The 72089-nt window shown below is 44.0% G+C and overlaps 1 protein-coding gene across 2 annotated transcripts; it reads left to right on the forward strand.

Moving 5' to 3' along the window:
• The first annotated feature begins 23404 nt into the window (after window positions 1-23404).
• On the forward strand, window positions 23405-47525 carry LOC122936158 (cysteine-rich secretory protein 3-like). Of its 2 annotated transcripts, XM_044292216.1 has the most exons (8): window positions 23405-23485; window positions 26642-26707; window positions 29878-30000; window positions 32699-32789; window positions 34401-34546; window positions 36670-36764; window positions 44929-45014; window positions 47315-47525. In XM_044292216.1, exons 2-8 carry the CDS (start codon window positions 26648-26650, stop codon window positions 47434-47436), a joined length of 723 nt encoding a protein of 240 aa, XP_044148151.1. In that variant the 5' UTR covers window positions 23405-23485; window positions 26642-26647; the 3' UTR covers window positions 47437-47525. The 2 variants fall into 2 exon arrangements, with proteins under 2 accessions (XP_044148151.1, XP_044148152.1); XM_044292217.1 differs by lacking the exon at window positions 26642-26707 and having other exon boundaries at window positions 23460-23485.
• Window positions 47526-72089: the final 24564 nt, after the last annotated feature.

The following is a 72089-nucleotide window of genomic DNA, read 5'->3' on the forward strand; positions in this document are numbered from 1 at the left end:
ATGGCCTCTCTTAGTTGGCTAAATTTAGCTTTTTTGAAGTTTGGTATTTTTGTTCCTCCCTGTAGAAACGCTCTTTTGAATGATAATTGGAAGGTTATTACTTTGTGGTCACTATTTCCCAGGTGTCCCCCAACCTGCACGTCTGTTGTTCTGTCCGGCCTATTGGTTAATACTAAGTCCAGTATGGCCGTCCCTCTAGTCGGGTCCTGAACCAGTTGGGAGAGGTAATTGTCTTTGGTTATTGCCAAGAACCTGTTTCCTTTATGAGATATACAAGTTTCAGTTTCCCAGTCTATATCTGGGTAGTTGAAGTCCCCCATAATAACCACCTCATTATGATTTGCCACCTCGTCTATCTCGTTTAGTAATAGATTTTCTGTGGACTCTGGTATATTAGGTGGTTTATAGTAAACTCCTATTAGTAATTTATTGTTGTTTTTAGCTCCATGTATCTCTACCCACAGTGACTCCACATGTTCATGTCCCTCATTTATATCTTCGCGGAGTGTGGGCTTTAGATCGGACTTTACATAGAGGCAGACCCCTCCTCCTCTCCGGTTTTGACGATCCTTTCTAAACAGATTGTAACCTTGTACATTAACCGCCCAGTCATAGCTATCATCCAGCCATGTCTCAGTTATTCCCACTATGTCATAGTTCTCCTCACACATCACTAATTCCAGTTCACCAGTTTTATTAGTCAGGCTTCTGGCATTAGTATACATACATTTGAGAGGTTTATGTATATTTTTTACCCTACACCTTTCCTTCTGAACTGTTCTAGTCCCTCCTTCCATTCCTCCCCCAGTCCCATTACTTTGCCCCCGGTCTCTATCTGCACTATCTTCCCGTCCTATAACGTAATTACCCTCCCCCCCAGTCCCTAGTTTAAACACTCCTCCAACCTTCTAGCCATCTTTCTCCCCAGCACAGCTGCCCCTTCCCCATTGAGGTGCAGCCCGTCCCTACGATAGAGCCTGTAGCCGATAGAAAAATCGGCCCAGTTCTCCAGGAACCCAAACCCCTCCTTCCTACACCAGTTCTTGAGCCACTTGTTAATCTCCATAATCTCCCGCTGCCTTTCTTGTGTGGCTCGTGGCACAGGCAGTATTTCGGAAAATACTACCTTTGAGGTCCTTGCCCTCAGCTTTTGACCTAAATCCCTGAAATCATTTTTAAGGACTCTCCACCTACCTCTAACTTTGTCATTGGTTCCGATATGGACCATGACCGCTGGATCTTCTCCAGCCCCTCCCAGTAATCTGTCAACCCGATCCGCAATGTGTCGAACTCTAGCGCCAGGAAGACAGCACACTGTTCGGCGATCACGGTCTTTGTGACAGATTTCCCTATCTGTTCCCCTAATAATGGAGTCGCCCACTACCAGCACCTGTCTGGCCTGCCCTGCTCTCCTGGTTCCCTGCTTACTGGAGCTGACATTCCCCTGACTGGCAGAGGAAGTGTCCGGCTGAAGCAGTGCCGTCCCCGGACTGACATCCCCCTCATCTGCCAAACGTGCAAACTTGTTGGGGTGTGTCAGATCAGGGCTAGCCTCCCTGGCACTCTTCCCTCTACCCCGCTTTCTAACTGTTACCCAGCTAGCTACCTCACTTTCCTCAGCCTCCTCTCTGTCACCCTCCCCCTCATCTACCCCAAAGAGTGCTTGCTCGGTGAGAAGCAAACTCTTTTGCAAATTATCAATGCCTCTCAGTGTTGCAACTTGCCCGTTTAGAGACTCGATTTGCGATTCCAAACGGGTTATTTGCTCACATCTAGAACAAAGATATGCACCCTTGAACTCCTGTTCCAGGACTGCATACATCATGCAAGATGTGCACTGGACTGCGTTGTAAATTGTGCAACACATACTAAATGGGGATTACAACAGTAAAAAAGTAAAACAGTATATATGATTCAGACCTAGACCCTGTCTGCTGTAGCCGAAGGGCTACGCTAAACCAAGCCAACAACACACAAGGAAATTATATCCAACCTTAGTTTCCAAACTCCTTTTCTTAAACTCCTTGTTTTTTTAACTCCACTTAATAAGAAGGCCACTTAGTAGAGCAAGCCCCAGGAAGAGCAGGCTCTACAGAGTTTTAGTGGGTTAATTTATGGCACCTGGTTGCCCAGGGCACTCCCCTTAATTAAGCAGAGAAAAAAAAAAAAAAAGTTTAAATGGCAGTACTAGAATACCAACACTTAACTTTCAATGATCTCTGCTGCAATCCACACTCAGCCACCTGCAATCACTCCCACAAAACCACACACAGCACTAGAACTCCTTGTTTTTTTAACTCCACTTAATAAGAAGGCCACTTAGTAGAGCAGGCCCCAGGAAGAGCAGGCTCTACAGAGTTTTAGTGGGTTAATTTATGGCACCTGGTTGCCCAGGGCACTCCCCTTAATTAAGCAGAGAAAAAAAAAAAAAAAGTTTAAATGGCAGTACTAGAATACCAACACTTAACTTTCAATGATCTCTGCTGCAATCCACACTCAGCCACCTGCAATCACTCCCACAAAACCACACACAGCACTAGAACTCCTTGTTTTTTTAACTCCACTTAATAAGAAGGCCACTTAGTAGAGCAGGCCCCAGGAAGAGCAGGCTCTACAGAGTTTTAGTGGGTTAATTTATGGCACCTGGTTGCCCAGGGCACTCCCCTTAATTAAGCAGAGAAAAAAAAAAAAAAGTTTAAATGGCAGTACTAGAATACCAACACTTAACTTTCAATGATCTCTGCTGCAATCCACACTCAGCCACCTGCAATCACTCCCACAAAACCACACACAGCACTAGAACTCCTTGTTTTTTTAACTCCACTTAATAAGAAGGCCACTTAGTAGAGCAGGCCCCAGGAAGAGCAGGCTCTACAGAGTTTTAGTGGGTTAATTTATGGCACCTGGTTGCCCAGGGCACTCCCCTTAATTAAGCAGAGAAAAAAAAAAAAAAGTTTAAATGGCAGTACTAGAATACCAACACTTAACTTTCAATGATCTCTGCTGCAATCCACACTCAGCCACCTGCAATCACTCCCACAAAACCACACACAGCACTAGAACTCCTTGTTTTTTTAACTCCACTTAATAAGAAGGCCACTTAGTAGAGCAGGCCCCAGGAAGAGCAGGCTCTACAGAGTTTTAGTGGGTTAATTTATGGCACCTGGTTGCCCAGGGCACTCCCCTTAATTAAGCAGAGAAAAAAAAAAAAAAGTTTAAATGGCAGTACTAGAATACCAACACTTAACTTTCAATGATCTCTGCTGCAATCCACACTCAGCCACCTGCAATCACTCCCACAAAACCACACACAGCACTAGAACTCCTTGTTTTTTTTAAGGCCACTTAGTAGAGCAGGCCCCAGGAAGAGCAGGCTCTACAGAGTTTTAGTGGGTTAATTTATGGCACCTGGTTGCCCAGGGCACTCCCCTTAATTAAGAAAAAAAAAAAAAAAAGGTGAAGGATAATATGCATATTATTACTGTTCTGGCCTGCAATCTCCTGCAGGTTGATAGTAAACACAGAATATTAATCAGCTCTGGCATACCCACTACTAAACCAGCGATCTCCTACCCTACAGGTGGGACCCCTTCTTCTGCCATCTGCTTTTCCTCCTTTTCTACATCATCTAATATAGATGAGAATATGTCATCAGGAACATCCAGCTCCTCCTCTCTCTGTTTCTTGCTGACTTTTCTAGGACATGGAGACCAAGGAGGATGATTTGGGAGAAGTAAAGCCAGCAAAAGATGAGGATTGTCATCATTAAAATCTGGACGCCCTAATAGGTGCAAAGTGAATGGTATTGGTTGGCACACTGGCACTGGAATAATAAAGGCTTCCATCTTATTGGTAGTGAATTAGGAAATGTAGAAATAAATAAATAAAACTGATGCAGAATAAGTGTCCCTGCACTGTCCCTACAATCTCCCTGCACTCTCCCTGCAGTCTCCTTCTCCAATATTCCTCTATTAATCATTTTTAGCAACCCTGTCCCTAGAACATAAGCACTTGTCACATCTCTCCCTATGCTCAGCTCACAGGGCAGTGGCGGAGACCATGCAGAATGATGTTTTTTTTTTTCAACTTTAGTTTTTATTGAAAATTTTAAAAGGTATACATCGTACAGTATTGGTAACGCAGTACCAGCATAAGTTCATACAATGAACATAGTGAACAATAAAAAAATTCCTGTACCATAGTGATGAGGTAATAAGGTAAGCATATATTCAGGTGTCAATTCAACTGAGATCGCAGTATCTAGAATTGGAACAAACGTCCCATAATTTTAGGGACCCACCAGGAGTCTGATGCAAGTATGATAGTGTTTTTTTATACCTATGCATATTATTAATTCTGTGTATTATATCTGATTACATCTTTCAATTGCATGTGATCGATAGTTTTGCTGCTAGAAATAGATGTGTTAAGACATTTCTATATTTACTGGGGACAGTGTCCAAGTCCAGATACAGCAAGGCTAAGGAAGGGGAGGGGGCTATATTTTGGCCAGAAATGTCTGCTGCAATCAAGAAAACTTCTCTCCAGAGTGTATCAAGTTTGGGGCAAGACCAAAGGATGTGCAGTAATGTACCACTGTTTCCACATTCCCTTCAGCATAGGTTTGATTTGTTGGGGAACATGTGGCATAATCTGTCTGGGGTATAGTACCATCTTAGTGTAGTTTTCCTAATGGATTCGTAATGTGTGGTACATTTGAGGAGTTTGGCTGATGTGTGCAAGTCCGACGACACCCATTGGGCAGTTGAGAACGATTTTTTTCAATTCTGACACCCAGAAGGCAAAAGATGAGGATTTTTCAAAAGTCGCTTTTTTGCCTAGCATGACATAGATAGGTTTGAGGGGTAAGTTGTTTGACCTTGAGGACGACCACATTTCCAATATGGAGTGGTTTATAATGATAGGCGTGCGTAGGTCTGTTTGGTCTAAATGTCTAATTCTTAGATGTTTGTAGAAGTCTTTGGCCGGTATGTTGTATTTCTCACTTATGTGCTGATATGAGAATAGTTTGGACATAGTTGCTATCTGCGAGATCTTAGTAATTCCCTGGGTTATCCATGTGCTTACCTCTATGTTGGAGTTAAGAATACTTATGCTGTCAAGAGGCAAAATTTCTAAGAGAGGGGTGGGGCTGCGGCAAGTCAAGGCATGGAATTTTTTCCAGTGTTTCAATGCTGCGTTAACTAGGTATGGGTATTGGGAGAAGGAGGGAAGAAAAAATGAGGGTTTTATAGAGCTATGACATCACGGGGGATGGCTATCTGTGGAATGACTCGCTGCACAGTATTATGGGTGATCTCAAGTTCCCAGGCTTCTTACTTTCACTTAGTAACATGTGCAGCCACCAATTTAGGAAAAACTCATTTGTTACCACGAAGTACGAGGAAATTCAGATTCATTCCTAAACTTAAGACTGAATTCCACTTTGAATGCTTTGCTTCGCTCAACACTACCCACTAGCATAATCGACAGAGTACAAATTATTAACAGCTCTAAAGACTCATAGCTAGGATACTGGCACAAAGCAATAAAATGTAATAGTTCTTATAAATAAAACAATAGTAAAATACAATACACATAAAATGAATCCATAAAATAAATGAACACCATGTGGACAGTAAGCAGCGTCACCAATTGGGAGGCACTGCAAAAAGGGTATTACATTGCCTTTTGTTGTATCTCCTCAATATAACTGATCATAAATATGATGTCTGGACGGTATAGAAATAAATCACCAGTCTTCAGTATTTCACTGAAGCAACTGTATAAAACCAGTGTGCACACTGAGCTAACACTGCTGATCTTGAGCGCACGGTTGAATCGAGATGGAAATATGCCAAATGCATGCTGATGAGATTGCTCAGACGATTACCTATGTAGATGAGGTTGACATTCTTAGTCACTGTAGAATGGATAGTGCAGAGGAGCTGGGTGATGAATGTTAATATTAATTTACTCACGGTATCCGGCTCTACTCGTCATCTGCTTGGCTAAATAAATAAACGTTATGGAATCTTATCTAGCCGGATGTCTAATTGCCTCCAACTAGTTTTCCATGATTATTGATTAGAGGATCTAACCACACTCAGCACATGTCTCTACATCAGGGGTGCACAACTTTTTTCGGTCTGAGGCCGCATTGGCACTTTGCTCTATTGTAAGAGGCCCCCCCCCCCCCCCAAAAAAAAAAAATGTTGACCGGCACTCATTTGTATCGACCTATTATGCCGATGCAAAGTGAATGGGGAGAAAATGATCGTTATCTTAGTCATTCTACCCACAGTACCATCTTTATCGGTGGCACATCCGTGATTTCACAGAGAGATGGGCTGACGATTATCGCACATCTTTCTTCCAGATAAAATATGCAAATCAGCCAGAAAACACGAGTGATTGCTTGTTTATCGGCTGATTAGCGGCAAAATTATACAGGCCAGGATATTGGGAATGAGCATCCCGATAAGCATTGGTTCCCAGTAATTGGCCCGAATATCATGCAGTGTAATAACGGCTTAAAGGGGTTTACAGTAAAAATGATTTTTTTTTAAGCACGTTCCTGCAGGATAGCCCCTGAAACTGAAGATTTATACTCATCTGCTCAATGCTGCTTCAGTCCTCCGCACCACCCCCACTGTCTCCATCTTCTGGTCCCAGCACTGTTTACATTAATTTAGCTATGGGCATAGTCACATGACTGGCTTCAGCGATGATGTGGCCACAAGCAGAATTTTACTGCAGAAGCCAGTCATTGGCTGGAGCAGTGCGTGTGACCATGTCCATGCACTGCCAGGTGTAAACAGAGCAGGGACCAGAAGATGGAGACAGCGGGGGCAGTCTCGGGCAGGAAAGCATGAATGTTCTGTTTCAGGGGACATGCAGCGGGAACTTGTTAAAGAAACATTTCTACCGGAAAACCCCTTTAAGTGGTGGCATTCCCTCCCATCTTGCCTCCTATTCATAAATCAGCGCTTTCCTTCACTGCAGAGGACGGCGCTCACTGTTATTACCACCTCCTGCCCCCCAGTTATAGGTGCCCTTCAATAACTAGTAAACACTTTCCATTAATAGTGGAAGAGTGCTTATTGGTTAACCATTTACCGACCAGACCTGAAAAGTCCTTAAAGGGGTTGGCCCATTTTGGATATTTGGGGCATATCGCTAGGATATTCCCCCAACGTCTGATAGGTGCGGATCCCACCTCACTTATACTTAGAATAAGGCCTGCGCAGTTCCGGAGGGTGCACTGCGCATGCATAGCCACCCTCAATTCATTCTTAAGGGAGCTCCGACGATTTTCGGAAATCCCATACAAATAAATGGTAGGCGCACAGCACAAGCATGGCCACCACTCCATTCACTACCATGGGGCCTATGGTAGTAGCCGAGGCTATTTTAGGTGCTCTCATAAGAATGATTGGAGGGTGGTCGCGCATGCACGGTGCTCCCTTTTGAACTTTGTGGGCTCCATTCTAAGTACAGGTGCGGGTCCCAAATCAGGGGGAATATCCTAGCAATGTGCCCCCAATGTCCAAGATGGGTCAACCCCTTTACTGACCAAGCACTTTTTTTGCGATTAAGCACAAATAGTTCAAACGGTTGTAACGCTATTATTTGTTGGACTACCAAAATAATTTTTGCAACATTTTTTACATGACACATTGGGGTTTATAATATATTTTTTGTTTTATTTAGGGGAAACTATACAATTTTTTTTTTAAAAGGTCATGTTTTTTTCAAACCATAGCTTTTTTTTTTATATACAAACTAATTATTAAATTAAATAAATTATTATAATGAGTTCCCTATTTTGTGTCAGCCGTTTGGTTATATAATATGTATAGTTTCAGATGAATGGGGTGATAATGCTAATGGTTTTGGTTGGTGACCCGTTTCAGCCAGTGGTTGGCTGAGTGGACCTTTTTTTTTAGCATTTCCTCCTTTGGATCAGGGACCAAGAAGTGGAGATCAGTAGGCAGTGAAGCAGCGTGGAAATAGAAGCAGTGGGGTGAGGGTGACTATGACTTATTTTTCATTTTTAACTTACAGTGAGTAACAGTATGCATGAAAAAAATTATACTACAGGAAACCATCTGTAAGATTCTCACCTGTCTCGCACTCCGGTGTGACCAAAAAGGGTCCTCGTGGAGCTGCGGGACAGGTTACGCGTGTCTCCATTGATACACCAGGTCCGACCCCTTTGCGAACGGACGCGGGGAATGCATGGCTTTTGGGGACAGCTTGGCCGGGCTAGTGGCAGTGCTCTGCGGCCAAGCTTGTCCAGTGCCTATTGCGGATTCCATTCCGGTGTCCATGTCGACGCGCTCACGCACTCTTGCTGAGCCTGTCGTGCATCCGCGTGCACGTTTAAAAACTGGTTCGTAAGGGGATACTCTTATGCACTTCGCCGACCAGCAAAGGGAATAGCACCTGGCCGCAAGTGTAGATTAGGGGGCTAGCATTGGTCTAATTTACTAATGACCAAAGCCTTGTACACAGGTATAGGGCAGGATCATGACCTATAGGGAGTGGACACTTAGCGTCCTGGGATTTGTTAGCAGGCACATAAAAGGTGGCCTCCCAGGTCGTTCAGTGCCCACTGTTATCCTTCCTTATCCAGGTACAGGTCAGTACTGCTAGCTACTGACTGAAGATTGCTGGGACTCCGTCCGTTCCAGTGGGACCCGGGATCTGGGACTTTCCATGACGCATCTGTTTACCTGGCAAGTTGCACAGAGACGTATGCACGGATCGGGACTACTCCTGGCTTTCCTTCGTTTTTTGTTTGCCTGATATTTGCCCAGTGAAGTTTACCTGGACTTTGTTTATTCTGTTAATAAACCCCTTTGACTTCATCCTCACTGGTCTATTTCGTTGATGCCCTGCATTACAGAACAGTGGGCCCAACAAACACTTGGACATGGAAAGAATCCAGCAGCAGCTAACTGCGTTAACAGGAGCAGTTAATCTGTTAACCCAATGACGCCCAAATGTGCCGGCAGTCACTGCAGCTGAAATCCAGAAGCAACTGTCTACTGTGATGGGGAGGTTCGGCAGCTGCACCAAGGAGCTTAAACGTTACCCATCACGATCGCAAGACACCAAGTGGAGCCGGAGATTCCTCTGCCTGACTCCTTCACAGGAGATAGATAGGAAATCTTAAACTTCAGGGACTCCTGTCTTTTATATTTCCAGGTGCGGCCGATACAGTCAGGTCCATAAATATTGGGACATCAACACAATTCTAACATTTTTGGCTCTATACACCACCACAATGGATTTGAAATAAAACAAACAAGACTGTGCAGACTGTGAACTTTAATTTGAGGGTATTTACATCCAAATCAGGTGAACGGTGTAGGAATTAAAATAGTTTGCATATGTGCCTCCCACTTGAGGGTAGAATGGTCGACTAGCTTTACACCTTCATGGCCACATCCAGGGGCCACCAAGCCGGCAAAAGAGCCAATAGAGGTTGGGTCCTCCCATCTTACACAAGCGGAACGAGCTTGTCGCCAACAGAAAGGTCTGTGACTGTTTTGTGGAAAAGCAGGACATCTTGTTAAGACCTGTCCCCTTCTGTCGGTGGGAAACTAATGTACCTATGAGGCATAGAGGAGAACCTCATAGGTGCTATTATCCCTCCTCCAACTCGAGTGATTGTACCCATTTCACTACAGTGGCAAGACAAAGTCCATGTGTTTTCTGCACTGATTGATTCTGGAGCAGCAGGGAATTTTATGGACTCAGTCTTGGTGCATCGACTTGGCATCCCGCTTATCCAGCCAAAGACCACCCTGTCAGTGACCGCTATTGATGGATCTTCTCTCCAGTATGGTCGTGCTGTGTGGATGACGCCCGGGATGCAAGTAACAGTGGTAGCTGATCATCGGGAGACCTTAAGCCTTTTTGTCCTGGACATGCCATCCACTCCTGTGATTTTGGGTCTCCCTTGGTTGAGACTACATAATCCGATGGTGGACTGGTGCTCAGGTCAGATTTGCCGGTGGAGTACTGAATTCCTCACTTGGTGCATTTGTCCTGAGTTGCCACTTGCCTCCACAGAAGTATTAAGTACATTATCCCAGCATTACCATCACTTCCAGGACATGTTAAGTCCACAGGGGGCTTATGTGTTACCTCCCCATATGTCATATGATTGTCCCATAGATCTGTTGCCAGGTACCATGCCACCCCGGGGACATCTATATAATCTCACTGGGCCTGAAATTCAGGCCCAGCGTGATTATATTAAAGAGAATCTCGAGAAGAGTTTCATTCGTCCATCCACTTCCCCCGCTGGAGGCTTGAGACCCTGCATCGATTTTAGCGCCCTCAATAGGATCACGGTGAAGAACCGGTACCCTCTGCCTCTGATTGACGATTTGTTTTCTCAGGTGGCAGGGGCCCGGATCTTCACCAAACTCGATTTGAGTGGTGCATATAACTTGGTATGCGTCAGATAGGGTGATGAATGTAAGACTGCATTCAACACCAGGGACGGGAATTACAAGTATCTCGTTATGCCTTTTGGTCTCTGTAATGCTCCTGCGGTCTTCCAGGAGTTCATCAATGATGTCCTCAGGGATTTCTTAGGTAGATTTGTTGTTGTCTATTTAGACGACATACTAATCTACTCGTCAGATCTGGTGTCTCATCGGAGTTTCAGGTTTTCCAGAAACTGAGGGAGAACCGCCTCTTTGCCAAACTAGAGAAGTGTCTGTTTGAGGTAACGGAATTGCCTTTTCTGGGGTACATTATCTCAGAAAGGGGACTGGCTATGGATCCATCCAAACTTTCTGCTGTCTTGGATTGGCCTCAGCCTAAGGATCTGAAGGGACTGCAGCGTTTCTTAGGCTTTGCCAACTTCTACCGCAATTGTGGTACTTCTCATAAACCTCACTAAGAAAGAAGCTAATATTTCAAAGTGGACCAGAGAGGAGGACAGAGCCTTTGAGATGCTAAAGAAGGACTTTTGCACTGCGCCAATCCTTACTCATCCAGACACTTCCCGGCCTTTTGTCCTGAAGGTCGACACCTCCACGGTGGTTGTTGGGGCAGTTCTTTCACAGTATTCTGGGGACCCTGAGAGGTTACATCCCTGTGCCTTCTTCTCTCGGAAGCTCTCTCCAGCCGAGTATAATTATGACATCGGCAATAGAGAGCTTCTCGGAGTAAAATTGGCTTTTCAAGAGTGGAAACATTGGCTAGAGGGTGCGGAACATCCCATTACAGTTTACACTGACCACAAAGATTTTGCGTACCTAGACACTGCCAAAAGACTCAACTCCCAACAAGCTCGGTGGGCATTGTAAGTTGGGTCCTCGATTCATTGGTCCATACCCGGTGATAGAGAAGATCAACCGAGTTAAGTACAAGGTTGCTCTTCCACCATCGATTCAAGGAGTGAACACCTTTCATGTATCACTTCTCAAAACCCTTCATTCAGACTCCACCCCCGTTGGTGGTCTAAGGGGTGCCAGAGTTCGAGGTGAACAGGATTTTGGACTCTCGTTTTGTCCAGAGGTCTCTCCATTACTTGGTAGACTGGAAGGGCTTTGGTCCAGAGGAGAGATGTTGTGTACCTGCTTGTCAGGTTCATGCGGATGACTTGGTGGCAGCTTTCCACGGGGATAATCCGAGGAAAGTTAGCTTGGAGTCTTCTGAGCCGTCTCCTCGAGGTGCTAAGATCCTCACCTGTCTCGCACTCCGGTGTGACCAAAAAGGGTCCTCGTGGAGCTGCGGGGCAGGTTACGTGTGTCCCCATTGATACACCAGCTCCGATTCCTTTGTAAACCAACGCGGGTGTGCGTTCGCATGTGCGCTGGAGGGGAAGACTGCATGGCTTTCGGGGACAGCTTGGCCGGGCAAGTGGCAGTGCGCTGCGGCCGAGCTTGTCTCCGATGCCTATTGCGGATTCCATTCCTATGTCCATGTCGACGCGCTCGTGTACTCTTGCAGAGCCTGTCGTGCATCTGCGTGTACGTTCGAAAACAGGTTTGCAAGGGGATACGCGGTCACGCGTACGCGCTTCGCCAACGAGCGAAGGGAATAGCACCTGGCCGCAATTTCAAAGTAGATTATGGGGCCGGCGTTGGTCTAATTGACCAATGATCAACCAAAGCCTTGTACACAGGTGTAGTGAAGGATCATGACCTATGAAGAGTGGACACTTAGCACCCTGGGATTTGTTAGCAGGCACATTAAAGGTGGCCTCCCAGGTAGTTCAGTGCCTACTGTTATCCTTCCTTATCCATGTGCAGGTCAGTATTGCTAGCCAGTGATGGTCAGTTCGCAGTATTCGCCAGCGAACACATGTGGGCTGCCATCTTGACTCACCTGTCCGGCAATGCACAGGTAAGCCCTTACCTGTGCCTGTGCCGGGAGCCGGTCTGAAATCAAATGCAGTCACCGGGAGCAGGCAGTTACGAGAACAGCCCGATGAAGGCCCCCGGAGGCTGTTCTCCGAACTGCCTGCTCCCGATGACCGCTTTTGATTTCAGACCGGCTCCCAGCACAGGCACAGGTAAGGGCTTACCTGTGCATCACCAGATGGGTGAGTCAAGATGGCAGCCCAGATGTGTTCACTGGCGAACACTGCGTACTGACCATCACTGCTGCTAGTTACTGACTGAAGATTTCTGGGACCCAGGACCTGGGACTTTCCGTGATCGGGACTACTCCTGGCTTTCCTTCGTATTTTGTTTGCCTGATATTTGCCCAGTGAAGTTTACCTGGGCTTTGTTTACTTTGTTAATAAACCCCTTTGACTTCATCCTCACTGGTCTGTTTCGTTGGTGCCGTGCATTACACCATATTTAAGAAAAAATAACTGTTGTAAAGGAGCTGTATAGTATTAGAAAAACATGGCTTACTTTCTTCTGTTCATTAATTGTGTTCAGTCAGAGAATGTAGCTAGCTTCTCTTCACTGAGATGGCACTGGAACACAGCGCTCCTGTTAAAAGGCCTCTCAGGTGTCATGGTCACAATTGATGTACAGAACATGTCAGGAAGGGGATACATTTATATTCATAGCTAATCCTCAGGACAGCCCACCAATACCTAATCAATGATAGTCGAACACCGCACACCCCTGCCGATCAGCTCTTCTGCAGTAGCCCCAGTGCCAGAAGTCAGCACAGGAAGTATACAACTCCATCCATTGATGGATGAATTGATGGATCCACTAAACGGTGCAGTAGTCGTACGCCTGCCAATCAGATATTTATGGCCTGATTTAAAGGGATTGGCCCATATTGCGCTGTGGTTGCATATCACTAGATTGGCGGGTCCCACCTCTATCCCCAAAGTGAATGTACGGAGTGGTCTCCATTCACTTTTATGGGAGTTCTGAAAAGAGGAGAGTGCCCACACTCAGCTATTTTCAGAACTCCCTTAAAAGTGAATTGAACGCATACCATGCAAGCATGGCCGCCTCTCCATTTACCTCTACAAGAGTTGTATAAATAGCTGAGCTCACACTAGGCTATTTTTGGCACCGTTCTAAAGATGCAGTAGGTACAGACCTCAGGGGTGGGACCTGCACCTTTCAGCCATTGCTGGCATATGCGAGTTGGGCCAACCCCTTTAAGCCCAGAAAATCCATGATCCACTCTTTTTTAGTCTTTGACCAAAGTCTCAAACAGTCTTGAAAAAGTCTGACAGCAACATCAAAGTGGTAAGGGACAGAGAACAAGCTCCTTCTCTCACCATATCAGCCACTGCAGTGTCACAGGGTGTCGAGAGGATTCCATGGAAGTGAGGGGTCTAACAATGGCCACCAGGCCTGTCATATGTGAATATCTATTAGGTACTATCAAAGGCAGGGCCTAATATGCATGATGTCAGATTTAGGAACCATGCATTCAACCGAAGCCTGTTTTGTGATCCACAATTTGCCGATCTGCAAAACACAGATACAAGCAGGCTTAGACTGGCCCACAGGGGTACAGGTGAGTCCCCTGGTGGGCCATTAGTCTCCTGCCCCCTGCACAAGTGGCACATACAGTAACACAGTAGATTACTGCACTACATACATATATTCAATGTACAGCCCCTCCACCAGCCTATGTTCATATAAAAATCTTGATAGATTATTAAAGAAACTCCCCAGCTTATTATTATAGACACAATCAAAGCTGAGATGACTTCTAGGTATGGAAAAAAGCTAGCGAGTATCTTCCTTTCCCTAGGACCTACCTTCTCAAGGTCACTGCAGGGACCCCCATATTCAATCATCTGGTAACATCTCGATGCTGTGTGACCAGGTAATATTTTAATGTATCCATATGGTGGGCCCCCAAAATAGATTTTACTGGTGGGCCCTAGGCACCCAAGTCTGACACTGGATACAAGCCATGTGCTCTCTGCATTTTGCAGAACAATTTCTGACCCATAGTAGATAATTGTCCTATCCTTGTCTGTAATGTGGACAAGAATAGGACCTGTTCTATATATTTTTTTTTTTTTTGATGATGCCACTGTATGTGCATACTGTATGCATCTTTTGTAGCCTTATTGAAGTAATTGGGGCTTGGATCAGATGCGGACAAAAAACGTGTTCAGGTGCATGAGCCCTTACAGCAATTGACATAATACACTGCAATACATACATTATGGTCTATGTTGTAGCCAATCAAAGGATTACAAGACCAAATCCACTACTGTTACATAGAAAAAATGTTAAATGAATGAAAAAAAAAAAAAGAAGATTTTTATATTTTTTGGATTACAAATACATTTGTATTCTATAAAACAACTATAAATAATTGTTACTGTTGTATCACTATATTTATCCGCGACAGTGAACACTGTAAAAAAAAATAAAAAAGCAAAAAAAAAAATCCATAATTGTTTTTGTTTTTGTTTATGCCAACTTCTCTAAAATGCAATAAACTGATTATAAAGTTGGATGTACCCCCCAAATTTCAATGAACTGCAACTCGTCCCACAAAAAACAAGTCATCATATGGCTCTATGGATGAAAAAGTAATTTTCTGCTCTAAGTTACAGCTGTAGCTTTCAACCCAGAGAGACGGCTACAGCTGTCATTCAGAACTGAGGGGAGTGGCTATGAAACCTCAAAGTGAAGCCCCGCCCTGGACACTTGCGGGAGCAGAATTTGACTGAATAAAAGTAAATATTCTCACTACTCCTGATAACAAATGTTTCACAGAGATTTGCTTTGTACAGATCTCTCCTTCAGACCCTACCTAGTGCTATCAGCAGTTTAGCATGGTTAGAACTACTGACAACCCCCCTTTACATTTTTAAAGACCCTAATACTGGGCAACTAACACACACTGATGTCCTAAAATGAACACCAAAAGTTCCATAAAAAGGGGTGCTATAGGTGCGTCCAGTATACTTTCTCTCTGGATTTCTCAGAACCAGATTTATAACACTTTGGGGCACATTTATTAAGATTGGCGTTTTAGACACCGGTCTTAATAACCCCCATACCCATCAGTGGATACACCAAAGTTATGAAGAACAGGCCTCTATATAACTTCGGCGGATCCACCGCCATTTCTAAATGTAAGACAGCTTCCTTGCTGTCTTACATTTAGACAATTTTCTACACCTAAAACACGTGTAGAAAATGACGACTGAGTTAGGCCTGTCGACCCATCCCCTTCCCTGCCCACCAAACCTGGCATTAGCGGGGAGAAGACGCAAATTGCAGTGCAAAGGACCTTTGTGCCGCAATCTCTGCCAGAAATACGCCTAATATTGGCGTTTTTATGCTTATTAAATGACCCCCTTTGTATATAAATGACTTTTATAACAGGAAGTAACCCAGAATCAAAGCAAAAACGCCAAACGCCTTTCAGTTGTATCATTTTGCTGCAATTCATAATTTTCACATTAAAGCGTAATCTTTTTAGACCCCAGTATCCTCTTTATTAATTCTGCAAAGCAGGAACACGTAATTTGACATGTGTCGCGCAACATTTCGTCTCAACAAATTTTATTAATGATAGGCTATGGTGTCGCACTGACATGTGACATGCTGCGACTGCCACACTAAGATGGATTTTTCTGCGACTGTCGCATCGCAGTCACAACTTGTCACATGTTGCAGTGCAACACCATAGACTATCATTATAAAAATTGTCACGTGACATTGGTGCGACATCAATGTCGCTCGACACATGTAGCAGTGTAGTTGTGCCCTACGTGTCATGCGACTTATTGTCGTTGTGTAGCCCTAGCCTAAAGCTGACCTACAGCAGTGAAGAAAAATTGCTGGGTTGTTTCGGAAACCTGGAGTAAAACTGTGTGTATGTGGAGACTAAGGGCCTGTGAGCTTCTATTGGCTGATAAGGGACATGTGACCGTGTGTATGGCAGTTGGAATATGAAAAGAAAAGCTTGCAGGCTTGTATTGAATAATGCAGGTCATTTTTGGGGAATATCTCAGGAACAGTATGCCCTAGAGAGCTGTGACCCCCACAGGATTTATTTTAGGTAGCAAGGGATGTGTATACCAAGTTTCAATTACATCAATGGTTGCGTTTTTGAGTGATCACAGATCATTCATACACACATATATACGTCCTCTTTTATTTTATATATATATATATATATATATATATATATATAGATACAAGTGTGCTTTGTTATATTCTTGGCTTGTAACAGAAAGATGAGATGTTCCTTCTGTTAATCCTTTTGATGACGTGTTCTGTATGGTGCTTCAGATTCTGTAAGGTTTCTGAATGTTTACCCAGCTTGTTTAGTTAGGCTTACTGGAATTATACTATGACAGACACATTCTACAGTATATGAGAAGACTGGGTCTAGAGGAGACACCATTTTATGAAAATGGCATGAGGAACTGTATCCATCCATGCAAAGAAAGCCTCAAGGATTAGTGCTACATTGGTAGCAATGCTTTTGTATTTGCACTTTATATTTGAGGGGTTTTATGAGGCTGAGGCTGCTATTGTTCCAGGCACAGCGCTACTCCAGTACGTGAACCATGTGTGATAGTGCAGCTAAACCCAGGTATGACATATGGTCAAGAGTGGCTTTTTATTCTAATCTAATCTTTATATTGGTAGATGGACAATTGTACATGACCTTAACTCAAAGAGGCTCAACACATCCTGAGAGGCAAGATGCAAGAGGAGCAGCTTGTGTGCCACAAGATGTCTATCCAGTATGTAGTTATGTTAAAGGGAACCTGTCACCGGGATTTTGGGTATAGAGCTGAGGACATGGGTTGCTAGATCGCTGCTAGCACATCCGCAATACCCAGTCCCCATAGCTCTGTGTGCTTTTATTGTGTAAAAAAAAAAAACGTTTGATGCATATGCAAATGAACCTGAGATGAGTCCTATCCCTGAGATGAGTCAGGGACAGGACACATCTCAGGTTAATTTGCATATGTATAAATTTATTTTATTTTTTACACAATAAAAGCACACAGAGCTATGGGGACTGGGTATTGCGGATGTGCTAGCAGCGATCTAGCAACCCATGTCCTGAGCTCTATACACAAAATCCCAGTGACAGGTTCCCTTTAAAGGGATTTTCCGGGATATTAATGGCCTTTCCTCAGGACAGGTTATTAACCCCTTAGTGACCACCCATACACCTTTTTACGGTGGTCACTAATGGGCCTTAGGCTGGGCTGCTGCTTTTTCATAGCGGCCCGGTCTAAGCGCTGCACGGGTCCCCCATACAGTGGAGAGTGGCGACCTGACATTCACATGAGAGCCACGGTCCTGCTCTAATAGCCCGGACTGACAGGAGTGACAATCCGGACTGTTTAACGCTTAACATGTCGCGGGCAATGGCATCCGCTGCATGTAAAGCGCTGACAAAGGGAGCGGACTCCCTCTGTTTTCCATCTGCACCCCGCAAATGCAATCGCAAATTAGTGGTGTGTGTAAATGTAGGCTGGGGTCTGATGTAGGACCCAAGCCTGCCTTGCGTAGTTTCTAGCAGGCTGTGACTCTCTGGTCAATGTCAGTATAGCACTGACATTAAATCACAATGTACTATAGTGCGGATAGCGAATTGTATTTTAAAAGCAATCAAAATGTTGCCTCTTATAGTCCCCTTGTAGGACTAAGTGGTAAAAAAATAACACATTTATTAAATAAAAAAAAAGATGCTTTTTTTTCAGTTGAAAATATGCTTTTCAATGAAAAAAAACAACTAAAAAATCTCCCCCAAATGTTTGGTATCGCCGTGTCCATAATGAACCAGACTACATAAATATCATGTAAATTGTAAAAAAATAAAGAAATGACAGAATTGCTCATTTATTCTTAGTTGCCACTACATTTTTTTTTTATAGCAAGTGATCAAAAAGTGGAATTTACTCTAATATGATACCAATGGAAACTACAAGTCATTCTGCAAAAAATAACCCTCACACAACTGCATAGACAGAAAAATAAAAAAGTCATGGGTCTTTGGCAGCGGAAATGCAAAAAAATGTTTTTCCATTTAAATAAAGGGGTTTTATTGCACAAAAGTAGTAAAACGTAAAAAAAAAAGATATACATTTAGTATCACTGTAATTGTACTGACCCAGAGAATAAATATATTATGTTATTTATACCGAAAAATAAAAACCATTACATTTATAACATAAAAATTCAGTGGCAGTATTGCTGTTTTTCCCATTTCCTTACCAGAAAGAGTTAATACAAGTTAATCAGAAAGTTAAGTGTACCCCAAAATGGCACTATTAAAAACTGCTACTTTTCCCGGAAAAAAAAAACAAGCCCTCATACGGCTATATAGAAGAAAAAATAAAAAAGTTATAGCTCTTGGAAGGCAACGATGCAAACTGGAAGAAAAGATCTTCGTCAGTAAGGCCCAAAACAGGCTGGTCACTAAAGGGTTAATATGAGATCGGAGGAGGTCCGACTCCCGACACCCCTGCCAATCAGCTATTTGAGGAAACCGTGGCTCTCACAACAGCTCTGGTGAGCAGCATGGCCTCCTCACAGCATACCAAGCACAGTGCCTTCATTGAATAGCAGGTGTTCTTGGTAATGTAGCTGAGCCCCTTTTACTTGAATAAGACTAAGCTACAGTCATGTGAAAAAATTAGGACACCCTTTTGAAAGCATGTGGTTTTTTGTAACATTTTTAATAAAAGGTTATTTCATCTCTGTTTCAACAATACAGAGAGATTAAAGTAATCCAACTAAACAAAGAAAACTGAAGAAAAGTCTTTTCAAGATCTTCTGTAAATGTCATTCTACAAAAATGCCTATTCTAACTGAGGAAAAAGATAGGACACCCTCACATGTATTCCCTCTTAAATTGGCTCAGATCTCACACAGGTATATCACACCAGGTGCACATAATTAGTAGATCGTTACTCTGCATGTTGAATGAGGCTTGCCCTATTTAAACCTCAGACATTTAGTTTGGTGTGCTCCTGACTGTTGAAGTGAGAGTGAGCACCATGGTGAGAGCAAAAGAGCTGTCAGAGGACTTCAGAAAAAAGATTGTAGCAGCCTATGAGTCTGGGAAGGGATTTAAAAAGATCTCAAAAGATTTTGAAATCAGCCATTCCACTGTCCGGAAGATAGTCTACAAGTGGAGGGCTTTCAAAACAACTGCCAACATGCCCAGGACTGGTCGCCCCAGCAAGTTCACCCCAAGAGCAGACCGCAAGATGCTAAAAGAGGTCTCCAAAAACCCTAAAGTGTCATCTCGAGAACTACAGCAGGCTCTGGCTACTGTTGATGTAGAAGTACATGCCTCTACAATCAGAAAGAGACTGTACAAGTTTAACTTGCATGGGAGGTGTGCAAGGAGGAAACCTTTGCTTTCCAAGAGAAACATCGAGGCCAGACTGACATTTGCCAGAGATAAAGTTGACAAAGACCAGGACTTCTGGAATAATGTTCTTTGGACAGATGAGTCCAAAATTGAATTATTTGGACACAACAGCAGAGGACATGTTTGGCGTAAACCAAACACAGCATTCCAAGAAAAGAACCTCATACCAACTGTGAAGCATGGAGGTGGAAGTGTCATGGTTTGGGGCTGCTTTGCTGCAGCAGGACCTGGTCAGCTCACCATCATAGAATCCACGATGAATTCTACTGTGTATCAGAAGGTGCTTGAAGAACATGTGAGACCATCAGTTAGAAAATTAAAGCTGAAGCGGAACTGGACCATGCAACATGACAATGACCCAAAACATACTAGTAAATCAACCAAAGATTGGCTGAAAAAGAAGAAATGGAGAGTCCTGGAATGGCCAAGTCAAAGTCCAGATTTGAATCCCATTGAGATGCTGTGGGGTGACTTGAAAAGGGCTGTACGTGCAAGAAACCCCTCAAACATCTCACAGCTGAAAAAGTTCTGCATTGAGGAGTGGGGTAAAATTTCCTCAGACCGATGTCGAAGACTGGTAGATGGCTACAAGAACCGTCTCACTGCAGTTATTTCAGCCAAAGGAGGTAACACTCGCTATTAGGGGCAAGGGTGTCCTATCTTTTTCCTCAGTTAGAATAGGCATTTTTGTAGAATGACATTTACAGAAGATCTTGAAAAGACTTTTCTTCAGTTTTCTTTGTTTAGTCGGATTACTTTAATCTCTCTGTATTGTTGAAACGGAGATGAAATAACCTTTTATTAAAAATGTTACAAAAAACCACATGCTTTCAAAGGGTGTCCTAATTTTTTCACATGACTGTATGTCTAGGCCATGTGACCAATAAACGTGATGTCACATTTCCTAGGACTGAGTGCAACAGCCTCTTTATACAGCTGATCGTGGGGGTTTTGTGAGTCAGACCCCTAATGATCAGATATACAGTCAGTTCCATAAATATTGGGACATCAACACAATTCTAACATTTTTGGCTCTATACACCACCACAATGCATTTGAAATGAAACGAACAAGATGTGATTTAACTGCAGACTGTCAGCTTTAATTGGAGGGTATTTACATCCAAATCAGGTGGATTGTGAAGGAATTACAACAGTTTTCATATGTGCTTCCCACTTGTTAAGGGACCAAAAGAAATGGGACAATTGGCATCTCAGCTGTTCCATTGCCAGGTGTGTGTTATTTCCTCCTTATCCCAATTACAATGAGCAGATAAAAGGTCCAGAGTTCATTTCAAGTGTGCTATTTGCACTTGGAATCTGTTGCTGTCAACTCTCAAGATGAGATCCAAAGAGCTGTCACTATCAGTGAAGCAAGCCATCATTAGGCTGAAAAAACAAAACAAACCCATCAGAAAGATAGCAAAAACATTAGGCGTTGCCAAAACAACTGTTTGGAACATTCTTAAAAAGAAGGAACGCACTGGTGAGCTCAGCAACACCAAAAGACCCGGAAGACCACGGAAAACAACTGTGGTGGATGACCGTAGAATTCTTTCCCTGGTGAAGAAAACACCCTTCACAACAGTTGGCCAGATCAAGAACACTCTCCAGGAGGTAGGTGTATGTGTGTCAAAGTCAACAATCAAGATAAGACTTCACCAGAGTGAATACAGAGGGTTCACCACAAGATGTAAACAATTGGTGAGCCTCAAAAACAGGAAGGCCAGATTAGAGTTTGCCAAACGACATCTAAAAAAGCCTTCACAGTTCTGGAACAACATCCTATGGACAGAGGAGACCAAGATCAACTTAGACTAGAGTGATGGGAAGAGAAGAGTATAGAGAAGGAAAGGAACTGCTCATGATCCTAAGCATACCACCTCATCAGTGAAGCATGGTGGTGGCAGTGTCATGGCGTGGGCATGTATGGCTGCCAATGGAACGGGTTCTCTTGCATTTATTGATGATGTGACTGCTGACAAAAGCAGCAGGATGAATTCTGAAGTGTTTCGGGCAATATTATCTGCTCATATTTAGACAAATGCTTCAGAACTCATTGGACGGCGCTTCACAGTGCAGATGGACAATGACCCAAAGCATACTGCAAAAGCAACCAAACAGTTTTTTAAGGGAAAGAAGTCGATTGTTATGCAATGGCCAAGTCAATCACCTGAACTGAATCCGACTGAGCATGCATTTCACTTGCTGAAGACAAAACTGAAGGGAAAATGCCGCAAGAACAAGCAGGAACTGAAGACAGTAGCAGTAGAGGCCTGGCAGAGCATCACCAGGGATGAAACCCAGCGTCTGGTGATGTCTATGCGTTCCAGACTTCAGGCTGTAATTGACTGCAAAAGTATTTGCAACCAATTATTAAAAAGTGAAAGTTTGATTTATGATTATTATTCTGTCCCATTACTTTTGGTCCCTTAACAAGTGGGAGGCACATATGCAAACTGTTGTTATTCCTACACTGTTTACCTGATTTGGATGTAAATACCCTCAAATTAAATCTGACAGTCTGCAGGTAAAGCACATCTTGTTTGTTTCATGTCAAATGCATTGTGGTGGTGTATAGAGCCAAAATTTTTAGATTTGTGTCTAATGTCCCAATATTTATGGACCCGACTGTAGATGACTTATCCTGAGGATAGGCCATCAATATCAAAATCCTGGAGAACCTCTTTAAATATATTTCTTGAGAAAGAAGACTTCTAACCAAATTCTATCTAAGGTAAGGGTATACACATTAATACCTCTGTACAATCCGGTGCTGTGTCCTCTTCCCGCCAGCTGCCACCAGTTACCTACTCAGATTAGAACAATAGAGACTAAAGTAGCAGCATGGGACCAGTCAGATATTTAAAATGTGAGAATGTCCTGTCCTGGACTAAGTTTCAAAAAATCTTAGAAAACCCCTTTAATCAACCTAAGGGACTGTAAGGATAGATGCATTCGTATGCAATCATGCTCATCACAATGCTACAGAATAAACAGCTTATTTGTATGACTACGTAGCCTGAGTATAGTAAAATACTAAAACATAATTAGCAGGCTAGGTCACCAATATCTTTAGCCCGGACAACCCCTATAATCCTTTGGACTGCAGCTTTAGCTCGATAATTAAAATCAATCAGTAGTCCTGCAAAAAGTAGGGCAAACCTAGTGGGATATTCAATATTTTTTAAGCAAATAACTCCTTTAAAAAGGCAACAGACCATTACCTGTATCATTCTCAGTGCATTGCAAGCCATAAATCCCATTGTCTGCTATTGTTTATTTCCACCCGTCATGTGGCCCTGTGCCCAGATGTGGTCAGGTAGTTTGGACAAGCAAGAGCGTCCCTGCCTTCTTTTGTTGCCATAAGCAAAGTGTCTCCATTTCTCAGAACAGAGGAAGTACTTCTATGGACAATCGACAATAGGGAAGTTTTAATATGTCATTCTAGTGCAATCCCTTTGGCATATTTGCTTAGCACTGATGTAATCTATGTTATTAATGTCTCGTGGCTTTTTAAATTGATAATTGCTTCATCTGCTCGTGACAAATCACAGGAAGTATTTCATACGTGTCCCTTATAAATAGAGCGTTCAGAGGCAGAGACCTCACATCTCCTTCGTCAGGTCTGCAGAATCTCCTTCTAGAGACAGGTAAGAGTTCGGAAGCACTGTCGCAGGAAAGTCAATACTACTTATTACATACTTATTTAATATGTTTTCAATCATGCAGCATTTTCATTAGTTATGTAGCGCCACGTATTCTTCATTTTATTACATTGTGCATTTTGCTCTTTTGATCTGTATTTTTGTGATTATTAAAAGTCAACTTTGAAAAAATGATATGGGATTGTAAATAATGTAAAATTGTAGGCTTGTAAATACTTTGGGAAATCCATTTCTTGCAAAAGGGTCTCCTGAAATTTTGCAGATTATAGTATCTTTTCATGATGGGACTTCTAGCATGTAGCAGATATGAGGGAAATCTGGTAGTACAGTAACTAGTACCATATTGGTGATCATTGATGTCAATAGGCTGTCATTGACGACATGTTGGGTCCTCCAAGGTGATAAATGCTTTTTGTAGCTGCTTTTCCTTGAAGCTAATATTTTTTCTGAATTTTTCTGATTAACTCAGAAGTCCCTAATGGGGTATTTGAACTTCTAAATCAGACAATCCCATTATGTGTAGTATAGAGATATGTTTTCAGGTTTTTCTTATTTTCAGAATTGTCTTTGTACCATACAAATATCAAATATTTGCTTTTAAGTACAGTATTTAGAAACCATTGGGAAAAAAAGAACCCATGCCAACCTTTTTTTTTTTTAATATGTTGAAACTAAGTAATGCACAAGAACTTATAAATCATTGTACCAGAGAAAAGGGGCTCTTAGGATTTTCTGGAGGAGGTTTTTCAAATTAAGCCAGAAGTAGATCCAACAGAAAAGAGAAGTTTAAGCCCTTGCTTTATATTCTCAATTCCTTTCAAATCCATTTCTAGCTTCAGGTGAAATCTGCCTCTCCCCAAAAAAAAAAACTGTGTGGCCCTACCCTTACTGTGTTGTTACACAGACACCATCCTAAAAATGTATTAAAACCTCAGAAATCAGACTAAACAATTGATTCAACGCTTTGAATTAATTAAATGTTAGACCCAAATCAAGACTCCTAAAATAATTTTAACCCCAGGCCAGATTCCTAAAATAATTCAGATCATAGAGCAGATCCCTAAATAAATTCAGACCACAAAGCCTATAAACTAATCAGAGCTGATCCCTATATCAAATCATATCCCAGATCAGACCTTTAAAATAGAGCCAAGGCTCTAGTAGACAGGCTTAACGGTTGCAGTATAGAGGGAACAACAAGTTGTTTGGATCAAACAGTTCAGTGTTTTATTCACACTTTAGGTAAGTGACAAAACAAGCAGTCATAAACAAGCAAAAAGTCACCTTGCAGTGTTGGTGGTAATTCACACCATGTGGCAATTCTGCCTCAAAGAGCCCTTGCTGATAGCAGCACCAACCTGTTTTCACGCCAAACAGGTAGCAAGCCTACATACAGACACAAGGCTCCCAGATCCCAACACAGAGACATGGCTTCTGAGCCCAGCTGCCTATTTAAGGACAGCCAGGTGCTGCCAAAATCCGGACCGGCATTTAAAATCCGGTCTGGTATTTGACCTCACCTGGCTGTAAATCAGCCCAGCAGCACATGCTGGGAGGAAAATACCTGTTTTACCAGACCAAACCTCTTACTGTGCCACACCCCATATCAGATCCCTTATACAATAACCAGACCACTCAAACATAGCCTTCCTAATCTTGGAAGTGCGTTATAACACCTTGGAAGGGCCCTGGAATAGTAGACTGCGCATGCTGCAATTTGCTGCATGACAAATACAGAATATTATCCACCTGACCCGACCACTGCACTAAAAGTGGCATCAGCAAACCTGTTCCTGGTCACTGCAATTGTGGTCCAATAGCAGGAGCAGGAAAAGGACACAAACTATGCAAATATTTCCCATATACCTTATCTTGGTGGAGGATTCACGCCTGGTTTTTCAAAACAAGCGCTGATTTAGAACAGTGACCAAAACACTGATGTGTGATTAAGGCCTTATACATGGTGAATTATTTCATAGGGGGATTAAGCATCTCCACATCATGGTCCTAATGACCAGGTTTATTTTGTGAAATTAAAATTTGCATCCAATAATTATATGGATGGAGTCCACATTTATATTGGTGAGTGTGAGTGTTAAAGGGGTTATCGATAAATTGCTAATGACGACATATTTTCAGGATCAAATTGGTAAGGGTCAAAGTCCTATCACCCCTACCAATCAGCTGCTTCAGGGAGCCGTTTACCAGACGGGCTCCTGGCAGCTTACTAAGGGTACTTTCACACTAGCGGCAGGACGGATCTGACAGGCTGTTTACCTTTTCAAATCCGTCCTGCCGCTATTTCGCCATGCTGCCGGACCGCGGCTCAGTCCCCATTGACTATAATAGGTACTGGGGCGGAGCTCCGGCACGGCAGTTTGCGGTGAGAGGCCGCCGGACAAAAAAGTCAGACATGCAGTACTTTTAGTCCGGCGGCCTTTCGCCGTGCACTGCCGTGCTCCGCTGTAGCTCCGCCCCAGCTCCGCCCCATCCCCATTATAGTCAATGGGGACGGAGCTGCGGTCCGGTGGCACGGCAAAATAGCAGAAGGATGGATCCGACAGGGTGAACAGCCTGTCATATCCATCCTGCCGCTAGTGTGAAAGTAGCCTAAGCACAGTGCCGTACATTGTATGGCAGCTGTACTTCATTTTGCAGTTCAGTCCCATTGATTTGAATGGGGCTGAGCTGCAATTCGGCCATGTGACCGGTGTATGGTGACTTCATTTGGCCTAGGAAGATAACACAGCTGATAGTCGGGTGTCCTGTACCCCACTGATCTGATATTGGTGACCTATCTTGAGGATTGGGCATTGTAATAAATTACTGGATAACCCCTTTAAAAGAGTTTTTCAGTTTATGCCATATCAAGGAATTCTGTGTTAATAGAGTTGGGTATTAAGTTCAGAAGTATTCATTTGGGGGAGCTACAGGGAAACAGAATGCTTACTGCCAAGTTTTCCTACATATTGCAGCTGACCACTGGAGGTTCTAACACAAGAAACCTTTGTGTTCAGCTTATTGTCAAAGGATTTTCATAAGTGGAGAGCTTCTTTAAGATTTTTCTGCATTTTTTGTGAGTAAAATATGTTTGGATGGTGAAGATAAATGATACCTAATAGACATAACTATCTATTACAGGAAGACATGTGGATTTCTACACTTTGCTTATCAGCCTTGCTTATGGTGCATGTGGTCCAGATTCAGGTATGTGCGCCTTACAAATATATATTTTTTCCACTTTATTACATTTTCAGCGAGCCTGGAAGAGGGCAGCAAGAGAACAAAAGTGGTAGTAGTTGTGAGAATATGAGTAATGGTATTCATGGTGGTGGTCCTCACTATGGTTCTCCCAGGGCCATGCAGTGAAGGAAAGGGTGCACTCTGTCTTTTCCTTGGGCACACCCTGGTTTTGGGAACCATGCTGGGGTTATTTGGGGTGTAGTTTGGGTTTAAGGTAAAGGCAGAGGTGGAGAAGTATAATGCCTTGGCAATGCAAATGTTGGTTTATGCAATGAAGAGGCTGGTTTTAGAGATAACCAATGAACTGGTTTACCATCACCTATAGCAGTTCACATGTACACCTGCTAGCAGAGATAGGCACAGTGTCAGGATAATGACTATCATCACTAGTGTTGAGGGAATTGAGCTTCGGATCATAGATCCAAAGTCAATTTGTTTAAAACTTCATTTTCTTGCTGTACAGAAATCCGGCTCTGTACAGCATTAAAAAGTATGGGCTCCGGCAAGGTCAAATTCATTATTACCGAAGTCTTGCAAGACTTCGGTGAATAACTTCGACCATCAATTCTATTGCTTGAAAACCACTTTAAAACTTGAATCCAAAGTTGGCTTCGGTACTGGCTAGTACATCGGTATGGAAGCTGACTTTGGATCCAAGTTTTAAAATGGTTTTCAAGTTTAAAAATCAAAGTCCGAAGTTATTCACCGAAGTCCCACAAGACTTTGGCGATACCGAATTTCCCTCACCAGAGCCTATATATTTGAATCCTGTACAGAGACGGATCTCCATACAGCATTAAAACAAAGTTTTGAACAAATCAACTTCAGATCGACTTTTGACCCAGAAGATCAAATATGATGCCAGAAGCCAAAACAATATTCACAAGTCCAATCCAGAAATCAAAAGCCAGAGAAGTCTACAATAATCACAATGAACAGTAGGGGGAGGCAGAGGACGAAAAATTCACCACGCACAGTAGCTCATAGCCTTCATAGCGAAATAAATGCAGCTCACGCTGGCGTTCCTGCACTCCGGGTGAAGATGCCGCCCATGTGCTCTGCTGTTCTGGAGCCCCGGAATGCTTCCTCATTGACCCGGAGCTCCGATGTCAGTGAGGGCCGGGCTGCATTCCTGGTTCCCCCGGCAACCAGATGCTGCTGCCGTATGGAGGCAGCAGCCATGGGAACCATGACACACAGTTCTTATGATACATGTTGCATAGATGGCTTTTCTAAAGCTATATATAGGGTGTGTAGACAGTACAAAGTCCCCCTTCAGATAACGCATGCAATGTTCCAAACTATGCTAAGGGTTGGAACCTCTCACTTTCTCTGCACCTGTATTTCTACAGTAATTTCAGTGGGGTGCAGTGCTCTAACAAATGGCCAGTCTGTCTCTTTAATATGATAAGGGCCCTGAAGTTTATTACCCCAACCAACATGCAGGGAAGTCTATAGCAAAATTACATGCATTATGTTCTCAGACACATATTTGACACTCCCCTTGTACGACTGCTAAACATCCTGTTATACCCAACAGTTCTTTATCTCAGGGGCTGGCACTGTATTATACAGCAGGCACTCGGATTTAAGATCTTCACAGTTTAACCTCTTAAAAGCCACAGTCAATAGTGACCACAATATCTGAACAATTAGACAGAGGAAGGGAAATTCCTCTGTCCTACGATAAATGCAATTACGGGGTGCAGAATATTTTGAATAGTAGCATTTCAATTTTTTTTATTGTAGATTTGTTTGCTTCTATTTCCTATACATGATTATGGGGCGGCCATCTTGCCTGAGCTGCTGATATCAGCATTTAGATATATGCTTTACAGCAGCCACCATGGGCCACAGACACAATGGTCAGGAGAGGGCCCCATGACCTTCTATGGGAGAGTTTTTTTAGGCATGCTCTGTGACCTTTGCAGAGGTTAGGAGGGAGCAGAAAAGCTGTGATATCACCTATTGTGAATGGTGGGTCCTGTGTTATCTATGCAGATAGCTTATCTGTCATTGTAATTCTGACTGATCATGAGAGGACTGCTCAAATGTGATCAGTGCAAAGCATAGTGGCCATTGAAAAAACTGCCAGATTTTAGGATATTTGTTTTATATTGACAGACAAAGAAAATTGAAATTTTATCTCCAAAAATTATTTTCAAATATGTCTAACTTAAAAATGTGACTTTATCAATAGGCCGATTTCTGATGGTGCATTCCCTTTAAGTAACTAGTCTATGTCCTTAAGTGGTTAAATGATAAAAGTGTGACTGTCTATTCCCATCAAAATGGGAAGACCCTGTATATAGATTTTGGAAGCTTCTATCAAACTCAAATAGGTAGCAAACTGTAAGACAAGCTTGTCTGGGTAAAATAAAGAAAATTCCAGTGTTAATTTTTTTTTATATATATTATAATGATTTGGAATTTCAGATAGTAGCAAAAAAAAAAAATGGAGTAGCTCAACAGGATCTACATACATTTTAAAGAAGCTCCCTCTAGCTGTGGCTGCAGGTAGTAACCATTTATAAGAAGCAGGGGATTAAAGTTTCATATGAGAAACTGGAACTTTTCCAGTGTTACAGATGAAGGGCTGAGATGTTCCTTAATGCTCTGGTTGTTGCCCGATGGCTAAAGTGGTCTGTCCACCCTTGATATTGACAAGTAAGCAGATGGGATATTATGCTGGAAAATGTCACTAACGCCATGGCTCAAGTCATATCTTGTTGATTTATTGTCGGGTTGTTGGCAAACCATCAAAGGAACTGGGTAGTGTTCTCACTTTTCTTAGACGGAAAGTTTACGGAATCTGTTTTAGAAGGAGTCGATGACTAATGACACATGAGCTTAATCTTTTCTGATCTTCAGCCATAAATAATACAGCTGTGTATAACCTGTCATAGTAATTGCAACACTCATTTTTATAATCAAGGACTAACACATGGCAAGCCGGTAAATTATAGGATTATAATTGGCAATTAAACAGCTAAAATTTATAATTTGCCAATGAATATGCTGAGAAAGTCTCATGGAGTTTGAGTTTACTTCCTGTTTGTAGTTCTCATGCTCCCAACCTCTTCATATTGCTGGGCCCAGGAAGAACTTTAACTTCTATTTTTCTGCTTTTTCAGGCGGCGGTTAATCCATTGGCCGGTATATCCACTGAGAGCCCCGACGTGCAGAAACGTATTGTTGACATCATAAATGGATACAGAAGGGGTGTTACACCGACTGCCCGAAACATGGTGAAAGTGGTAAGATTTGTCACTGGCATTGCGTGATTCCTGGACCTAGTGCATGGAGAGGATATGTAAAAATTTAAAGTTTGCCATAGCCTTAACCATTAAACAATGTAGCAAACACAAGATGCAAAAGCACCATTCAAACACTGGATATATGGATGAAATTTTTGCTAATGCCACAATCACTATATAAAAAATAGAATGCACTTTTGATCAAAATCATTTGTGCCCATCCACCACAACAAGGTGGCTTCTTTTAGATGGGACTCTACTCTAAATTGATCCAGCTACAGTATATATTCCTCCAATTCAGTGCAGCCTTGGAAATATGGGTGGTTTATGTGCATGACCAAAATTGGGCAGCCATACCTCCACATGCTTACTGACAAAACAAAAAAATAAAGTTAGGCAACACAGCAAATCCTATGAAAAAAATGCACAGATGAACGTAGCTTTGGTGCCAGAGTGGAGTTTTTCAGGTGTGTGCCCAGGTCAGTGGAGCAGTAAAGAGGAGGCTTGTAAGGGGTTAATAGTCTTCAGACCTTATAAATGTTTTTGGCCTTTGTGTGGAATATGTGGCTCCCCACTCTAGGATGGTAGAAGGAAAGTAGTTAGACACAGATGGAATGTTGCAACAAAAATATTTCCTGGCATCACATTGTCAACAAGCTTGATGGTTACAACAGTTTGACAAGACGAAGAAGGCTTATTGGTTACATTCCTACATGGGACACCGAGCATATGATTACAGAGGGTCTCAGTGAGAGTATGTTTTTTAACAGTGGCAACAGTTGCAATAGAAGTCCTGTCTTTTTAAGAGGCAACAGTTTACTGTATCCCTTGGCTCGTGATGCCGCCAACTTCCCTGGACACTGACAATCTGATTGGAGCCTCCTCAACATGACAGTGGTGAATATGACCAACTGCAGTATCTCCTTCCACATGGCACAGTCTTGTTCAATGTAGACAGACATTCTTAAACAGGCATTCCCCTGTGCACACTCTATTCTCTTTCATGCAGTTGAGGTATCTATCTCCTCAAGACACAAAGCATTGTACTCAGTTTTGTACCTAGTATTGCTCACAGTTGGTCAATTCAACAAGGTACACTTGGCAGCAAGCTTACAAGCTCCATCTGCTATCGGTATGCAGAGGCTAGGCAGCTCCTTTGTCATCAGCTCATCTTAAATGCTCAGCTGCACCTTTACCCTATCTAGACGCTGAAGACACTCAACTCCATATTCCAGCATACTCTACCTTGCTGGCATCTCACAGCAGATTAGGCACATAATATGGCACATCAAATAGCATATAAAAACTTAAGGTGAGATATAATAGCATGCAAGTATATAACTTAACTGTATTGTTGGCATGTTTCAGCAAGTCAAGGAAGTCACTTAACAGTACAACTTAGGTGGTAATGCCACCACAACAAGGTCATCAGTAAAAATGGAAGAAGGCTATTTTCAACAATCAAAGAACCTGCTACTGATCTGCAGGAGGCACTGAGGGCTCAAGCTAATGACTGTGGAGTCAGTGAGAGAGGTTGAGAGAAGCATAGCTAATGAAGTAGCAGGAGATGAGCAGCAGGAGGTTGCCATAAGTTGCAGGTCCCACGGTGACAGAATTCATTCAAACTGATGATAAGCAGCCAAGCAAGATGAATGCCACTATAGCTGTTGCGCGTAATGTAAGACACTTGTAGAAGACAACCATGGCAAGAATTCATGTATGGAGCTAGATAGGGAGAGACTGCATGCCGGATGGAAACTGCCAAAAGAGAAGTCCGGAGACTTAACTCGACAAGAGTCCATCTAATGAGTGGGCGAATGACAAACTGCCATCTCACGAATTAATTTGTAGGCATGGACATCCATCTGTGCAGCAGGCCAAAGGAAGAGACTTTGAGAACCCATTTAGAACCCATTTAGAAGGAAGTGCCCTCCTTCACCCGATGTTTCTTTATTCTCAAGACTGTACATACATTTACTAATGTAACTAAGAACTGAGCCTCAGATACCACTAAGCGTTAGTGCCTAACCTGAGTAACCACTAAGCTTTTTCCCATTAAGATACTAGAAATTATAGAACTGGGACTAAATTTTGTAGCCATCACTTTTAAAGATCATCTTGAGAGTTTAGTTTTTGCAGTTACACGTCTCCTGTGCCATTGCTTTCCTATAAGAAAGGATGCATGTAGGGGCTACCTTATGCAAGGCTCATGTTAGGACCCCTTGCTGCTCTGCAGCTGGGAGTGACAGAACTTATAACATTAGACATTTATTGGGTCATTTATTATCAGAAATACACCTATATTAGGCATATTTCTGGCACATATTGCAGTGCAAACGGTATTTCTGCCACAATCTACAACTTTACCTGCTCACGCCAGGTTAGAAAAGTGGGCGTGTCATGGGCGGGGAAGGGGATGGGCCCGCAGGCCCATCTCTTTCAACAGTCTCTATGCCTGTTTTAGTTGTAGAAAATGGTCTTACATTTAGACCAGCAGTGGATACGCCGAAGGATTTAGAAGATTTTTACTGAAATTGTAAAAATTGTCAAGTATTGGAAAGTCAATTTGAGCAAATACAACATAATTACCAGACTTATCTGAATTGCGATTTACTAATATTTGGTCAATTTGTACTATCAGATTTTATACTACAATAAAGTGTATTTTATGCCATTGCCTTTTTCTTCTTTTTTTAAGTCATGGAGCCCGGAAGCTGCAAAGATTGCCTTAAGGTGGGCCCAAACCTGTTCCTTCGAACACAGCATTCCGTCAGAAAGAGAACTGCCAGGTGACTATGACAATAATCTATGCACTGGAACTATTGTGCATCCATAAGGCGTCTACAGTAAAATAATAATACTACCTGGTTTAAACATTTTTAGAAAGTGCAAATGTTTAACCACCTAATATACAAGTTTAGGGGCATGAGTAATGCTTAATTTCATAATATGAAAGGTTAGAAAATAGAAATTAGTAAATTAAATTGAGTTAGAGATTTGCTAAAAAATGCGGTTTCCAATAATCCAAATTTTTGGTCTAAAATAAAAAATAACTATTACCTACCCGTTAAATCACTCGCAGCTCCACTGCCACAGTTTCAATGGTCCATCCCCTCCGGTCCTACAACAATAATGTCATGTACAGCAATCATGTGACCACTGCAGCCAGTCACTGCTGAGGCTAGTAACTAGATGCAGCATTCACATGAATGACGTATGCAACGTCATCGATGTAGGAGCTGCAAGAACCACCTAAGGGGTAAGTAATGACCGTGTTTTTTTTTTTTTTTTTTAAATCATTTCCTGCTTGACAAGCATTTCTGTAAAAATCCTGGAAAGTTCCTTTATAGAAAGTGGTATTCAAGATAAGCAACAGGGGTAATGTTCTTCAAACATACAATATTTTCCATTAAGAAGCTATAGATTACCCAGCAGGTTCTGCATGGATGGGGCCATCATTGTGATTGGTAGGAAGTACCACTTTCTTTTCCGTCCTGTATAACGGAAACCAGAGAGATCTGTTCTGCTGGCCCACAGAACTCACAGATCAAAACAAAATTCCTCTAAAGCTTTGCGTTTTGAATTCTGTTTTAGGAGTTTCATTATTTTCCGTTATAACAGAATGCAATAACAGAATTTATAATGCCCACCTTAACCCGCCCTTATTGGTATTTAATTACATATCTTAGTTTATGGCTGATGTAGGGATAAGTAAATGTAGGATAACATAAATATACCTGATGCAGAATAAGTCTTTGTGCAGTCTCCCTACACTCTCCCTCTCCAATATTCTTCTATTAACACTGTTCTTAGCTCATGTCTCTCTCTAAGCTCAGCTCACAGGACAATGACGGAGACCACACGGGATTTTATAAGGCTGTGACATCACAGGGGATCTGTGGATCTGATGGCTGCCCAGCATTATGAGTGATCTTGCATTCCCGGTCTTGTCTCCTCTACACTTAGTTTTGCTTTCTAACACATGCAGCTGCCATTTTAGGAAAACCTAATTTGTTATCAAGAAGCCTGAGGAAATTCGGATTTATTTGCAATCAAAGTTGTCCTAATGTTTGGACCAAATTCCGAATCAAATGCTTAGCTTCGCTAAACACTAGTTTTAAGCACTTACATTTCACCATCACATATACAGTATCTGCTGCCAATAGTGCCATGTAGTGCTACACAGTAGAAAATAATACATTTACAGATAATTTCATAGTCTATAGGTAAATTGATAACAGGGTGCTAGGGAAGAAACCTAGAATGGGATGAGTGTGGGCTTTGGGGTGCGGCGTCCCTAAATAATGGAGGCTTTAGCCTCTACTGAATTGTCTCTTTTGCCCATGTTACAGTCCAGAAATCCCAATGGTAAACATTATATATGATCCACTATCCTCTAGATTGCGGCTGTGGGGAAAACCTTTTCATGGCCTCATACGCAGCCAGCTGGGAGGAAGCATTTAAAGCATTCTATGACGAAGTAAATAATTTTGAGTTTGGAAAAGGACAAAAGACAGAGGGCGTCATGATTGGACACTACACCCAGGTACCATGGATTTTCCTATATCTATTTTCTTATTTGTAGAAAACTAATCACAGTGTTGTTCTTAAACTGCAAATTTGGGGATCTTTTGGCATTTCCACACTAGAAATGGCTGAGAACATGGAGCCAAAAATGCTAACTGTTGTACTAGACTGAAATCAACTAGTCACAATTTACAAGGTTCAATAGTGTTGATCACGAATATTCGAATTTCGAATTTTTATCACGAATATAGGTACTTCGAAAATTTGCGAATATTTCGAATATAGATATATATATTCGTAATTTCGAATATTCAAATATTTTTAAAAATTTTTATTCGATTTTTGTTTTTTAAATCAGTACACATGATCCCTCCCTGCTTCTAGCTTGTGGGCCAACCAAGTCTAGAAGCCAAATTTCCTTGTGCTTCGTGTTAGCGAATCGACTTAACCTGAAATAGTGTAAAAAACTAAAAAATCATATCACTTACCTCCTCCATTTGCTCGCGAAGGGCCGCCAGCCACCATCTTGATTGAAGATTGTGACCGGCGTGGTGACGTAATCTCGCACTGCGCGATATTTTGCTCCAGATCTTCAAGAAAGATGGTGGTGGCCGGCCCGTTGCGAGCAAATGGAGGCGATAAGTTTGACTTAATTTCACAATGTTTTTACACTCAGCTGCCGTGATCATGTATGAACACGGCATCTGAGGGCTGCAATGACGGGGGGCGGCGCTATCGCAGCTCCCTGTCATTGCAGCCACTACTTACAAAAAAAGTAATTTGTCACAAAGCAAATTTTTTGGTAAAATTCTGCGAATCGGCGGAATCAAACTTTTCCTAAATTCACTCATCTCTAGTTATCATACAGTATATCTACATTTTCTGGCAGCTGCCACCTTAGGGGAAATGTCTGGATGGTTGCAGCTTTCCCTGGTAGAAGTTGGTAGCTGTTTGGGAGAAACACTTCTCAGTTCTCTAAACTTAAAAATTAAAAAATAATAGATGATGATGACAATGATAATAGTATGGTAGTTGTGGTAATAATAACGATAATTATGATGAAAATTATGATAATTTGGATGATTAAAAAATGTTGATGAGTGTAATGATGATGTTGATAGAGATGGTGAATAGTGAGAATGATGAGGATGGTGTTGAAGATAATGATAAACGTTGAGGAAGATGCTGAAAATGAAGATCATAATAACAAAAAAGGTCAATGGATTATGATGACAGTGATGGTGATGGAGCTGATTGTTAGGTAGGCAGTTTACGTCCACCACTGCCATGCTACTCACTGTGGTACCTGGTGTTCTTCTGCAAGCTGTTTCCATTGCTCCAGTCTCTGTTCCCTTAGGGCACGTGGCCATCTGTGACCTCTTAAAGGGCCAATGGCTGAAGGCCCCTAGGTATATACGACACCCTCTTCAGGCAGAGGTTGTCTGAACTTTAACATATCCTGTGACCAGCAAAGGTGTTTTGAAGAGTCTCTGTGTACAAATAATGCAGTAGATGTCACCTACAGTCCTATGTAACACCACAGATAACACAGTGATAGTTCTCTGAGTGCAGATAATGCATAATAATAAGATATATTATGTTACTTGCAGTCCTATGCAACACCACATACAACAGACCTCCCTCTCTTTCAGTCAGGAAACAGCAGTGTGGCAAGAGGGAGGAGGTGGGGAGTGTAGTTAAGAGTGGGCCTGCAGGGGAGCAGTATAGAAACTAGAGGGTACACTGCTATGGCTGATCTATGGCTCAGCCATAGATTCATGAGGGTACGTAATTAATATTCTACTCCCTGAAAACCCCTTTAAATAAAAAAATTTAATGTGTAAAGAAAAGTTGCTTTTTTTCATATTTTTTCCAGGTACTGTTTAAAATATGAAAACTAAAAAATACTACAATAAAAATGGCATGAAAATAGAACCCCAATAGAATCAAAAGAAAATAAAAAAGTTGTCTGGTCATGAATGGAGACAATGGTGTGGAGCTCATCTGGTCAATAAGAGGTTTGGTTTTTATTCTAGGGGTGAAGATCATCTCAGATGTATTTGATGGCTCGCTTGTGTTAAAGTGTCTCTGCTAAATTGTCACTGTCTATAAATGCTGCTTACAAATGTAAATCCTTTTCAGCTTGTCTGGTACAACTCCCACTTGACTGGATGTGCGGTTGTTCAATGTGCTGACAAGAAATACAAATACTTCTACGTGTGCAATCACTGCCCAGCGTGAGTAGCAATAATAATTATGTAAAACAGTGCTGCCCATAATTATTCATACCCCTGGCAAATTTTGACTTTGTTACTTTTATTCAACCAGCAAGTAATTTTTTGACGGGAAATGACTTAGGTGTCTCGCAAAAGATAATAAGACGATGTACAAGAGGCATTATTGTGGGCGGAAACATTCTTAAGCTTTTATTTACATTTGACCAAAGTGTCCAGTCCAAAATTATTCATACCCTTCTCAATAATCAATAGAAAAGCCTTTATTGGCTATTACAGCAATCAAAAACTTCCTCTAATTGCAGACCAGCTTTTTGCATGTCTCCACAGGTATTTTTGCCCATTCATCTTTAGCAATGAGCTCCAAATCTTTCAGGTTGGAGGGTCTTCTTGCCATCACCCTGATCTTTAGCTCCCTCCACAGATTCTCAATTGGATTCAAGTCTGGACTCTGGCTGGGCCACTGCAAAACGTTAATGTTGTTGTCTGCTAACCATTTCTTCACCACTTTCGCTATGTGTTTTGGGTCATTGTCATGCTGAAATGTCCACTGGTGCCCAAGGCCAAGTTTCTCTGCAGACTGCCTGATAGTGTAGTTGAGAATCCTCATGTATTGCTCTTTTTTTAATGGTGCTGTTTACGGTGATTAGGTTCCCTGGTCCATTGGCTGAAAAATACACCCAAAGCATTAGGTTCCCACCATCATGTTTGACAGTGGGGAAGGTTTTCTTTGGGTTGAAGGCTTCTCCTTTTTTACGCCAAATGAAGGAAACATCATTGTGACCAAACAATTCAATTTTTGTTTTATCTGACCATAACACAGAAGACCAGAAGTCTTCTTCTTTGTCCAGATGATCTTTTGCAAAGGCCAAGCGAGCTTTTGTGTGCCTTATCTGGAGAAGTGGCGTCCTCCTTGGTCTGCATCCGTGGAACCCAGCAGTGTCCGTTGGATTGTCTGCCTTGAGACATTGCCACCAGCAGAGCCCAGATTCACCAGGATGGTCTTGGTGGTGATCCTTGGATTCTTTTTCACCTCTCTAAATTATCCTTATGGCCAGCACAGGTGTCACTTTTGGCTTCCGACCACGTTCTCTGAGATTTTCCACAGTTTGGAACATCTTGTTCCAAAACTTTGGAAATACTTTGCACTGTAGCCACTGGAACTTTAAAACATTTAGAAATGGCCTTGTAGCCCTTTCCTGACTTTTGAGCAGCCACAATGTGCAGCCGCAGGTCCTCACTGAGCTCCTTTGTCTTAGCCATGACTGTCTACAAACCAACTGCAGAGAGCTGCTGTTTTTCACCTGTTGAGTTGATTAAAACAGCTGTTCCCAATTACCGTATTTTTCGCCGTATAAGACGCACTTTTCCCCCCCAAAAAGTGGGGGGGAAATAGCACTGCGTCTTATACGGCGAATGTAGCTTATTTTGCCCAGTTTTCAATGATACACCCGCCGCGATGCCGTGCGGCGGGTGTATCAGCTGTGAGGGAGGAGGGGCTGGGGGCGGCATCTGCATTTATAATGACAGCGGGGCCCGTGCAGTGACTGTATTCTACTACACGGGCCCCGCTTACTGTATAATCATATCCCTAATAGTTCATCGTTGTATGCATGTAAAAGCATAATGAGCGTTAATGAGCGCTGTGTATTACTTACAATTAGAAGCGCTCGCCGTTCTGAGCAGAGAGGAGGGAGGAGGCAGGCCGGGAGGACGGGCGCTGGCAACGTGAGTCATACGTCACGTGCCTGCGCCGCCCACTTTATGAATGAAGCAGGCGGCGTGGGCGCATGACGTATGACTCACACTGCCAGCGCCCGTCCTCCCGGCCTGCCTCCTGCCTCCTCTCGGCGAGCGCTTCTAATTGTAAGTAATACACAGCGCTCATTATCGCTCATTATGCTTTTACATGCATACAACGATGAACTATTAGGGATATGATTATACAGTAAGCGGGGCCCGTGTAGTAGAATACAGTCACTGCACGGGCCCCACTGTCATTATTAAAGCAGATGCGACCCCCATTATAAAAGCAGATGCGACCCCCACACTTAAGGAGGGGATCTGTGGATGACACATAGCATAAGATGCTATATATGTGTCATCCACAGATCCCCCCCCCATAACTGTCATACACAGATCCTTATCCTCATAACAGTGCCATCCAGAGAGGATCCCCCATAAGCGTCACCCACAGATCCCCCATAACAGTGCGTCACCCACAGATCCCCCATAACAGTGCGTCACCCACAGATCCCCCATAACAGTGCGTCACCCACAGATCCCCCATAACAGTGCATCACCCACAGATCCCCCATAACAGTGCATCACCCACAGATCCCCCATAACAGTGCGTCACCCACAGATCCCCCATAACAGTGCGTCACCCACAGATCCCCCATAACAGTGCGTCACCCACAGATCCCCCATAACAGTGCGTCACCCACAGATCCCCCATAACAGTGCGTCACCCACAGATCCCCCATAACAGTGCGTCACCCACAGATCCCCCATAACAGTGCGTCACCCACAGATCCCCCATAACAGTGCGTCACCCACAGATCCCCCATAACAGTGCGTCACCCACAGATCCCCCATAACAGTGCGTCACCCACAGATCCCCCATAACAGTGCGTCACCCACAGATCCCCCATAACAGTTCGTCACCCACAGATCCCCCATAACAGTTCGTCACCCACAGATCCCCCATAACAGTTCGTCACTCACAGATCCCCCATAACAGTGCGTCACTCACAGATCCCCCATAACAGTGCGTCACCCACAGATCCCCCATAACAGTGCGTCACCCACAGATCCCCCATAACAGTGCGTCACCCACAGATCCCCCATAACAGTGCGTCATCCACAGATCCCCCATAACAGTTCGTCACTCACAGATCCCCCATAACAGTTCGTCACTCACAGATCCCCCATAACAGTTCGTCACTCACAGATCCTCCATAACAGTGCGTCACCCACAGACCACAATTAGTTCAAAAACCACCGAAAGCACACCTTTTGGTTCAAAATATTTTATTTCTTATTTTCCTCCCCAAAAACCTAGGTGAGTCTTATAGGGCGAAAAATACGGTAATCAGGGTAATTAGGATGCTTTAGAACAGCTTGGACTATTTGGAAAGATAGAACTTTTGATTTTCCCACATACTGTGACAGTTTGTGAAGGGTATGAATAATTTTGGACTGGACACTTTTTGCTCAAATGTAAATAAAAGCCGAGAAATCCTTTTTTTCCCACAATAATGCCTCTTGTACATCGTCTTATTATCTTTTGGGAGACACCTATGTCAAAAAATGTGTTGCTGGTTGAATAAAAGTAACTTTAAGTCAAAATTTGCCAGGGGTATGAATAATTATGGGCAGCACTGTATATCTATATATTGTAGGGATTTGCTCTGGTAGGCAGGGTTAGGCTACTTTCACACTAGCGTTCGGGTGTCCGCTTGTGAGTTCCGTTTGAAGGGGCTCACAAGCGGCCCCGAACGCATCCGTCCAGCCCTAATGCATTCTGAGTGGACGCGGATCCGCTCAGAATGCATCAGTCTGGCAGCGTTTGGGCTCCGCTCCGCTCAGCAGGCGGACACCTCAACGCTGCTTGCAGCATTCGGGTGTCCGCCTGGCCGTGCGGAGGCGTGCGGATCCGTCCAGACTTACAATGTAAGTCAATGGGGACGGATCCGTTTGAAGATGACACAATATGGCTCAATCTTCAAACGGATCCGTCCCCCATTGACTTTCAATGTAAAGTCTGGACGGATCCGTCTGAGGCTACTTTCACACTTAGAAATTTTTTAACAATATAATGCAGACGGATCCGCTCATATAATGCAGACGGTGGCTCCGTTCAGAACGGATCCGTCTGCATTATATTGTAAAAAAATTTCGAAGTGTGAAAGTAGCCTCAGACGGATCCGTCCAGACTTTACATTGAAAGTCAATGGGGGACGGATCCGTTTGAAGATTGAGCCATAGTGTGTCATCTTCAAATGGATCCGTCCCCATTGACTTCCATTGTAAGTCTGGACGGATCCGCCTGCCTCCGCACGGCCAGGCGGACACCCGAACGCTGCCAGACTGATGCATTCTGAGCGGATCCGTTCGGGGCCGCTTGTGAGAGCCTTTAAACGGAACTCACAACGCAAATGTGAAAGTATCCTAAGCGGACGCAATACAGAGGCAAAACCACAGTGTTTATTCACACAAAAAAGGCAGGAAAAAAAACACAATACTTTGCAGGGCTCTGATGTTAATTCACACCATAGGAATCCTTGTGTTAATTCACACAGCAAAAGTCCACAGAACTCAAAGAAACACGTCACCTGACAGTCCACAGCAGGCTTTAGGGCGCCTGGCTTCCAGCTGGCAGCTCTCAGGCTTGCAGTATGGCAGAACTCCTCAGCTCCCAAACAAAGAGCTCCACTATCACCTGGAGGTTCATTCCACCACCAGCTGAGCTGCTGGCTGGGTTTTTAAACCTCAGCCCAAAACCTGGCCTGGAACGTGGGGAACAGCCACCCACCCTGCTCTTTGGCTGCTCCCAATAAGAACCGGCCCGGAACAGCTTTACAGCCACACTAAGTAAAACAGTGTCAGCGAGCACTAGCACAAAATTCCCGGTTCTTATCTCACCAAGGACAGGAACCTCGGTGACATGTACCTTCAGTCAATGACGGACCCCTGCACCTTCCTACAATATATATATAAATATACACATATACACACGTAAAATGCATCTAAAATGTCTTCAGGACCTTTCATTTTTTCACATTATATGTTGCAGCCTTGTGCTACAATTAAAAAAAAAATATATAGTTTTGCCTAATCGATCTGCTCTCAATACCCCTTAATGATAAAAAATGTAAAAAATGTTTTTGTCTCTGCATTTCAGCAGTCATCATTTTTTTTTCTTTTCTTTTTTCTTCTTCCTTTTTTTAAGGTGTTCAAGAGCATTAAGGTTATATATATATATATATACAGTGGATATAACAAGTCTACACACCCCTGTTAAAATGTCAGGTTTCTGTGATTTAAATAAATGAGACAAAGATAAATCATTTCAGAACGTTTTCCACCTTTAATGTGACTTATAAACTGTACAACTCAATTGAAAAACAAACTGAAATCTATTAGGTGGAGGGAAGAAAAAATATAAACATAAAAATAATGTGGTTGTATAAGTGTGCACACCCTTAAACTAATACTTTGTTGAAGCACCTTTTGATTTTATTACAGCACTATGAGTCTATCAGCACTATGGGTATGAGCCTATCAGCATGGCACATTTTGACTTGGAAAGATTTGCCCACACCAAATCTGTCAGATTGCGAGGGCATCTCCTGTGCACTGCCCTCTTCAGATCACCCCACATATTTTCAACGGATTCAGGTCTGGGCTCTGTCTGGGCCATTCCAAAACTTTAATCTTTTTCTGGTGAAGCCATTCCTTTGTTGATTTGGATGTATGCTTTGGGTCGTTGTCACGCTGAAAGATGAAGTTCCTCTTCGTGTTCAGCTTTCTAGCCGAAGCCTGAAGGTTTTGTGCCAATATTGACTGGTATCTGGAACTGTTCATAATTCCCTATAGATTAACTAAGGCCCCAGTTCCAGCTGAAGAAGAACAGCCCCTTGGCATGATGCTGCCACCACCATGCTTCACTGTGGGTATGGTGTTCTTTTGGTTATGTGCAGTGTTGTTTTTGGGCCAAACATATATTTTGGAATTATGGCCAAAAAGTTCAACCTTGGTTTCATCAGACCATAACACTTTTTCCCACATGCTTTTGGGAGACTTCAGATGTGTTTTTGCAAAATGTAGACTGGCTTGGATGTTTTTATTCGTAAGAAAAGGCTTTCATCTTGCCACTCTACTCCATAGCCCAGAAATATGAAGAATACGGGAGATTGTTGTCACATGTACCACACAGCCAGTACAGGACTTGCCAGATATTCCTGCAGCTCCTTTAATGTTGCTGTAGGCCTCTTGGTAGCCTCCCAGACCAGTTTTCTTCTCATCTTTTCATCAATTTTGGAGGGACGTCCAGTTCTTGGTAATGTCACTGTTGTGTCATAGTTTCTCCACTTGATGATGACTGTCTCCACTGTGTTCCATGGTATATCTAATGCCTTGGAAATTCTTTTGTACCCTTTTCCCGACTGATACCTTTTAACAATGAGATCCCTCTGATGCTTTGGAAGCTCTCTGTGGACCATGGCTTTTGCTGTGGGATGTGACTACACAACACAACTACATCCCAACTTATAAGAGGGTGTGCACACTTATGCAACCACATTATTATTATATATATTTTTTTTCTTCCCTCCACCTAAAAGATTACAGTTTGTTTTTCAATTGACTGGTACAGTTTATAGGTCACATTAAAGGTGGAAAAAGTTCTGAAATGATTTATCTTTGTCTCATTCTTTTTAAATCACAGAAACCTGGCATTTTAACAGGGGTGTGTAGACTTTTTATATCCACTGTATATACAGAATATACAGATAGGTCCATAAATATTAGAACATCAACACAATTCGAACATTTTTATCTCTATACACCACCACAATGGATTTGAAATGAAACGAACAAGACGTGCTTTAACTGAAGACTGTCAGCTTTAATTTGAGGGTATTTACAAGAGGAGGGCGCTGTGGATATTACTGTTAAGGCGGCAGGCCACTGAGGAGGTGACTGTTAAAGGGGTGGGCACTGTGGAGGTCAATGTTAATGGAGGAGGGGACTGTGGAGGCCACTATTAAAAGGGCAGCAGGGTACTGTGAGGTCACTGTTAAGGGAGCAGGGTACTGTGGCAGTCACTGTTAAAGGGACAGTCACTGTGAAGGTCTCTGTTAAGAGGGCCAGGTGGAGGTTAGTAAAGGGAACTGTAACCTATGGTCAGTGTTAAGGGGTGGGTGCTGTAGAGGTTAATTTGCATATGGATCAAATCTATTTTTTTAAACAATAAAAGCATGCAGCGCTATGGGGACTGGGTATTGCGGATGTGCTAGCAGCGATCTAGCAACCCATGTCCTCAGCTCTATACACAAAATCCCAGTGACAGGTTCCCTTTAAGGGTGCGGGGTGCTGTAGATGTCACTGGTATAGTGGATACTGTCGATATCTTTTAATGACACACACAAACATTAAATAAAATAGATTAAATATTCCCGAGTGAAGCCGGGTCCTTCAGCTGGTATACAGTATATACAAATTAAACTTCAAAACACCAAAAGATAAATATAAACCTACGCAAAATACTGGTGTGAATACCCAAAGCAAATAATCAAGAAAAGATACCGTATATATAAAAATATGTATTGCGCTGCTAGAGAAAGTTATTTAACTGTTTCAGTCAATTCTTATTCTTTTGCATTCGAAAAAATGCCTTCAATTAGTAGAACCACATACACACATCTATCCCAGCAATGGCATGGAAACCTGAAAAAAATGGGAAAACCGCACTATGGTGTAGTATGTTTTCAATAGTCGCCGCACCTTGTGAATAAGTTATACTCACAAGACTTCACTTCTATCCATGCGCGCTTGTAGTGGAGTCTTGTGAGTATAACTTATTCACAAGGTGCGGCAACTATTGAAAACATTTTGTTAAATAAAGTCCCTTTTAGGAACCCTCGGGATATTGTTAATAATAACACATCAATGGTCTATTAGGACCCAAAATTCCCTGTAGGGGTCCCTAACTAAAAATATAAATATTTATTTATTAATTATTGTTTTAAAATAAAAGAACCAAACACACTATAGAAAAATAACCTATTAAAATTGTCAGTGTCAGGTTTTGTAAAGAGTACAATTGGAGTGTATGGTTGCATTCGCCTTTTGTCAAGTGTAGCCCTTATAGAGTGCAGTTCCTCCCACATCCCCTGACGAAGCCACCGAGCGTGGCGAAACATGTCGGGAGGGGTGGTATGACGTCCTGAATTTTAAACAGTGTCAGGAATGTTAAACTGTGATTTATGGGTATTTGAATGCATTGGAATAAAGGATTTGTATATTTTTACATATGTTTTCTTGATTATTTGCTTTGGTATTTTGTGTAGGTTTACAATATATGCATATCGTTTTTCTAGTGGCTTTACAATGTAGTCGATTCATTCACATTCATGAACACATTTCAATTTTTTAATTTCAGAGGAAACGTGGGCTCCTTAAGTTATCCATACACCGCTGGACCGAAATGTGGAGACTGCCCCAATAACTGCGATGACGGCTTGTGTAGTAAGTATAAGGAGAGAACTTCCAGGAGACATTTCTAATTTATTAAAGCCTATTAGTACATTAAACATGCGATAAGCACTTTTAATATCCTACGTATTTTAGGAGCTGTGCACACGCCATTACTTGGTCAGTAGAAACGGTAGACATAGAGGGAGCGCGCTCTCTCCTACCATCGACACTCCACAGTTGTATCATGGCAACCGCAATGCCCCCCATACATTAAGACCCCTTTCACACAAGCGAGTGAGTTCCACCCATTGGATTCACAGCACCCGTCCTGACCTCCCAGCACTGACGAAGTCCCATAGTATTATATTAATTTATGATACTATGTAACCCTTAGAGGTCTGGAATGTATTGTATAAAACTGACATACTGCCGTGAGGTCTCATTGAGCACCCGACCTCTTCAAATAGCTGATCAGAGGAGGTCCCGGGTGACGGACCTGAGGATATCTCCCTACCCCATAACCCTTTAAATTTCTGCCTGTATGAACTAGAAATGACTGGTCTCTACAGCAAATTTTTGAATGAGACCCTCCTCTCCCCCAGCAGCTTCTTTGCAACTGCCGACTCCAATGCAACCCCCACTCCTGTGTCTAGTTCAGAAGAGGCCTGGCAGCCGCTCCGTTTCTTACATATACCGTATATACTTTATGTCATGTCACTGTATATAATGTCATTGCATAATACTATTGAGGGGGTCCTGACAATAAAATCTTTTATTGTCCTTCTGGGTGGGCCCCAAAGCAACCATTTCCCCTGCTTCCCCTATATGCCTGATCTTGCACCAGACAGCACTATGGGAAGGGTTGTGGCTGCAGCTCATCCACATCCCCCAATAACCTGGAAGTTCTTCTTCCACGTTGCATTGTTCCTCTATGCAGAAATGCTGACAAGTGAACTGCAGAAAAATGTTGAATTTGTTGAATTAAATTGTTAAATAGTCCTTTTCTAATACGGCCCGTGCAATCATTTCATGTTGCCCCCGACTCCCTGCCCCCTTGCCAGAGCATATAGTGCAAATACTAATGACCGATCCCATTATGGAAGCGGTTATTAGCATGTGGCAGGAAGGTGAGAACAGCGCTGCACTGGCTGTACTCAACTTCCCTGGTCTTCTTCCAGGCCACGCTCTGTGTCCTGACACGTACAGCGTCAGGACGTAGTGCAGGCAGCCGCACACTATGACCTGACACTGTATGCTGCCAGGTCACAGTACAGCGCGGCGGGAAGAAGACCAGAGAGGGTGAGTACAGCCAGTGCAGCACTGTCCAGAGCCGGAGAGGTACGTTTATTTATGTATTTTTAAACGTCTGATCTGAAGTCTGATTGGGGGTCCGATATGAAGAAGTTCGGCCTGGGGGGTTTGATTGGATGTTGGGGGTGGGGGGCTGATGGAGGCTGGGGGGTCTGATTGTGGTTAATCTGAGGCTGGGGGAGTCTGATGGGGGCTGATGTGAGGCTAATGGAGGCTGGAGATAGTCAGATCTGAGGCTGATGGAGTCTGATGGGAAGCCGATCTGAGGCTAATAGCTAATAGAGGCTGGTGAGGGTCTGATGGGATCTGATCTGAGGCTGATGGAGAATTTGGGGGTCTGATGGGGCTGACCTATGGCATGAAGGCTGATTAAAAGGCTGGGGGCTGATTAAATGAGGCATTGGGGGCTGATATAAAGGTATGGGAGTCTCATTTCAGGTATGAATGGGGGTCTTATTTTTATTGAGGCTGTTATCTGAGGTCTGATTGGGGGTCATTCACATTGGGGTCTGCTCTGAGGTCTTATTAACATTGTCGGTGTGATCTGAGGTTTTATCAACATTGGGGGTCTGATTAAGGGTCGTAATTACATTGGGGGTCTTATTGGGGCTGTGAGATGAGGTCTGATTGCGGCTAGAGTTGAGGTCTAATGAGAAATATTTTTTTCTTATTGTACTCCTCTAAATTCTATGTGCGCCTTATGGGCTGGTACGTCTTATAGGGCGAAAAATACAGTGCATATTTTGATCACATATAGCAGTCAAATTTTTAAGTTGAGAATTTTGTGTGGCCCACGAACGATGATACAAGTATCCAAATGGCCCTCGGCAACAAGAATAGCTTTACCTGCAGCCCTATGTAAAACCTCAGATAACACACTGTAGGTACAGTATAGAAACAGAATTCACTAAACACACTGTGATGTGACCTGATAGGAATATGAGCTATAATTCCCACCACACATTGAGCTCTTGAGATATGTAGGGATACTTAGTACAAACAATGTTTGAATGCCTTCTTTTTCTTTTTTCCTCTTTCAGCAAATCCTTGTCTAAAATGTAACGTTTACAATAACTGTAAAGGTTTGAAGCAATACTGCAGTCACCCGCAGATCAGGGATGGATGCAAAGCGTCATGCACATGCACAACTGAAATCATATAACATCCTCTCTCTACGTATATTTTCATGGGGAAAAATTAAGTAGCAGTTTGTTTCTATTTGTAAGCAAATAAAAGCAATTCTAAATGAAACAGGAGGAATCATGACTGTGTGCACTTAATTTAGGATGTCTACTGGCTTCACCGCAGAAAGTCGGACCTCACCGGCCACACCCTCAAACAGATATTCCACGCCCCCTGCTCCGTGAAGCCACGCCCCCATCACCAGCTGGGCAAAAAACTAATGGAAGAAGAGGGAAGAACTTTCTGAGGGGAAGGTGAGCTGGGGGCAGCCGGGTGTTTCTCTCCCCCTTTCAGCCACAGGGAGCCATGTCTGCGGCTCTAGTGACTGACTGGGGGTAAGAGAAGCCTCAGTTGGTTGCTGCAGCTCACGCTCAGACGGCAGCACTGTGCTGCAAGGGTGGAAATCCCTGTGTCCGTCCAGGCCCTGCACCGGACGGAGGACAGGGAGCCAGAAAACCGGACTGTCCGGCCGAAAATGGGCATCTGGTCACCCTAACTTAATGGTATAGTAGCGTAAGGCGCAAGACACTTTTTTGGGCTTTAAGATAAACTGACACAACACAGTGAAACCGGAAGAACACAGTGAATAAAGCTTAGAAAAACAGAAAGTAAAATTCACCATACAAAACACGGATCCACAAAAGACACAATGGTCGTGTGCATGTAGCCTAACCCTAATGTGAACATGTCCATGGATTTCAAGACAACCAATACATTATAGGGTGGAATCCATGGACCGTGTCCAAACAGTATTGATTAGAGAGATCATAAAAATTTGCATTCTAAGGCCTCCTGCACATGAACGTTTTTTTTCCCTTCTTTTGCGTTCCATATACAGACCGTATACGGAACCATTCATTTCAATGATCCGCAAAAAAAAATGGAAGGTACTCTGTATGTCTTCCATTTCCATATTTCCATTTTTCCGTTCCGTTCAAAGATGGAACATGTCCTATTATTGTCTGCATAAGGCCTCTTTCACACGACTGTATGGCTTTTTCAGTGTTTTGCGGTCCGTTTTTCACGGATCCGTTGTTCCATTTTTTTTGTTTCCATTGTGTTTCCGCTTCTGTTACGTTTTTCCGTATGGCATATACAGTAATTACATTGAAAAAAAATGGGCTGGGCATAACATTTTCAATAGATGATTCTTCAAAAACGGAATGGATACGGAAGACATACAGAGTACATTCCGTATGTGTTACGTTTTTTTTGGGGGGACCCATTGACTTGAATGGAGCCACGGAACGTTATTTGCGGGCAATAATAGGACATGTTCTATCTTTAATCTGAACGGAAAAACGAAATCACGTAAACGGAATGCATACAGAGTACATCCGTTTTTTGTTTTTTTTTGTGGAACCATTGAAATGAATGGTTCCGTATAGGGACCGTATACAGAATGCAAAAAATGGCACCTAAACAGAAAATAGAAACGGTTGTGTGAAAGAGGCCTAACGGACAAGAATGGTACTGCTATATCAAGGGCCAGCTGTTCTGTTCCGCAAAAAACGGAATGCACATGGATGTCATCCGTAGGATCCTGATCAGTCTTAAAAATGCCTGATTAGTCAGAAAAATGCATTGAAATGCCGAATCCGTCCATCCGGTCTGAAAAAAAGGTGAAAAAAGTCAATGCCGGAACCATTTTGCCGGATGACACCGGAAAGACAGATCCGGCATTTCAATGCATTTTTCTGACTGATCAGGATCCTAAGGATGATGTCTGTGTGCATTCCGTTTTTTGCGGTGACTTAGCTGTGATGTAACAGCTCTGTATCCGTCATTACCACATGGGTTTATAATAGAAGCTCTGGAATTTGATTTAAGAGCTTATAGTGAATATTTATTGGATCTCATACACTTTATTTTAGAAATACAGTTTTTCTAATAAAAAAAAATATTTCAGTTTGATAAAAAGTTTTTTTCTACAAAAACTGGTGTCCCTATGGGTGCAAAATACTCTCCTTCCCTGGCCAATTTGGCCATGGCTTACTGGGAGACAATATACATTTATAATGAAAATAATCCTTTTTGGATAATATTAGGCAGTACGGCTGTCATGGAACCATGAACCAGACGTGCAACAGAGATAAGTGGAAATAAGAAGGCTTTATTGAAAAGCAAGCTGTAAGCAAAAGTCCAAACGGATGGCTAAACCGAAGCAGGGTCTTGCGTAGACAGAGGTCAGGAACCAGCAGGGTAGTCAGACGAAGCCAGGATCAGGAACCAGCAGGGTAGTCAGACGAAGCCAGGATCAGGAACCAACGGGGTAGTCAGACGAGGCCAGGATCAGGAACCAGAAGCAGCAGCAGTCTTAGAAGCATGTGAACACAGGAGGACCAAGCAAGGAACTGAAGCCACAGACCTCCTATATATATGAGCTGGGCATCCAGCTCCTCCCAGTGGGAAGGAGAAGCCGCAGGGTGGGAGGCTACAAGAAACCCAGAAACCAAGATGGCCGCCAGCACATGTCAAACGAAGGAGAACAGTGAGAAGGTAAGACCATGACAGTACCTCCCCCTCAAGGGCCCCTCCTCCGCGGAGTAAGGAACGGTCTCTGAGGGAAGCGTGCGTGGAAGGCTCGGAGCAAAGCAGGAGCATGGACATCTGCGGAGGGAACCCAGGAACGCTCCTCTGGACCATAACCACGCCAATGGACCAAAAACTGCAACCGACCGCGGACCAGGCGTGAGTCCAGGATATTGCTCACTTCATATTCCTCACGATTGCCCACTTGGACCGGACGGGGCCGAGGAACCGAGGAAGTGAAACGATTACACACCAATGGCTTCAACAGGGAGACATGAAACACGTTGGAGATCCGCATGCCAGGAGGAAGCGCAAGGGCATAGGCTACCGGGTTTACCCTGCGAAGCACTCGGAAGGGACCAACAAAGCGAGGCGCCAGCTTGGGAGTGGGCACTCGAAGGTTGAGGTTGCGGGTGGACAACCATACACGGTCTCCGACCTGGTAGGAAGGAGCGGGCGCTCGTCTGCGATCAGCCTGGAGTTTCTGGCGCTGCGCAGAGACCTCAAGGGACCTCTGGATCTGTACCCAAGAAGCACGTAGGACGGAAAGGTGATCCTCCACAGCCGGAATATCCTGGGGAGAGAATACCTCCGGTAACACGGCAGGTTGGAACCCATAATTGGCCATGAAGGGAGACGTCCCAGAGGAAGAGTTCACCGCCGTGTTCCTGGCAAACTCAGCCCAAGGCAGGAGGTCAACCCAATTGTCTTGGTGATCGGAGACATAGCAACGAAGGAATTGCTCCAAGGCCTGATTGGATCGTTCTGCGGCCCCATTGGACTGAGGGTGGTAGGCCGAGGAGAAAGAGAGATGAATCCCCAACTGGGAGCAAAAGGCGCGCCAGAACCTGGACACAAACTGACTCCCCCGATCCGACACAATCTCCTTGGGCAAACCGTGCAACCGGAAGACCTCCCTGGCGAAAATCGTGGCCAACTCTTGTGCAGAGGGTAACTTCTTGAGAGGAACACAGTGGCACATTTTGGAAAACCGATCCACAATCATGAGAATGACCGTATGGCCTCGGGATGCAGGGAGGTCCACAATGAAATCCATCCCCAGGTATGACCATGGGCGCTCCCCGGTGGCTATGGGTTGCAAAAGGCCCAACGGAAGGTGCCGAGGGGACTTACTCTGGGCACAAACGGAGCATGCCGCTACATATGCGGCAATGTCGGAACGTAGAGAAGGCCACCAGAACAGACGTGAAACAGCCCAGGACAGCTGATTCTTTCCAGGATGCCCCGCGGCCTTGGAGTTATGGAAGGTTCGCAACAACCGAGTGCGCAACTCCTCAGGCACAAAACACCTGCCGTTGGGTCTCCCAGAGGGAGCACCGGATTGAGCCGCCAAAATCTGCTCACCCAGGGGAGAGGTCAGGCTGGTGCGAATGGCGGCCAGGATCTGATTCGGAGGTATGACCGAAGTCGGAATCGACTCCTCCCCGGACAGCTCGGAGTACTGCCGTGATAAGGCATCCGCTCTGATGTTCTTGGAACCGGGTAGGTAGGAGACCACGTAATTAAAACGTGACAAGAACAGAGCCCATCTGGCCTGACGTGGTGTCAATCTCTTGGCCTCAGAAAGGTAGGTCAGATTCTTGTGGTCCGTCAGGATGAGAACCGGAACCACCGAACCCTCGAGCAAGTGCCTCCATTCTTTAAGGGCCTGCACGATGGCCAATAACTCCCTGTCACCAATCTGATAGTTGCACTCCGCGGAAGACAGTTTCCGGGAGTAAATCCCACAGGGAAGCAGAGGACCCTCGGGTGTCCTACGCTGAGACAGAAGGGCGCCTACTCCCGTCTCAGACGCGTCCACCTCGAGGACAAAGGGCAACCCAGGGTTGGGATGCGACAGAATCGGAGCCGACACAAAGGCGGACTTTAGAGCCTCAAAAGCTCGGATGGCCTCGAGCGGCCAGACCTGGAAATTACTGCCCTTCCTGGTCAGATCCGTGAGAGGCTTGGCTAGCATAGAAAAGTCCCTGATGAACTTCCGATAATAATTGGCGAAGCCCAAAAAGCGCTGCAGGGCACGGAGACCACTGGGCTGGGGCCACTGTAAGACAGCCGAAACCTTCTCAGGATCCATGGAGAACCCCTCAGCGGAAATGATGTAACCTAAGAAGGTTACCTGGGATCGGTGAAACTCGCATTTCTCAAGCTTACCGAACAGCCTGTTCTCTCGTAACCGTTGCAACACTCGTCTGACATCCATAATGTGGGCCTCCATGGACTCAGAATATACCAAGATGTCATCCAAATAGACCACCACACACTGCTGCAACAGGTCACGGAAAACATCGTTGATGAATTCCTGGAAGACTGCGGGCGCATTGCACAACCCAAAGGGCATAACCAAGGATTCATAATGACCGGTCCTGGTGTTAAACGCGGTCTTCCACTCATCGCCCGCCTTGATCCTTACCAGGTTATATGCCGCCCTCAGGTCGAGTTTGGTAAAGACCGTGGCCCCTTTGAGGCGATCGAACAGCTCGGAAATCAAGGGTATCGGGTAAGCGTTCTTGATCGTGATGCGATTGAGACCCCTGTAATCGATACAAGGCCTCAACTCGCCGCCCTTCTTTTTCACAAAGAAAAATCCAGCCCCTGCCGGGGACGAGGATTTGCGAATGTGTCCACGTGAAAGCGCCTCCCTCACGTACTCCTCCATGGCCTCATTCTCCGCTACCGACAGTGGGTAGACTTTGCCACGAGGAGGAACGGCACCAGATTGTAACTCTATGGCACAATCGTATGGGCGGTGCGGAGGTAGGGCAACCGCGCGCACCTTATCGAATACATCCCGGTACTCTTCGTATTCAGGAGGCAACAGAGAGTCCGAGGAAGTACACAGCAACTTGACAGGCCCATGGATGCAACTAGCCCCACACTGCGGTGACCACGAGAGGATCTCGGCCGATCTCCAATCAAAAGTCGGATTATGCTTCTGGAGCCAGGGGTACCCCAAGACCACCGAGTAGTGTGGAGACGAAATCACCTGGAGACAGACCGACTCTCTGTGAACGGCACCAATGGCTATCCCCACTGGAAGGGTCTCATGAGTCACGTGTGGCAGCAGAAGGGGTCTGCCGTCTATCGCCTCAAGAGCCAGTGGGGAACCTCGAGGCTGCAGAGGAATGGAATTGGCGGCAGCGAACACACTATCAATGAACAAACCACCAGAACCAGAGTCCACCAACGCCTGGGTCGTCACCGAGCCCCCGACCCAGGAGAGGACAACAGTGATCAGTGGTTTGTCAACACGGGAAACCGGGGACGAGGAGACTCCACCCAAGATCTGCCCCCGACAGGATCTCAGGTGCGAGCGTTTCCCGGACGGTTCGGACATGCCAACCGAAAATGCCCACCGAGACCACAGTACATGCATCGGCCCTCGCGTCTCCGGAGTACCCTCTCCCCCTCGGACAGGCGAGCAAACCCCAGCTGCATGGGTTCACCCCCAGACAAGTCATCCCCAGGAGGCGTGGGAGGAGAGGGAGGCACGGGTGGGACAGCAAACGTAGGCGCCAATCTGTTAGAAGGCCTCCGCAGGCTCTCCTTAAAGGAAGGTCTCTCCCTGAGTCTGGTGTCAATCAAAATCAGGAAAGAAATAAGAGACTCGAGCTCCACTGGTAGGTCCTTAGCTGCAACCTCATCCTTCAAGGCATCCGAGAGACCATGAGAGAAAGCAGCGACCAGAGCCTCATTATTCCAGCCCACCTCTGCTGCCAGGGTACGAAACTCAATGGCGTATTCAGCTACGGATCGTGAACCCTGTCTGATGGACATAAGGAGCTTCGCAGCAGAGGCAGCACGAGCCGGCACATCGAATACCTTCCGAAGAGAAGCAACAAAACCGGAAAACTCGGCAACCACCGGATTGTTGTTCTCCCATAAAGGGCTGGCCCAGGCCAAGGCCTTGTCCGAGAGCAGCGAGATCAAGAAGCCCACCTTTGATCTCTCAGTAGGAAAGGCATGTGGCAGCAACTCGAAATAAATGCCCACCTGGTTAAGGAAACCTCGGCACTGAGTTGGCGCTCCCCCAAAGCGCTGTGGAAGGGGGGCAGAACCGGTCATACCCCGAGACACCGCAGGCGCAGCAACAGGTGTCGGGGTAGACTCTGGCGCAACAACCGGAGCGGCAGTAGGAGCGGGCCCAGGAGCGACAACCGACCCATCGGCAACGGAAGCGAAATGAGCCGTGCGTTCAAGCAGGGTTTGCAACGCCACAGCGAACCGACCCAACAGGTGATCCTGCTGATCAAGTCTGGCAACCAGCGTAGGTAGCGAGGATGGCCCTGTACCGTCAAAATTCATGGCTTGGTCCTAATGTCATGGAACCATGAACCAGACGTGCAACAGAGATAAGTGGAAATAAGAAGGCTTTATTGAAAAGCAAGCTGTAAGCAAAAGTCCAAACGGATGGCTAAACCGAAGCAGGGTCTTGCGTAGACAGAGGTCAGGAACCAGCAGGGTAGTCAGACGAAGCCAGGATCAGGAACCAGCAGGGTAGTCAGACGAAGCCAGGATCAGGAACCAACGGGGTAGTCAGACGAGGCCAGGATCAGGAACCAGAAGCAGCAGCAGTCTTAGAAGCATGTGAACACAGGAGGACCAAGCAAGGAACTGAAGCCACAGACCTCCTATATATATGAGCTGGGCATCCAGCTCCTCCCAGTGGGAAGGAGAAGCCGCAGGGTGGGAGGCTACAAGAAACCCAGAAACCAAGATGGCCGCCAGCACATGTCAAACGAAGGAGAACAGTGAGAAGGTAAGACCATGACAACGGCAGATACATCGATGACCTGCTATTTATCTGGTAGGGAGAGGTGTCTGCCGTATCCCCTTTTATGTCCTATTTAAATAATAATAACCACAATCTTGCATTCACCCATACTGTAAATGAATGTGAAATAAAATTTTTAGACCTAAAATTACAGGGTATACCAAATCAGGAGATCATTACAGTCACATATAGAAAACCCATCTCAGGAAATACAATTCTTCATGCAGGTAAATTTCATCCAAAACATACATTGAAAGCTATTCCCACTGGTGAATTAATCAGAGCCAAACATAATTGCAGCACAGAAAAAAAAACTACCAATGTGAGCAGAAAACTACACACAGTAGATTGTCAGCCAGGGGTTACCCTAATTGGATGCTAAAACAAGCCACAAACAAGTTAACATGACATGAGCTTTTAACAAAAGAGACAGGGCCTGCGCCAACCCATAAGCAAGGTAGGCTACCGCGTAGAGCCCCCTCCCCGCCCAGCGCCGCCTCTTAGCTAATTTATTCACTTCACTTGCCTCTATGTAATCTCGCACAGGCGCACTGGCAGAGGCATCGTCGAGCGTAATGCGCATGCGCCGTCTTCCAGCGCACCTTGTTCGACGATGCTTCTGCCAGTGCGCCTGTGCGAGATTACACAGAGGCAAATGAAGTGAATAAATTAGCTAGGAGGCAGCGTTGGGTGAGGAGGGGATCTGTGGATGACAGAAGCAAGTGAAGTGAATAAATTAGCTAGAAGGCGGCACTGGGTGGGGAGGGGATCTGTTGATGACATTTAGGGGGATCTATGGATGACACTTGTGGGGATCTGTGGATGACACTTGTGGGGATCTGTGGATGACACTTGTGGGGATCTGTGGATGACACTTGTGGGGATCTGTGGATGACATAGTATGTAGCTGGAGGGAGAAAACATGGCCTTACCACAATGAAGGGTATAGTCTGTATAAATAGATGGGCAACAAAAAAGGGCCGAGTCAAAGGGCGGGGTCAATAGGTGGAGACAAGGGGGCGGCAAAATTCGCTTTTGCCTAGGGTGGCAAAAATCCTTGCACCAGTCCTGAAGCAAGTTCACACCAACACTTACTTTACAATATAATCATCTTTTTTTTTATCAAGTGCGCTCTTTCATTTTCAAATATATACCAATACTTTATGAAAAATTACACCACATATTATCAGAAGGATTTAGGCCCCTTTCACACGGGCGAGTATTCCGCGCGGGTGCAATGCGTGAGGTGAACGCATTGCACCCACACTGAATCCGGACTCATTCATTTCAATGGGGCTGTGTATATGAGTGATGTTTGTCACACATCACTTGAGCGCTGTCTTAAAATCGGAGCAGGTTCTATATTCTGCGTTTTTCACGCAGCACAGGCCCCATAGAAATGAATGGGTCTGCATGAAAATCGCAAGCATCCGCAAGCAAGTGCGGATGCGGTGATATTTTCATGCATGGTTGCTAGAAGATGATAGGGATGAGCAACCCCGGGCCCCATTAAAGTCTAATTACTGTATTAGTTTCCCTTATAACATGGTTATAAGGGAAACTAATACAGTAATTAGACTTTAATGGGGCCCGGGGTTGCTCATCCCTATCATCTTCTAGCAACCATGCATGAAAATATCACCGCATCCGCACTTGGTTGCGGATGCTTGCGATTTTCATGCAGACCCATTCATTTCTATGGGGCCTGTGCTGCGTGAAAAACGCAGAATATAGAACCTGCGTTTATAGCATTCTTAAAGAGGACCTTTCACTGATCCTGACATTGTGAACTAAGTATACAGACATGGAGAGCGGCGCCCGGGGATCTCACTGCACTTACTATTATCGCTGGGCGCCGCTCCATTCTCCCGCTATGCCCTCGGTATCTTTGGTCACTAAGTTATAGTAGGCGGAGATTTCAGTCACTAAGTTATAGTAGGCGGAGTCTGCCTTTGTTTTGCTGTAGCGCTGGCCAATCGCAGCGCAGAGCTCACAGCCTGGGAGGTTATTTTCTCCCAGGCTGTGAGCTCTGCGATGCGATTGGCCAGCACTACAGCAGAACAAGGGCAGACTCCGCCTACTATAACTTAGTGACCGAAGATACTGGAGGGCATAGCGGGAGAACGGAGCGGCGCCCAGGGATAATAGTAAGTGCAGTGAGATCCCCAGGCGCCGCTCTCCATGTCTGTATAGTTAGTTCACAATGTCAGGATCGGTGAAAGGTCCTCTTTAATACAGAATGCTTAGTAAAATGTTGATTGAGGGGTTAAAAAATTATTATTATTAACTCACCTCATCCACTTGATCGGGCAGCCGGCATTGTCTTCTTTCTTTTTCTTTCAGGACCTGCAAAAGGAACTTTGACATAAAAAGGACCTTTGATGAAGATAGAAGATGCTTCTATCTTCATTCAGCAGGACCTGCGCTGACGTCGCCGCGCTCACAACGTGGTGAGCGCAATTACATCATCAAAGGTCCTTTTGCAGGTCCTGAAAGCAGAAGAAAGAAGATGATGCCGGCTGCCCGATCAAGTGGATGAGGTGAGTTAATAATAATTATTTTTTAACCCCTCAATCAACATTTTACTAAGCGTTGTGTATTAAGAATGCTATTATTTTCCTTTATAACCATTTTATAAGGTTAAATAATAAAATCTACAGACTACCTAACCCAAATCCGAACTTCACTGAAAATTCTGGGTTCGGGTCTGGGTACCACATTCAGTTTTTTCTCATGCGCGTGCAAAATGCATTGCACTTGCGTTGAAAAAACTGAATAACGGAACGCAATGGCAGTCAAAACTGACTGAAATTGCATGCCTACTCACATGATTTTCCCTGAACGCACCTGCATTGCAACCGGCCCTCAACCGCGACACCTGTGTGATTACTGCTTTGCACACTCTTGGCATTCTCTTGATGAGCTTCAAGAGGTAGTCACCTGAAATTGTTTTCACTTCACAGGTGTGCCCTGTCAGGTTTAATAAGTGGGATTTCTTGCCTTATAAATGGGGTTGGGACCATCAGTTGCCTTGTGGAGAAGTCAGGTGGATACACAGCTGATAGTCCTACTGAATAGACTGTTAGAATTTGTATTATGGCAAGAAAAAAGCAGCTAAGTAAAGAAAAACGAGTGGCCATCATTACTTTAAGAAATGAAGGTGAGTCAGTCCGAAAAATTGGGAAAACTTTAAAAGTGTCCCCAAGTGCAGTCACAAAAACCATCAAGCACTACAAAGAAACTGGCTCACATGCGGGCCATCCCAGGAAAGGAAGACCAAGAGTCACCTCTGCTGCGGAGGATAAGTTCATCCGAGTCACCAGCCTCAGAAATCGCAGGTTAACAGCAGCTCAGATTAGAGACCAGGTCAATGCCACACAGAGTTCTAGCAGCAGACACATCTCTAGAACAACTGTTAAGAGAAGACTGTGTGAATCAGGCCTTCATGGTAGAATATCTGCTAGGAAGCCACTGCTAAGGACAGGCAACAAGCAGAAGAGACTTGTTTGGGCTAAAGAACACAAGGAATGGACATTAGACCAGGGGAAATCTGTGCTTTGGTCTGATGAGTCCAGATTTGAGATCTTTGGTTCCAACCACCGTGTCTTTGTGCGACGAAGAAAAGGTGAACGGATGGACTCTACATGCCTGGTTCCCACCGTGAAGCATGGAGGAGGAGGTGTGATGGTGTGAGGGTGCTTTGCTGGTGACACTGTTGGGGATTTATTCAAAATTGAAGGCATACTGAACCAGCATTGCTACCACAGCATCTTGCAGCGGCATGCTATTCCATCCGGTTTGCGTTTAGTTGGACCATCATTTATTTTTCAACAGGACAATGACCCCAAACACACCTCCAGGCTGTGTAAGGGCTATTTGACCATGAAGGAGAGTGATGGGGTGCTGCACCAGATGACCTGGCCTCCGCAGTCACCGGACCTGAACCCAATCGAGATGGTTTGGGGTGAGCTGGACCGCAGAGTGAAGGCAAAAGGGCCAACAAGTGCTAAGTATCTCTGGGAACTCCTTCAAGACTGTTGGAAGACCATTTCAGGTGACTACCTCTTGAAGCTCATAAAGAGAATGCCAAGAGTGTGCAAAGCAGTAATCAAAGCAAAAGGTGGCTACTTTGAAGAACCTAGAATATGACATATTTTCAGTTGTTTCACACTTTTTTGTTATGTATATAATTCCACATGTATTAATTCATAGCTTTCAGTGTGCATCTACAATTTTCATAGTCATGAAAATAAAGAAAACTCTTTGAATCAGAAGGTGTGTCCAAACTTTTGGTCTGTACTGTATATTTAAGTCAACAACAAAATATTTCTGACCAGACAGATAACAGTGGTCATGTTATCTGAGTGGTGGGTAGCAGTATTCTGGGGTGCTGGATATAGGGCCCCAGAATGCCTCTACCCACCACTCAGATAACATGACCACTAATGAAGGTCCACCGTGACCGAAACGTCTGGTCAGAAATATTTTGTTGTTAACTTATATATATATACCACGGGCAAATGGATGATGCAGAGATTATGAAATAAACCTCACTTGAATTGTAAAACTCTCAACCTGAGTGCCTCAATACTTTATTACTTTGATAAACGGCATAACAAGCCCTTGATTTGCACCGGTGACACCCTTGAACAGAGTGCGGTTCCTCACTTTACTACAACCCGTGTGAAAGAGGCCTTAGAGTGCCCTAGTCTACTTTCACACCTGCGTTCGGTGCGGATCCGTCTTGTATCTGCACAGACGGATCCGCACCGATAATGCAAACGCTTGTATACGTTCAGAACAGATCCGTTTGCATTATTCTTTTTAAAAAAAAACATTGTACCATATTGTGTCAGTGAAAACAGATCCGTCCCCATTGACTTGCATTGTAAGTCAGGACGGATCCGTTTGGCTCCGCATCGTCTGGCGGACACCAAAACGCTGCAAGCAGCGTTTTGGTGTCTGCCTCAAAAGCGGAACGGAGACCAAACACAGCCAAACTGATGCATTCTGAACAGATCCTTATCCATTCAGAATGCATTGGGGCTGAACTGATCCATTTTGGGCCGCTTGTGAGAGCCCTGAAACGGATCTCACAAGCGGACCCAGAATCCTGTGAAAGTAGCCTTACAGGAAAGCTCAAACAATAGGTTAAAAAAATTTAGAATTGTATCCCTGTGGGAATCATCCCTGCAAAACCTGCTCTTATGTTCACTCAACCAAAGAATTCTCACACACCCAAAAACAAATAAAATATAAAATAAAAAGCCACATAGATTGCAAATCAGAAGGTATCATCTATATGACCATGTGCACACTATGCAATGTAACTTCCATAGGCAGTACAACCAGAAAACTGAAGGTGCGTTTTCTTGAGCATCTGAATGATATCACCAACAAAAATAAAAATCATAACATCTCTGGCGCATCTAAATACTTTTTGGAACAACATAATGGTAAGGTTGCGTCCCTTAGTTTAATTGGTATAGAAAAAGTAAAATTATATAAGCGAGGGGGCAGTTTCAAAAAACTATTATTTGAGAGAAAAGCTTTCTGAATTTTTACCTTAAACACAGCTTACCCTTATGGAATGAATCATCATACAGATATTTTATAACATTATCAATATATGATTTTTTTTTTATTCCTGCATTATTGTACATCGTGTCATTATATTATTTACTAATATATATTTTTTAGTATAAGTCAGTCTTCAGGTACAGGCATGTACATCAAGAGTTAATATTATCTACATTTTACCCTAAACCTGCACTGCGGGAATTCCTTAACACTTTCAATTGATTTCATTCCTCCTTCTTTGCTTAAAAAGCAGTTACTTGCCTGTATCTGAATACTCTATACTATGAAACCATGAAGAAGACCTGTTTTATGGCTGAAACACGTTGATTTTATGCAGGAGGATTACTTGTTTATATATTTTTTAAATGAATTAATAAAGAATCATTGATTTTACTCGCTGGATCCATTTGGACTCTTTTGCTGCAGGCAGAGATCAAGCAGGTAGCGGAGTCCAGGAACACAAGCACGGGTCAGGTAAACAGGAACACAAGCAGAGATATCAGATACCTTTGCAGCACACAGGGACTTTGATGCTCAGGCACCTGGGAAGGGGGCGGAGCCACTTATATATGTGCAGGAGGGCTAGGATTGGTTAGTAAGGTCACATGATCTAACCCATAAAGCACAGGAAGTGACGCACGCTGGCCCTTAAGCAAGTGCTACAATGAACAAGCAGCAGGCATGCTGTGGCCAAGGCTAGAAGAAAACCGCGGAGCGGATTCCAGAACAAACAGTGCCTGCAAGGACAGAGCCCAGGACTGCAGCAGTGAATGGGAATACCAGCAGCAAATCACCACTGAACACGGAGCCCGGCATCGCGGCAGAAAGCAGGGGAACATAGGCGGACAGCAACCGATGTTACAATCAGATGTATTGATTTTATTTCCACCTGTTCTGTGTGTTGGACAATCACCTTGTTTAGGCTCACAATAACTGATCAAAATTACTGACCAAATAACTGAAGTGTGAACTTAATTGAAAAAGACCTGCTTAAGGACCTGCGCTGAGCGTGATTCACCATGTGATGACACTGGGAGCGCACAATGGTGTCATCACACTCATCACAGGTCCTTTGGAAGGTCTTTTTCAATCAAGAAAGGAGCCTTTGCTGGAGCAAGTGGATGAGGCAAGTTTTTTTTTTCTGGACATAACTCCAGCAAAAATGATTTGTTAGCCTCTTTTAGAATCAAATTTCTCCTACAATTCGGACCAAATTCCACTTTGTTTGTTTCACTTCGCTTAGGGCTCTTTCACACCTGCGTTCTTTTCTTCCGGCATAGAGTTCCGTCGTCGGGGCTCTATGCCGGAAGAATCCTGATCAGTTTTATCCTAATGCATTCTGAATGGAGAGAAATCCGTTTAGGATGCATCAGGATGTCTTCAGTTCCAGAACGGAACGTTTTTTGGCCGGAGAAAATACCGCAGCATGTTGCGCTTTTTGCTCCGGCCAAAAATCCTGAACACTTGCCGCAAAGCCGGATCCGGAATGAATGCCCATTGAAAGGCATTGATCCGGATCCGGCCTTAAGCTAAACGTCGTTTCGGTGCATTGCCGGATCCGACGTTTAGCTTTTTCTGAATGGTTACCATGGCTGCCAGGACGCTAAATTCCTGGCAGCCATGGTAAAGTGTAGTGGGGAGCGGGGGAGCAGTATACTTACCGTCCGTGCGGCTCCCGGGGCGCTCCAGAGTGACGTCAGGGCGCCCCACACGCATGGATGACGTGATTGCATGGCACGTCATCCATGCGCATGGGGCGCTCTGACGTCATTCTGGAGCGCCCCGGGAGCTGCACAGACTGTAAGTATACTGCTCCCCCGCTCCCCACTACTACTATGGCAACCAGGACTTTAATAGCGTCCTGGCTGCCATAGTAACACTGAACGCATTTTGATCCGTCTTCAAATGCTTTCAGTTCACTTGCGTTTTTCTGGATCCGGCGTGTAATTCCGGCAAGTAGAGTACACGCCGGATCCGGACAACGCAAGTGTGAAAGAGGCCTTAAACTAACTGCAATCTTCTGAAAAGTATTGTTTCATCTCCCCAATGCCTCATTCACACATCAGTGTTTTGGTCGGTGATTTCCATCATCGCTGATTTTGAGCCAAAACCAGGTACAGCTCTAAACACAGAACAGGTGCAGATCTTTCCCTTATACCTTATCTCTGTGGAGGCTCCAATCCTGGTTTTGGCTCACAATCACTGATGAAAATCCCTGACCAAAACAATGACGTGAGAATGAGGCTTTAATCAGTGGAACTAATGGAATAAAACTTCTGTTTTTCAGCAGCACATCCAGTGAAGAGGGTTCCTACAAACTCATAGGGTTTGCATGTTTTAATTTCATAGTGACTAGGTTCTGTAAATGTATGGAGCTTGGTTCCTGGGCTTTAATCCTGAGCATATACAGTGGAGGAAATAATTATTTGACCCCTCACAGATTTTGTAAGTTTGTCCAATGACAAAGAAATGAAAAGTCTCAGAACAGTATCATTTCAATGGTAGGTTTATTGTAACAGTGGCAGATAGCACATCAAAAGGAAAATCGAATAAATAACTTTAAATAAAAGATAGCAACTGATTTGCATTTCATTGAGTGAAATAAGTATTTGAACCCCTACCAACCATTAAGAGTTCTGGCTCCCACAGAGTGGTTAGACACTTCTACTCAATTAGTCACCCTCATTAAGGACACCTGTCTTAACTAGTCACCTGTATAAAAGACACCTGTCCACAGAATCAATCAATCAAGCAGACTCCAAACTCTCCAACATGGGAAAGACCAAAGAGCTGTCCAAGGATGTCAGAGACAAAATTGTAGACCTGCACAAGGCTGGAATGGGCTACAAAACCATTAGCAAGAAGCTGGGAGAGAAGGTGACAACTGTTGGTGCGATTGTTCGAAAATGGAAGGAGCACAAAATGACCATCAATCGACCTCGCTCTGGGGCTCCACGCAAGATCTCACCTCGTGGGGTGTCAATGGTTCTGAGAAAGGTGAAAAAGCATCCTAGAACTACACGGGAGGAGTTAGTTAATGACCTCAAATTAGCAGGGACCACAGTCACCAAGAAAACCATTGGAAACACATTACACCGCAATGGATTAAAATCCTGCAGGGCTCGCAAGGTCCCCCTGCTCAGGAAGGCACATGTGCAGGCCCGTCTGAAGTTTGCCAATGAACACCTGAATGATTCAGAGAGTGACTGGGAGCAGGTGCTGTGGTCTGATGAGACCAAAATAGAGCTCTTTGGCATTAACTCAACTCGCTGTGTTTGGAGGAAGAAAAATGCTGCCTATGACCCCCAAAACACCGTCCCCACCGTCAAGCATGGGGGTGGAAACATTTTGCTTTGGGGGTGTTTTTCTGCTAAGGGCACAGGACAACTTATTCGCATAAACGGGAAAATGGACGGAGCCATGTATCGTGAAATCCTGAGCGACAACCTCCTTCCCTCTGCCAGGAAACTGAAAATGGGTCGTGGATGGGTGTTCCAGCACGACAATGACCCAAAACATACAGCAAAGGCAACAAAGGAGTGGCTCAAGAAGAAGCACATTAAGGTCATGGAGTGGCCTAGTCAGTCTCCGGACCTTAATCCAATCGAAAACCTATGGAGGGAGCTCAAGCTCAGAGTTGCACAGAGACAGCCTCGAAACCTTAGGGATTTAGAGATGATCTGCAAAGAGGAGTGGACCAACATTCCTCCTAAAATGTGCGCAAACTTGGTCATCAATTACAAGAAACGTTTGACCTCTGTGCTTGCAAACAAGGGTTTTTCCACCAAGTATTAAGTCTTTTTTTGTTAGAGGGTTCAAATACTTATTTCACTCAATGAAATGCAAATCAGTTGCTATCTTTTATTTAAAGTTATTTATTCGATTTTCCTTTTGATGTGCTATCTGCCACTGTTACAATAAACCTACCATTGAAATGATACTGTTCTGAGACTTTTCATTTCGTTGTCATTGGACAAACTTACAAAATCAGTGAGGGGTCAAATAATTATTTCCTCCACTGTATGTATGGAGCAGAATTAAAGCTCCTTCAATCTAGCAGGACCAGGTCATGTCCCTGACTGTCAACGACAGCTGGGGACCCAGAGGAGAAGACAGAAGTAGTTTATTAAACCTTCTGCTTTCTCCTGTGTTTGGTGCATAGCGCTCAATGAGTCATATGAAGTGAAGCGATGCTATGCTACTTACCATACTTTATTGGACCGAGCAAGGTGTCTCAGGTATATTGGAGCTTCAGGGTCTTAGCAGACCCTGATAAGCTCTGCCAGTTTACAATACATTGCCCACACAGGAGGCTGTTTTTCTCTGTAACTGGGGTTCCTCTAGATGCATCAGTTACAGTGGAAAACTGTAGATGCAAAAAAACGTTTCAGTGTCCTCCAGAGGTCTTTGGATGATATCTTGGGGCTCATATTATGTTTTAAAATATATAAAAAATAATAATAAGAAAAAAAAGAATACAATGAAAAAATTTAAAAGTTCATGCATGCCAATAAAAAACATCCCTGTTTATGCAAATAACCCAACACAAAATTGGGGACCTATTTTAATTATGTATTTCGGTGTCAATGTTTTATTCACTGAGGCACTTAGTTATCACTTTGGCTTGTGACATGGTGCTTCATCATGCTTGAAAAAACATTGTTTATTACCTGTAAAATACAGATATAACAAAAAGGTCAGTCCTGTGTCCCAACACGGACAATTACTTGCGCTGCTGCTGGTCCCGGAATAATGTGGTAGGTTTCACACTGGCAAAGTCAAGTCAATAGGTTTTGGAACCGCGCTGCTGGAAGCTATGTGTTCCGGTCACAAGTGGATGGTACAAGGGTGTCAGCCCCTCTCCTCAATACCAAGGAATACGATCCTCCCAGATCTCCTCCTCTACAGGATTTAAGGGGATAGGCAGAATAGTGAAGCACCCTTGAGAATCTTATCTTAAAAGGTTTTATTCTACTTACAACAGATCAGTAGACAAAAGGCATAAAATACAAAATGATCGTCACATTCCTGCCCTTAAATCCTGTAGAGGAGGAGATCTGGGAGGATCGTATTCCTTGGTATTGAGGAGAGGGGCTGACACCCTTGTACCATCCACTTGTGACCGGAACACATAGTGTCCAGCAGCGCGGTTCCAAAGCCTATTGTTTATTACCTAATTGCCCTTAGATGGTTAGGAGAAGTTGCTCTTGGGGGATGTGGTGATACCATTCTTTATTCATGGCATTGTTCTGCAAGTCAACCCACTCTCTTGCATGAGAAGCTTGCAGAGAAATGGCATCTTGCAGAAGTGAATGCATCTGCACACACAGAGAAGTGAAGGCTGGAAATATTGAGTCTCTGCATAAACTTGATGTATTTGTCAAGTAAAGGTAAAAACTTATGAAAATGCTTATAACTGTACTTCAGTATACCATAGAAACATCTGATACAAAGATATAAAAACACTAACGCTGTAAACTTTGTAAAATACAAAATATGAGTCAGTGTCAAAACTTCTAGCCACAACTATAAAGTCCTCTGATACCGGCTGAAAACAGAGAATGAAATTCAGGAGAGGAGCAGGGACTCAGCAGTGATGCTACCTTAATCCACACGATCAATATAGATTAATTGCTTTATTAGCAAATTTGTGACGCATTTTGTGACCGAACTGGTCACTGGTCAGGCAATGACCTACAGTATACAAGATACTGTACACAGTAAAGTTTACACTTCATCATTTGTAGTGCATGGCCCCACGATCCATTAACAATATGCCTATCACTCCCCCTCAGACCATGAACAACAAAGTATATCTCCAAAAACTCCAAGAGAAAGCTTCCAGTAGAAGACAAACTAGAGGGAGAAGGGGGAATAAGAAAAGTAGAATATAATACATTTTGAGGCAAGTATTCAGGGTGGCCTGGCCCCAATTCTATGAGTGTTTTAAGAGTACTTAATAAAGAATTATGTTTTACACAATAATAGTCAGAGAGGTGTGCAAATGCCACGCTTAGGTCCTAGAGACCTTTGAACCTTACAAGCCTGGCCCCAATAGCACCAGTACTGGCTCTATAAAAATATTTAATTTGTCATCCTGTACGATTACTGGTTATGGAATTAGTTTACTTGAAAGATACTTAGCTTTCCGTTCTTCTAATAAAATTTATCATTTTGAATTATTTCTGGATTTACAGAAATGTATCTGGAAATTGACACTCACTGTCATTTCCAAAAACAAAGAAAGCAGATGAGAGCCATCTGACCTTACATTCTGCATCTGATAAGTATGTTTACCCTGGCATTAAACCTCCATCTAGGTTTTATCCTATGGAAAGCCAAGGCCACAAGCTTTGGACTTGTATCCTCAGAATTCAGCTCTCTGACTAGTGAACTTTATTATGTACGGTAAGTGGTCTTACTGGTGCTGAACTACAGATTCTTAGGAACCTCTAAAATAACCAAGATATAGTAATTAGATCAGCAGACAAGGAGGAAGGGGCGTTACCAAGAACTTCAAAGACTATGAAAAGGAAGCTTACAATGTCCTTTCTAATTTAGATCATTATACTATTATAGACAATGACCCCTTTGCTGATGTCTCCAGGAGGCTGGAGCTGTTTGTGAATGAGGCATTATGGAAGATAAAAAACAATATTTAGCCATCTCGTTTCCAACTCCATTGCATTTTTACCAACTCCCAAGGTTCATAAAAGATCATAAAAACCCTCCAAGATAAACTTAGCTACCAGCCTACTTATCTAATTATTTGGATCTGATCCTACAAAAATATGTTGTAGAAATACAGAATCATTTAAAAGACAGCTTATTAGGAAACTAACTCGAGGATACCACTTGGAATGATGATTACTTACTCATTACCATGGACGGCTCATCACTGTATTCCAAGTCTTTATTGTGCTGAGATCTTTCTTTCTAAGATCCAAATTTATCTGAGGAAAAATAAAGTTTCTTAGTTACAAGTTTCGGATTTATTCTTAATAACAATTATTTCACTTAGGCCTCCTGCATGCGACAGTAAGGCTGCCGTGCCTGTGTTGCGGACCACAAACCTCTGGTACACAAAACATGGGCACCGGCTGTGTGCACTCCTCATTGAGGTGCAGACCCCCTGACTTCAATAGGTCCGCGATCTGCAGCATATGATGAAAGATAGGCCATGTTCTAAATGAAAGCCCACAGAAACACACACAACCCATTCCTTGGGCTTCCATGTCTGTAAAAGATAGGACATATCATATTTTTCACCATATCTTGAGGATTGCGTATCCATTGAGGTCAATGGAGTGACAGCCCTACGGTCAAGTGCAGGAGGACTTACTCCAATAAAATATTCCACACTGAGGTACAACCATGGGTAGTGTAATGGTGCCAGCCTACAGAAACCTTTTTATGGTAGTTTTCGAGAATATATACATTTGGAAGGAAGAATGTATCATTTTATATAAGATATTTATGGAAGACTTATTTTTTTGGTTGGAGAAGAGACCTCAGCTAATTTCTTCCATGAGTCTCTCAACAATAACAACTGGGGTTTTAAATGGTCGTTTAACACTAGTCAGATACCGACTGATTTTTTAGAATATTGCTGTTTCTCATGAAGGGCACCGTTTCATCACCGCCACCCATTTCAAGCAAGTAGACAGTAATCGTTATCTCAATTTTTCTAGTAACCACTGTAAGACATGGTTATTAAATATTTTATATAGTCAGTAGAAGAAACTGTACTGGAGATTCTACTTTTGTTCTAAATGCAGGAATTTTGAAAGAAAAATTCCAAGAAAAAGGGTATCCTAGATAAATAATGCACTGGTGATGAGCGCCTCTGGTTCGTCTTTCTGTGGACAAACCTAGTGATTTTTTTCCCCCCCCTATGAACATTAAAATGTATTGCCACTGATGAGGCTCTTTCAAGGTAGCCACGGTAAATTAGACTTTAGGAGTCTCGTCAATGTGGGTAGCGATGCATGCATTAATGTATGACATAACAAATACAAAGCCGGATTAGTGAATGATTGTGGTGTGAGCTACAAATCTGGGTTTATATTTCTTATGTGATACATTTATGCATGTGCTGCTACTCACTGTAATGGCGAATACGCAAGACTAATGAAGTCTGATGAGGAGATAGGAGATATGAGTTAGGCCTCCTGCACACGACCGTAGTTTGGTTCCGCATCTGAGCTGCATTTTTTGCGGCTCGGGTGTGGACCCATTCACTTCAATGGGGCTGCAAAATATGCGGACAGCACTCCGTGTGCTGTCCACATCTGTTGCTCCATTTCGTGGCCCCGCAAAAATTATAGCTCATGTCCTATTCTTGTCCGTTTTGCGGACAAGAATAGACATTTCTATAAGGGGCCATCTGTTCTGTTCTGCAAATTACAGAAGGCACACGGGCGGCAGCCGTGTTTTGCGTATCCGCAATTTGCGGACCACAAAACATGGCACGTCCGTGTGCAAGAGACCTTATGCTGATGACTAACCACAACAGGACAAACCAGATTCATTCATCACTACACTAAAAATATCAGTCAAGAGAAATGTTTGCAACCTAGAAAAGAGAAAAAAGGTAGAGGTTACACAGAAGAAAATCAACATAATCACCACTTTTTGTACCTCTCACTAACGAATATGAAAAATTTTACAGAAACATTGGGCTATATTCCTCAAAGATCCCCTCCTGAAGAGAGTCCTACCATCACTTCCCCATATAACTTATAGAAGAGAGCACCAACAATTAGCAGTTGTCCCACCTTCAACGGGGTTCGAGTTCAGGGTCACGTTAAGAACCCAAACTTTGACCTGAAGTTTGGCCGAACCCGGCAAACCTGAACTTCCACGGGTTCGCTTATCCCTACCCAGGAGCTTCATAATAGAGTGAACCAACATAGCTACAACATAAAAAGGTAAAAGAACAAACAAGGGTTGTCCAGACATTGCACTCTAAAGCATTCAGGGACCGATTGGTTTAAATTTACCCCTATAGACCATGTGCAGAGTCCCTCTGTGGGAGCTGGTGTAGAAGATGGGAGTGGTAGTGGCTCTAATGTAGTGTTGTAGTGTCACATGTCCTACCTCGGGACGTTGCTCCCTAGGGCTGTTGCAGTGAAAGTTATAGCAAGGAAAAATTAGCAGAAAGTTGAATGTAATAAAGTCCTCTGTACTAATCGCAATGTAGAACTTGAAATACATGCAGTGTCCCAGGGGGTCAGTAGTGTGTGCTGGGCTTTGTAGTGCAGATTGACCACTAACCTGGGATCCACTGTCGTCTTCAATTGGGGCAAACACTGGAACAGGCAGGTAGTTAAAGAGTTCGTGACGCCAGTGTCAATTAAACGGTGACACACCGTGTAAAGTATGGTGGACAAATGAAGCAAGCACAAGATAGCCAACAAAAACTGGAACTTTTACTGAATATCAGTCAGGATAATACACGGACACTGGTAGTGCACAGTTCCATAAAAGACGGTTGGTTTCAGACGAATACAGATGGTTCTTGACATTACAGAAAGGCCGGTCTTAGCGATGAATTATACAGAGTGTTAATTACAGGAGATGCAGTACAGGCGGCTTGCACACTATTCCTGTCTGGTCCCGCTATATGTGAATTTCTCCAAGGTCTAATGCCCTTTATCTGGCGTACCCTTGAAGCTGTCCTTATCTCGTACCTCCTCTGTTATCTTGAGTACCTCTCGCTTTATCTGATCGGCCTCTGTGGTAATCTGTGTCTTGGCTTGTGGCTCACTTATGCTGCTTCAGCTGAACGGATGGTGACTCAGGAGGGGAACCTTTTCCTTGGATCCGGAACCCGGTTACAGGGCCTTTACTACCCTCTCCTAGCCGACAGGCTTCAGGCCTGCTATGCTCTCACAGGCCCATAGCCTTGCTTTCTCTCAGACACAGGATCATTTCTGACCTCTGCTTCCCACTGTCTGTCTCCTCCAACTCCCTGCTACTACTTCCTGACTGGGCCTTATATAACCTAGGGTTCCCTAGCTCCCTCTAGTGACTCAGAGCTGGAATGACACCCTAGCCGGCCTGCAAAATGCACGTTTCACAGTAACAGGAAAATACATAGCATGACATTATAAGATATTCTATACCAACTTCCCCATAAATACAGGGGGAACGACAGTACCCAAGTGACCCTTCAGTAGTGACGGGCATCTCGCTCCTGTACACTACATACCCCGCTGCTTTAAGCTGAGTACGACCTCGTACTCCATCAGGGCCCGTCCAACTGGAATCATGACCTGCAATAGAGGAAGACACATGCATACATACATATATGTCAATTACACTCTTATCAGACCCAATTGGAAATGGCGAAGTCTGGTGACAAGGGGCGTCGTTCTCTTTTTCACAGGATAGTGAGTGGAACGGGGGCGCTGACCTGGCACAGCGAGATGTTTAAAGAACCAGGATAGTCCATGACAATAAATAAGTCCATAGCAATATTAACATCTCAGAGGCTTGCACATAGGAAGTCCATCTCTGGGCACATATACTTGAATAAGAAAACCGGTTATTAAATACTGTCAGCAGCACATGTATAAAATGACAATACAGGACTCTGACAATACCAGGGCCTTGTTATCCTGGCAAGTCCTGCTTACCCTTTAAAATAGTGCTGACATAAAAATGTCTTTTCAACCTGAAATGGGGGTAAAAGGGGTAAATTTGTGCAAAACTTCAAGGCACAACCGGGAAAACGTTATAGAATTAGAATGCCACCGGCCGTGGGTAACTGGCAGCGAGCTACACCAGCTCTGCCAAACTGGAGGGACAAACGGCCATTAAGGAAAGGAACACGAGGGCAAAAGTACTCACAGATGCGTATCATAGTCTTCTTCAGATAAAGATTCAATGTCGTATCCCTCTTTTGATGAAGAGTCGACGTCGTCCCCTTCTCCTGATACAGAGTCAATGTACTGGACTTGCAACAATTGTTCTGGCAAGGCCGGCCACATTTGAAAACCGTCACCTCTTACAATCTTCAGAGGGGGAGGCTTGTCCTTTACGGCCTCCATTTCGGCTTCCGTCCTCGGGAATGGAAACCATCTTATGCCTCCTGCGATACCGAGGTCCGCCACCCAATACACCCTCTTTCTCAGAGCCTTTAGTTCTGCCTTGGTACAGGTGGTCGGATTCACCGGAGGTTCAGGGGGTCCGGCCGCAGGGGGAACGATGGCAGCGGCTGCTTGGCGCCGGGCCTCAGCACTTTCCTCGGCTCTCCGGTAGCTGTCATGCCGCTCCTGCTCCTCCTCTCGTTTCACTGCAGCCGGAGGGGGATACCGCTCCTCCAGGCCCTGCAGCACGATCGGCTCCCAGAAGACATCTGTATTGAGGTATGCCTGATTTTGCAGATGGGTGGTCCGGCCCTTGTCCACATGCGCTCTCTCTATCGCAACTGGCTCTGACCTTTCTTTCGCCGAGTCCCAGTTCTCAGCCGGCGCCTTCGGGCGAGTCACTGCGGTGGCGTAGGGGCCTCTTAAACTTTCAGCGGGAGTGTATTCCACTATTTCCCCTATGGTGAGATTGTGGAGATGTTCTGGGAGGTAATGCCTTTTTACCGATCACCGGTTGACATAAAAGTCCCGGCCAGTCCCCAACTCCTGGATAAACCCATAGCCTTTTTCCTTGTCAAAGGACACCACGATCCCGCGGCGCCTTTCTAGCTGGGGCTTACCCGGAAAGGAGTCTCC

The sequence above is a fragment of the Bufo gargarizans genome, chromosome 4, assembly GCF_014858855.1.
Source record: "Bufo gargarizans isolate SCDJY-AF-19 chromosome 4, ASM1485885v1, whole genome shotgun sequence".
Classification (NCBI taxonomy): domain Eukaryota; kingdom Metazoa; phylum Chordata; class Amphibia; order Anura; family Bufonidae; genus Bufo; species Bufo gargarizans.

Bases quoted from the DNA above. Each gene is read 5' to 3' on its own strand.
- LOC122936158 (XM_044292216.1), top strand. From the start codon at position 26,648: ATGTGGATTTCTACACTTTGCTTATCAGCCTTGCTTATGGTGCATGTG. The intron at 30,001-32,698 runs GTAAGATTTGTC...TCTTTTTTTAAG, and splicing joins CCCGAAACATGGTGAAAGTG to TCATGGAGCCCGGAAGCTGC. The intron at 36,765-44,928 runs GTGAGTAGCAAT...TTTTAATTTCAG, and splicing joins GTGTGCAATCACTGCCCAGC to AGGAAACGTGGGCTCCTTAA.